This window comes from Echiichthys vipera (assembly GCF_963691815.1).
Source record: "Echiichthys vipera genome assembly, chromosome: 17".
Classification (NCBI taxonomy): domain Eukaryota; kingdom Metazoa; phylum Chordata; class Actinopteri; order Perciformes; family Trachinidae; genus Echiichthys; species Echiichthys vipera.
The window spans coordinates 19197281-19269369 of NC_139842.1; the positions used below are offsets into that span (position 1 = coordinate 19197281).

General features: G+C 41.4%; 2 protein-coding genes and 1 long non-coding RNA gene across 5 annotated transcripts; 2 read left to right on the top strand and 1 right to left on the bottom strand.

The window, feature by feature from the left end:
• The first annotated feature begins 415 nt into the window (after positions 1-415).
• On the top strand, positions 416-30508 carry svilc (supervillin c). Of its 3 annotated transcripts, none has more exons than XM_083931331.1 (34): positions 416-518; positions 3360-3867; positions 5714-5854; positions 5988-6164; positions 6655-6689; positions 9934-9995; positions 12003-12148; positions 12627-12855; positions 12995-13557; positions 13677-13782; positions 16044-16091; positions 16221-16283; positions 17802-17876; positions 17978-18065; positions 18163-18240; positions 18326-18358; positions 18439-18649; positions 19535-19701; positions 19781-19900; positions 19973-20109; positions 21472-21619; positions 22351-22496; positions 22618-22793; positions 24772-24916; positions 25232-25550; positions 25668-25813; positions 26986-27088; positions 27173-27380; positions 27478-27611; positions 27702-27857; positions 28114-28257; positions 28337-28449; positions 29005-29160; positions 29358-30508. In XM_083931331.1, the coding sequence occupies exons 2-34, from the start codon at positions 3593-3595 to the stop codon at positions 29445-29447; spliced, it is 4938 nt and encodes a 1645-aa protein (XP_083787457.1). In that variant the 5' UTR covers positions 416-518; positions 3360-3592; the 3' UTR covers positions 29448-30508. The 3 variants fall into 3 exon arrangements, with proteins under 3 accessions (XP_083787457.1, XP_083787458.1, XP_083787459.1); XM_083931332.1 differs by having other exon boundaries at positions 27176-27380; XM_083931333.1 differs by lacking the exon at positions 5714-5854.
• A 1987-nt stretch (positions 30509-32495) lies between these two features.
• tmem98 (transmembrane protein 98) lies at positions 32496-35905 on the bottom strand (the record flags this gene model as incomplete). The annotated part of the gene is made up of 6 exons (XM_083932065.1): positions 32496-32697; positions 33091-33150; positions 33230-33345; positions 33429-33462; positions 34637-34768; positions 35775-35905. The coding sequence occupies 6 exons, from the start codon at positions 35903-35905 to the stop codon at positions 32496-32498; spliced, it is 675 nt and encodes a 224-aa protein (XP_083788191.1).
• A 25549-nt stretch (positions 35906-61454) lies between these two features.
• LOC310960282 lies at positions 61455-63371 on the top strand. The gene is made up of 3 exons (XR_014593594.1): positions 61455-61644; positions 63017-63090; positions 63246-63371. It is a non-coding gene; the product is annotated as an uncharacterized lncRNA (long non-coding RNA).
• Positions 63372-72089: the final 8718 nt, after the last annotated feature.

Consider the following 72089-nt stretch of genomic DNA (forward strand, 5'->3'; position numbering starts at 1 on the left):
CAACCCGTGTTCCAATGCTGGAGCAATAAAGTTTTAGTTTTATTAGTGACGTTGTTGTAGTTAAATTAAACACAACTCTTTTTTCTGGAATATGCACCGCGTGAGCTTTGGCACAGCGCCACATCATCATGGACAGTAATATATTTAGGTCTTGGTTGATATTGTGCTTCAGTTGTGAAAATTAACCGACAAATTCAAAATAAACTAAATTATCAGGAGGGAAAAAAATAAACATGCCATGAAGTGAACGTGGGGCTTTGGGACTCCACAACGGCGCACGAGACGGCGTCTCCCGGTTGCCATATTGACGGCTGCTTCCTGGACGGTGGCGGGGGCGTCCCAGGGTTTGTCCATCTATTTATACCCCCCCCCCCCCATCTTTAATACCGAGAGCCCTCCGCAGCTGCGAGTGTGACTACATTTGGAGCGACAGTCCGGTGGTGAGGGGCCAGTGGGGAGGGACCGCCGGTCTGAGGAAGGGCAGCGGCACCGCTCGTGCCAACTTCAGTGCATGTGCAGTAAGTACTCCATTCTTCATTCATTGTCTCTAAAAACGAAGTTCGAGTCGGATATGTAACCAGGCGCCAGCTAGGATCGAGTTCTGAATAATTTACCACTAGTGACTTATTACGATCACTCGTAATAATTCCTGTCTGTCCTGTGTCACCTGCTGAATGAGGGCTCGCGGGCATCCAACCACTTTGTGAGCCTTGTGTGTTAACAGTTTTTTGTTAAAAATGCACTAAAAGCAGGGACCATTTGGCGCTGGTGCCAGAAAGTGTTTTACGCGCAATTTACGCACGAATCAAAACGCAAGAAACTTCAATTATAATATGTTAAATGCTTGTGTGTTAATCTTTTAATTCTATTTCTGTGTTCACCCTGAGTGACTCTAAATAAGTTTCACTTTAAAGTACTTTGGTAGCCTAAACGTTACTCTGTGTCTGGACGTTAAATTATGATAGTTACAAATGTTTTTGTTTTAATTCTGCATATATTTTAAATATAAGGAGTTTGACATTCTGGGTGGACAGCAATTTACTGTATATATGCAATGTAAGATCTGCCATCAGAGCAGCTGTTAATGTCCTACACCCCACTGGGAGCTAACAAGTGGATTATGGTGGTTGCATGAGCTGAAAGCTGTTCCTACTCTCTGTCCTGAAGCCACATGCCTTTAATGTAGAGATCAGGGGAAAAGGACGAGGCTTTGCGGACCCATCCAGGGTCATGAATTATACTCAGGGTTCTTACGGGTGCTGGAGATCCTTGAAGACACTGGAATTGTGTTGTTGTGTCTTCGAGGTTTGCTTGGATTTTGAATGAAGTTTCTAAAACTGCTTGGAATTTAGGTTTTATAGGATGCCAAATCTCACAAAAAGGCAACACATTTTGTTGTGTTATCCTCTAACTTGTCACCCTTCTCTGTCACAAAACATCATGGTGGTGGTTTATAGCACAAACACATCTAATTGAATGTGATGGAAAAGAGAAATAATCAGTGCACTGTATGTACTATATAAATATAAATATGTAACAAAACACAGATGTATGGTGATGGAATTGCTTGAAAGTGCCTGAATTTCACTTATGTAAATGTATAGGAGCCCTGTAAACTCACACAGTCTGAGGAAGTAAAAAGGAAAGGCCTCTGAGCATTTGTCCTTGAATTATGGTGCTCCGTGCTTTCGTGCAGGTAGTCCAGCCAGGACAGGTGTAATTGGTCGGAGGCTTATTCTTGATTAGTCTTTTAATCGGGTTACTCTGCTGCCGTTGGACACTGAGGTCCTCTTGTTATGTAAAACCAGTCTGGTAGCCTGTAAAAAAATATACATATGTATATTATAAGGTCTGTAATGGTGTGTTGAATTAACCTGTTAAACTATGCGGGAGATTTGAATTTAGATTGGCACTAATGGCCTCATGTTTAACCCTCTGGATATTCCCATTTGAATATTACAGCCCTGTTGAAGGCTCCCTGTCTGAGTAGCTAGAGAATGGCTCCTGTGTGCTCATCCACCGGCTTTATTTCAGCGCTAGTGTCAACGAGTGTTGTTGGATTAGAAGCCCATGATCCCCGTTGAGCCTCGGTGTCATTCTCCTCTCCAATTGACAATCCTCCAGCTCGTCACGTGACGTTTTGCTCTTCAAACAAGTGTGGCCACTTATTTGCAAAAACATAAAGGAATGTGGCGTCAGTGAGACTGGGGATAATTTAGTTTTTTTCTGTGCTGTTTTTGTTCAAAGCACATGTATGCATGTTATGAAGTGGCGACACAGACACACACAACACATCTTTTGAGGGATCACTGAATCTTACAGTTCAGCTCACGAAAGCTCACTGTGGCATGGTCGTTTGTGACATAATATCTGTATATTTTGGGTGTTACCGACAGATGACCTGATCGAGAGTTGTGCAGACTTTGACATCTGTGCTCTAGAATCCCTCTGTATTTCTTCTCGGGAGTCTTTAGAGGAGCAACGAACACGATAAAGTAAACTTGCATCTTTTACTTTGTGAACTCTGCTGCCACCAGAGGCATTCAGCCCTGCTGCAGATATATCTGGTGTGCTAAGTCTGTGGCTCACGTCTCTTTGTTCGGACTCCATTGTGCTTCCTGCATCAGGAATGCTGACATCAACAGTTTGGAAGAGCACACAGTCACAGATGCCACACACACATTTATGTTTGTATATATTTGTGAGCAAATAAAGTCACTCATCTGTTGTACCTATCCGATGGGTAGCGGCTGTCTTTAAATGCAAATCGTGTCATATCGGTACTATTTATATGTGGCTTACCGTCTGTGGCTTTGTTTATTGACTTCCAGGCAACCATGATGTAGCCAACTGAGACTTTTTTTTGGCTCATCTATGTGTGCATGTTGTCTGGCAACATGTCATAATTCAAATAAGTCATTACATGTGCATTATACAAATGCTCTGTATCGACACACAACAGTCAAACTGACTCTGCAGCTTGTTAGATAACATTTGAACAAGAAAACTGACTTGTTCAGCTTAAGTTACATCCAGGGTTGTGGAAAAGACCAGCAAGCCTTCAGACTCAGTGCCATGGAGGCCTGGACCCAGAGTGGAGCGGAGCTGCTGAGGTGTTGAGTTTCAGTGCAAGGGGAGATTACTGCATGGCACTGCAGGCTGGTGCAGGTCATCTTACATGGACTCTAGCAAGAGGAGAGAATGGGATGCACTTTTAGAAAAATGAGTATGTATAATGAAGGCAGCGGCTCATCGACGTAGTAACAAACCTTTCTAGGAAGATGTGTACAAACTACTGCAGGGCACATAAGTGATGTGTTAGCTTCTGACCTGTTTTTGTTTGCTCATTCCTTTTTCAGGAGCAATGTCTCACCCACCGAGGAACAGATTCTTCTGCAACCTGTGATTAGTGGACTCTCAGCAAAGAAAGTTTTTAGGTCCAATGGAATCAGAATTTTACTGGAAGAAAGTTTGGTTCCAGTGTTTCGCCTCAGCTGAAGAGTGGAGAAAGAGCAATCCATCTGTTTTCTGTACCTTAATGCTCTGCCGTTATTCGAGGAGCAGAGAGTCGACTGAATCCTTCTAAAGGGACATGGACGCCATGGAGAACCCTGTCCTGGAGCCCAGATCAGAGCGGATTGCTCGCTATAAAGCTGAGAGGAGGCGAGAACTGGCCGAGCGCTTTGGCCACATGGAGGAGCTGCCTTCCAAGTGGGTGAGGAGGGATGGGAAAGAGGTGCACGACCCAGCAACCCAAGCCCACAGAGGGACTTTGAACTCAGACGGCCTCAGTGAGAGAGTTAATGGCAGGACACGAGGGGTTACAAATGGATTAGAGGATCCTGCAGAGTCCAACCACTTGAGAAGGTGAGTAGTGTCTTGAATGAGTGTGTGAACTTGAACCAGTAGAGTAATGCAAAAATCATAGTCTTCACCAAGGGCTTTTTTTTCTCCTATAAAATTCACGTGAATTATGTTTACTGGTGGTGATCGATGTCTTCTTCCAGCTGGAGACACAACACATTTTGGGTGCATGGGATCATACAGACACAGCTGTAAAATCTGTAAAAAACCAAAGAAGTTTTGTGTTGTTTAGATGCAGCACAGTGTAGGGGTCTGAGCAGGTGCTGTGGGGGTCATCCCTATGTTCCCCGGGTCCTATGTTCCTCGGTCACATAAGCCTATTCCTTTGCTGATTTAATTCAGCATTTTGTTAGGGTTAGGGGTTACGGTTATGGTTAGGGTTAGGGGTAGTGTTAATGTCTACATAGGCCTCTTTGCCATAAAATTTGGCACTGATGGTGGAAAAAATAATGGACCCTTTTTTAAGAAAAACTGTTCCCCGGTCACATACAAAGCGGGGAACATAGGTACTCTCCCGTGCTGTGGGCTTACTTTGTCTAAACACCAATAAAGTAACTTCCTAACCCTGATGACACCTGTCACCTGCTTCAACCTTTTCCACCTTGACATCAGTACATACTGTAGGAGTTGTCCTAAAATAACACAACGGATAGTTAGTTAGTAGGTTGGTAACAGTGAAATCTTATTAAAGCTGAAATAAGCAACTTTCTAGAAATCCACCTATCATTGCTGCTGTAGGACTGCTGTAAGACATGCAGATTTCTCACATAAAGTGGTTCCAGAAACGTATTTTAGTGTAGAAAGTTTATTTTGGGGCAGTCAGGCAATGAATGGTGCTTAGTTTTAGCTTTTTTTCATTTTATAGTCTAACAGTACGCAAAAATATGTTTTTGAAACTACTTATGTGAGAAAAAGGCAATATAGATCAGCGGTGCCTAGTTTCACAGTTTGATCGTATCTGAACATTCATTGACACTGTGTCAGAGACTACTGGGCTCTGATTGGTTGTTTTAGATCGGTCATGTTGGAATCTTGCAGATGCCATTAGCAGCAGACAGGGAGCATGACTACACGATACATGACTTACATACATACTTAAATACATAGATTTATAGGAAGTTACCATCTTCAGCTTTAATATCAGTACTGAGGGAAAGGGTAACGTAACCAGAGTGAAAAAAGACAAAACTACATGGTCTATTGTATCTAAATTTTATTAAATTATTGAAAAATGACTGTATTGCATGAAAAAAGTTCACACAGATCTGGGTCAAATTAGAGGTTGAATAGTTCTTGACTTAAGACTTAAGTGCAAGAGGTGAGTGAGAGACCATTTACGGGAATGTATTTACAAAATGTTTAATACACATTTGAAATAATTTGAATCCCAGGAGGGATTCAAAGGAAGTATATTACCAGTTGTTAAACTTGGTCTGCTTCCTACCAGCGACCTTTCAGCAGCTCCGGATCCTTGACTTTGCCAGTTGCTCTGCGGCCTTTGTTACTAATTAAAAACTAAGAGTTCTAAATAAGTGGGTCCTGTCCCTGCAGGGAGTTTTGAAGTCAGTCGGATTCTTCTTTTGCTTTTAAATGGTGCTCTTCCAGCCCCACACTTTTATGTGGTCTGGGTGATTTTCCTTGGAGCTGGAACAGAGCCTGGCAACTTTTTTGTGTCAGAAAAAAAGGTACAATATTGCACCTTTCTTGATTTGAGCTGCACATTTCTTTTTTGGCTGCTCTTGAACGAAAGGTTCAAGATTGTGCTTTTTGTTTCTGAGAGCGTTCCTCACCCCACGTTCCCCCACACCTGCATCCTCACTTCCTTCCCCTCACTCCCACCCCCCTGCAGGCAGGGTTCCCCGGACTCTGCCAGCATGCTGAGTGGGGAGGGGCACCTCGATTCCCCACAGCTCCACACTCGAGTGTCGGTGGGCCAGTTGAGAAGTGCTCTTCTGCAGCAGACGGGGAACGGAGCCCAGCCCGAGAAAGTGTAGGGTCACCTGCATGTGTGTGATCCACACTGTCACTGTCACCCTGTGTACCTCCTGTGGCAAATATCTGTCTTCGCCTCAACGTCTTCTTCCCTTCCTTCCCTCCTCCTGCTTTGTTTGTGTGGATACTAGTTGCCCTGATGATGGGCGAGCCACGTCCTCTCTGGATCTGGCTGTGAAGCCGGGCTCTGAGGGGGTACGGCGACGAAGCCGGCGTTACCTCCCCGGTGGAACAGGTGGCGGTCGCAAGACCGGCGAACGCTTCAGGACACAGCCGATCACAGCCAATGAGATGGTGGAGAGCAGCGGGTAGGGGCTGTGTGCTGTGGTACATGATGAGGCATCTGGTTTGTTTTTTTCCCAAAGAAGATGCTGTTTGCAGTGTTTGCTGATAAATTTGTGTATAACCATCATTTACCAGTGAACTACTGTATATAACATCTGCTAACTTTGAATAATGCGTTTCAGGCTTTCAACTTGCTGATGATTTGGGTTTTATATTTGGACTTCACTAATAAAAGTCACACTTAGCCTGAGGTGTGACAGCTGCAGCACCTTTACATAAATGCCCGTGGGTGGAGTGGTTTGCATGCGTTTGTCCTCCTTCATGACCTACATAGTGTTGCTTTACTGAGCATGCAAATATTACACAGTATCTTGATTGTTTGAAGCCAGACATCTATGGTGAGCTAGCAGCAGGATCTGAAAGGGAACGCAAAGGGTGCAGGAGATTTAAGTCCACATCACCTCCCTGTTCGTGATTCTCCTCGTGACTTTTTGTATCTTTTCACTCTTCTAGGGTGTTGGACGCGGAAGAAGAGGAGAACCGTAAAGGTGTGTTCCTGCCTGGCTTTAATCACAGTTTTTGTTATTGTGTTTTCGTTGGTTTGACATGTGAACAGTGACGCAGAGCTCACGTGAGATATTAAAGGGAAAGCTCTGATATTTTGAAGTGGGGTTGTGTGAGGTACTAATAAAAGTCAGTGTGTACCTATAGTAGATGGCGGTCGGCATGCCTCCAGTTTGGAGAAGCAGACAGGAGGACAGACATAATGTACAGCTGTGGCGTTGTATCGCTCTCTTCAAAGCCACCAGACTCCAGACAAACAGTAATTTACCTTGCAGAACATGGTCTACCGCTGCCTCAATCAATTTCAATTTGTTATTATTTCCGACACATAGGTCCATATATTTGTTAGTTTTGTTAGTTCCTAACCCTTTTTTAAACACCAAAGTCTAACAATAACACCAACAAACTAACTGATCCAGGCAGCGGTAGAACAATCACTCCTGTCTTCTGTGGGGTAAAATTTATTTTTCAATGGAGTCTGGTGGCTTTGACGAGAGCTTAGTACGGCTTCAGCTCCCCCCAGTTAAACTTAAACAGGACTGTCTGATGGCTAGGTAAAGAGGTAAAGGTAAAAATATTCTGACAGCGTGACAACCACTATATACTGTAGCTAATACAACTCCACTTTAAAAATCCAAACTATTCCTGCACCGACCCTGCATTCCGCATATGGTCTGATAAGGGCCTCAAAACTCTTAAGGACCTGTATGACGAAGGGTTTTTTGCATCCTTTGCATCTATGTTGGACAAATACAGCCTGCCTAATAGCCACCTTCAAATGAGACATTTTATCCAAAAGCAATTCCCGAACCACCCCCCCTGAAGCTGAGATGGACCAATTCCTGTCTCTCAACGTACAACACAAACGACTGATACCTATCATTTATAATAAGATTGCTCTTCTGAGCCCAATCCCCACTGTCTCACCTAAAGATGCATGGGAAAAGGATTTCGGGGTACACATTACTGATGACCAGTGGAGGGACATACTGAAACTGGTCCACTTGTGCCATGCACGGCCTATTACAGTGCAAGGTGCTTTAGAGCCCATTTCACCAACGCTAAATTGGCTGAGCTATACCCTAGTCACAGTGTTGCTTGTAACCCCTGTTAGCAGTCCGCAGCAGACCACCCACACATATTCTGGACGTGCCCGAAGCTTGCTGAATTTTGGTCCGATATATTTCCAACCCTCAAACAGGCTCTTAACACACATTTAGAACCAAATCCCCCGACTGCTCTTTTTGGGCTTCCACCGTCTAAAAATCTGCCCGTTACTTCACAATGCATCGTGGCCTTTACCACCCTGCTCGCCAGCCGCAACATTCTCCTTAAACAGAAACATGTTTCTCCACCGACTCATAATAGTTGGATCCGTGAAATTTTACAATGTCTCCGGTTGGAGAGGTTACGGTTCTCACAGAAGGGATCTTTTGAGGCGTTCCACCAAACCTGGGACCCACTGCGGCTTGTATTAGCAATAGAATCAGTGTTATTCCTGACGATGCTGAAGACGCTTCCTAGTCCTGGAAGGAGAGAGAGAGACCCCCCCCCCTTTATTTTTCTTTCTTGAATTACGTTAATTATTTTTGCTATTAGTTTTAGTGTGTTTTTCTTTCTTTTCCCTTTTTTTTCAATTTTATTTTTTATAACTTTATCTTTCGTTGTCTACTTTTGTTACACGTTATTCGGTTACTTTTAAAAACATTTTTTATTGTGACCGTGTCTGACGTTGGTTGTTGGGAGGGATAGCGGGATTCATGTTGGGGGTTTTTCTGTTTTTGTCTGTGCTTTTATTTTTTTTCACCTTAAAGCAGATGTACTGTACAGGTTTTTTACCTGTTTCTGTGTTAAGGTCTGCAAAAATCAGTAAAAAAAATTGGAAAGAAAAAAAAAAATCCAAAGTATCCCTTTAGAAGGGCAACAGAAACACAAGGACACCAGAAAACATGGCATTCTCATCACACGCTTCTTACAAAATATAAAAACAAGCATTTGGTGTGCTCATCCAACTTGCACACTTGCCTCCGCAACTCATTTAACAGCTCATGAAATAAAGCTGTTCATATTTTTAGGCTCACAATGTTCAAACTCCTCTTTGATGACAGATTTATGTCTCACAAAACCATGTGAGCAGGGGAGTACCGCTGGGTCTAACCCCCTCTTAACCTCACCATAAAAAGATTACAAGCAAGTGTTTGCAAAGATTGACTCACTGAGAATATACACCACAACTAGAGAAACAAGAAGCCGATGTATATATAGCTTTTATTGCAAATTGGACTCATTTCAGGATTCTGCCATCCACTTTACAGTGTGCGGCTTAAGTAAAGTACTCATGTGATCACAACATCCAAATATAGATATGTAGAGAAAGAAAATGGATAAAAAAAGAGTTTTTCCACTTTTTAATCCAGTGAATAAAAGTCCAGTATTACAGTTAAAAACACTGTGGTAATGTTCATCCAGCAATGGTCCCCAACCTAGGGGTCCGCCCCATTGAAAAGGTCACATGATAAATCTGAGGGGTCGTCAGATGATTAATGTGGTAGCAAAGAAAAGATGTTTTGCTCAATTGTTTCTCTAATCTTTGCAAAATATGTGCAAAATATTGGATAATTTCACCTTTTTTGGGAAACCGTTTTTTAAATGAAACCATCTGAGATGTTAGGGGACCCCCAACACTGCTTTTGTATCATCTTTGACAATAAGCCTGTGAATATTCTCATTTGTCCAGGTCATCATTACCCTCAAAGCAATTTCAGTCAAAAGCAACTGGACTTGGTTATTTGTCTAGGAGGATGTTTCACCTCTCATCCAAGAGGCTTCATCAGTTCATGTACGCACCTGACCAGGCTGGGACTGGTCCGAATCTTTAACAATGCGTTGTATGTTAGATCGTCATGAGTCCTATTTTGTACAATCCTAATACGAACAAAGTCCCTATTGCTTTGAGGTAAATATAGTGGAGCAAAAAGTAGAACATTTCCTGCTGAAAATCGATATTTTGTATGCATCAATATTTAGGACTCATAACTTTTGGGTAAAAACATGAACATTAAGACGAGTGACAGGTTCAACCATGAGGAAAGTATTTGATCCAATGTCAGGCACTCAAATAATAATCCTTCTGGTTAATTTCAACACCTGTTTGATCACCAGCAGCTTCCTGCACTGCTGAGAACTGTGTTAGACACTGTCTGATTTACACCTTTCTATTTTCCGCAGCTGATGTGAAAACAGACGACAGAGCCAAAATGAGCGTGGCAGCCAAGATGTCTTTGTTTAAAGTAAGTCCCGATTTATCTCTCTGTTCTGTGCCTACTGATAAAAAACGATGCGTCCGCAGCTATTCCCCGCTTCTTCAAATTCACATACAGTCACGTACAGTCCTGAATAATTTAATTCTGAAAGTCTATTCATGACAACTAAGCTGCAATGAACTCGTCTAACCAGAACTGCTGCCAGCATGTAACACTGGAATCCTAATAAAGAATGTGATGACCTGTACATTCAAAGATACTATTATGGCCTGCTGTTAAGTTGTTGCTGTACACGTATTCAACATCTAAAGAAAAAAAACTCTGTCCATCATCAACAGTCTCCTCGGCTGCTCACCTTACAGTCTGAGACGCGTGTTGAGCCAGCGCTGAGCACGCAGAACACAACCTGATCATGTTAAGGGGTATGAATGGTCAAACAGGTGCTACAGTTTGTACTTATTAAAAGGAAAGACTAATTTTACATTGTAATAAATGATAGACGTGAATGATAGATGGAACACATTGTGGATTTCCCCCTTCAACATCTCCATTCCTGCACTTCACCTCCTGCACACTCTTGGTCATGAAGCATCAGGTGAAAGTGTGCCAAACAGTGTATTGCCATGAACAACCATAGCAGCAGCGTGTGTATAATTAGCCTGCCGCTCTGTGGAGGCAGGCGGGGAGGTAACTGAAGCCGGCAGAGCTCTGGTTACACCGTGACCTGTTGGGCTGGCATTCTATCCACATAGCCAACACGCTCCACCTTACAGCTATAGCTGCTTTATTCACCAGCTATCTGACCCACTTCCCCCTCCCTCCATCTGTCCATACAAATAGAACAGGGGACATCAGGAGGGGAGAGTTTTCACTGCCATTTTTATGGTGTCCCTTATTGCTTATTTAGCAGGTGGAGGCTGTCGATCGAAGCTGCTATTTGACCCGAATGTTAAGGCTCCACCTGTGGGAACGGACCAAATGTGATGGTCAGATGTCATGAATTAATATCAAAAGGGGACATAGTAGGCTCATTTTCAGGTTCATATTTTGGGTTTACTTAATTTTTCTCATCTGTCTGCATGAACGGATTATGAGATTATTGGCCCCTGTGCACAGACATGAAAGAGACCCCCCACTCTGTCTACATAGGAACAAGACAAGTTTCTCTTTGTGTTTTTTCTTACATCCATTTGTAGTTGTTTTTTTATGTATGTGTGATTGTTTTACATCTCTGTGATTGTTTTGCATCTTTTTGTAGTGGTTTTGCATCTATTATAATCCTTCTGTTTGTCTTTGCCATCCTTTTTTGTCTCTTTGTGGTCATTCTGTCAATGACAATCTCTCTGACAATCTCTTCGTGGTCCTTTTGCATCCCTATAGTTACTTTTTGTCTCTTTGGGGTCATTTTTGGTCCTATTGTATATACTTGTGGTCATTTAGCATCTCTTTGTTTTCAGCAACATTTTAGGAATACGAATCTCGTGAGTTATGTCATAACATAATCACAGAGCTGCAACAATTTATTGATTAATCGATTAGTTGTCTGTTGTATTGTAACTGTTATTAAATTAATTTCCAACTGTTGATCATCGGTTTGAGTGACTTTTTAAGAAAAAAAGGTGAAAATTCTCTGATTGCAGCTTCTTAAATGTGAAAATTTTCTGTTTTCTTTTCTTCTCTAAGATAGTAAAATAAAAACATTTGAGTTGTGGACAAAACAAGACATTTGAGGATGTCATTTTGGACTTTGGGAAACAAAAGTTGATCTTTTTTAACCATTTTCTGACATTTTATTGAACAAACAACTAACCGATTTATCGAGAAAATAATAAACAATGAAAATAATTGTTAGCTGCATCTCTATGGTTGAAAGGAAAAACTCTAAAAATCCATTGTGTTCAATAATAGTTCCCTGAATCATAATCGGGAAAATCGGGAATCCATGATATTTCTTGTCATGACATCCCAAAAGTCCTGACAGCTCCTTTAAAGGTTTCCTTATACAGACAGTGTGTATGTTTGTCTCCTCTGTAGGAACTGGAGAAGTCTGCTGCCCCTGAGGCCTCGGCCTTCCTGAAGCCTCGCTCGGGCAGCGTCTGTCATGAGCGAAGAGTGCGCCGTGGCAACGACCATCGCTTTCTAACTCAGCCAATCACCTGTGAAGAAATCGTGGCAACCAGGTGGGGAAGCGTAGTGATGAGATGGAGGAAGACTTTATCTTTAGTGCTAGGAATACATAGTGTGTATATAGAAGCATATTTAATGGGCATTTGGATGGTTTCTTGGCGCAGCTATTTAGGGACAACCTTCATGTGTTTTAAGGGTAAAGCTGTCAGTATCCTATATTTTCCTTATTGTCAACCAATCCCATAAAACAACAAATAGTGCATAAATTGGGGACTACTTTCAACGGGGGAATAATACACATTGGTGGTCTAATGACTATGTTTGTGGGATTGACTTAAATAAACAACAGTGCCACTGTTCATGGTAATAAAGGAACATGTCACTCAGTGCAGCATTGTTGTTTACTGAGGTGCTTTTAACGATGGAGCTCTATGGCACAGAGGAATGAGATAAATCAGGTTTGGGCTACCTAGGCAATATTTCTTTCTTCATTATTGGTTTTGGTCCTATCTTTCTCATGTTCCTCTGCAGCGCCCCCAAACCAGCACCACCAGTGCAGTCCCAGTCTACGAAGGCTGAGACCGTGGAGGATGATGATGAGAGCTGCAAGCTGAGCATGAGTGAGAAACTGGCCCTCTTCAACAAACTTTCCCTGCCTGGGAGGCAAGAGGGCAGCCCTGCTGACGGGCCCCCAGAGAGACGAAGGCAGAAGGGGGCTCGGTACCGCACACAGCCCATCACTGTGGAGGAGGTCAGCCTGGTGAGCAGACGATCCAAGAAACAAACAAAAAAGTGCTTTAAGAAAGTGATGCTATTTTTAAGCTTCAATCTACACCTTCTCTGTATGCAGCGTGTTTATCTCAACTTGTGTCTCATCCTTGTGCCCTGTCTCTGTTCAGCTTCAGAAAGGCCCCGTACAGCTTCCTGCCTTCTGTTTGTCCCCTCATCTGTCCGACAGACAGCAGGCCTCATCTGTCAACCTAAAACCCAGTGAGATCCGCCTTTCCCAGCCAAGACCTGACACCGGCCCTGTGCCTGGAGAGCCCAGTGGCTCGACCCAGCAGGGCCTGCAGCGTCACGACTCTGAGCCGGTCTTGAGAGGAATCCTGAAGAAGAGCAGCTCCGGAGGCTCAGAGTGGAGCAGGACGGATGGCAGTCCGACGGATCTACCGTCCAGCCATGAACAGAACGGTGGAGGTTGCGAAGCTGGGATACAAGGGAGGATGGAGAGCACGGAGCGGCAGGAAATGTGCGCAGCACGGCGGAGAGAGAGACGTGAGGCTTCAGGTGTGGATGGAGGCTCGCTGACTGCTGCTCCCTGGAGGCAGAGAGCAAGAACCAGGAGGGAAACCATTGCCTGTACACCAATAAGAGCATGGTCAGAGCAGGACGCTTCACAGGAGGAGAGGCCCTGTCACACAACGTTGCAGGAACACAGCTCTGATACTACCGGGAGAGTTCAGTGAGTATCTGAAATGAAGTTAGATGGGCTTATACGTGCCTCAGTATAAGTATAAGACAAGTATAGAGTTTTTGCAGTATTTAATATGTTCTGTGGAATATATTTTGTATGTCCAAAAGGCAGCAGAATGAGGGAGAGAGTGTGAGGAGGATGAATGAAGAAACAACAGCCATGGGACATGTTCAGGTCACACTGTTCGATGGCACCGTTAAACTGCAGGAGAAGGTAAGAAACACGGTCTGTGATGTCTTCTGTGAGACCAAATCACAGCTGCAGAATCGGCAGCTGCTCCGCCTCTAGTCTGTAAACTCTGTGCCCTTCCACAATCTCTAATCCTTTGAGAGGGCGGTTTGGAGCCAGTGGCTTTCAGACTGGCAGCAGAGAGGGATAGAGTTTAATTTCTTTTGTGAAGCTGCTAATATCCAGAGTTGAGAAGAGAGATGTTGATAAAAAAATATCAGTATGTTCATTTAGGTCACTTTCATACCGTGCGGTCACAGTGATTAAGCTTTCCCTGCAGCAGTGAATGATTCAGGCTTCACAGAGCCGTCCACAGGCGCCCGAATGACTTTATGAAAAACCGACAACAATGGCGCAGGGTGGGGCGCTTAACATTTTGTTTTCAGAATTCACACAAAATTAGGCATCGTGGCATAAAACAAAGAAGAGTGGAACACACAATGAAGGCATGCCATTTAAGCGACACTCCTACACATCACCTGATTTGAATGCAGCCCAAGGCAGGCCGCTCCACTGCTATCAAGAAAAACCATCGCCGGTCAAAGTTCACTTAAGTTGATCTCCATGCGAAAATTTACTTTGCCACCGGAAAAGTAAGGAGGAAGGCGAATGTTTATCTCGCACGTGTTTGACTGTGCCTTTTGGCCACATCCACACTACTATGCACATATTTTATTACGTTTACTCCTTAGACTTGGACTTGGACTTAGACTTAGACTTGGACTTGTTATTGATCCTTTTGGATGACTCCCGTAAGGAAATTAAGTTTCTAGCAGCTTACAGAAACACAAGGGAGGTATACAAAATACAGTATAGGATAACCAATAAACTTTAAGCTAAATAAATACAGAAAAATATAAAAAAAAACAGTAAACAATAAACTCGAAACTCAAATACATATGAGGTAGGTGTAAGAACACAGGTCACAACAAGAGGTTTTGAAAGGCTTCTGACCTCATTTTCGTTTGAAAGAGTTAGTTTGGTGTTGCAGTGTAGCCTGGGCAAGCAAAAAACGGAGACCTGTGGAAACGATGATGCAGACACCCACGTCAGTCAGTCTTATCAGTTAGGTTTTGTGATTGCATCCTTCTTGTGCGGGTGCTCCTTTCCCTTTGTCATTGCTTCCTCTGGTAATGGATAATGCTCCTGTAACACTCGCCCATACTGTATTTGCTTTACAACATCTCCCATTCTGAGTTTCCCACTGCCGTTACCACCTTATACTCACGTGTTTCTTTCAGTAACAGTTCCACTTCGCCCTCGGTCCCAGCTCATGAATCTCTTCTTACTTTTCACCATAGCTGTATCTCCTCCAAAGTTTTTTCAACGATTACATCATTGATTTTCAACTGCATGTTAGACATGAAGGGTGACATGGTGGTTTGGTGGTTAGCACTGTCGCCTCACAGCGAGAGGGTTCCTGGTTTAAATCCGGGCTGGGACCCTTCTGTGTGGAGTTTGCATGTTCTCCCCGTGTCTGCGTGGGTTTCTCCGGGTTATCCGGTTTCCTCCCACAGTCCAAAGACATGCACGTGTTAGGTTACTTGATGACTCTAAAAAAAATTAAAATAAATTGCCCGTAGGTGTGAATTGTTGTCTGTCTCTGTTCGACCCCGATAAGGACGAGCGGTTGAAGATGAATGAATGAATGTTATACATTAGATATGTGTTTTCAGGCGTGTGAATATGGACAGATATTATCTCATATACAGAGCTAAAACACTTGTGTGTGTGTGTGTGACTGCTTTTGTTTTGAAACTCTGTTTTAAAATGAAAATGTAGTAGTGTGAATGTAGCCTGTATACAGGTTAAATCACATTAAACTGGAATTGCATGTAGAGGTTGAGAAGAGGCCGGTGGTTAGATCGCTGTATTTGTCACTCTGATGAAACCAGATATAGCATCACTTAGCAACAGCACTCTGGATTTGGTAGGTGCTAAATGTCTTGAGATCAGACGAAAGTGACTGGAGAATCTCTCAAGACCAGTCGGTGTTTATGTCCTGAGGGGGCTTTGACTGTCTCATGGCGTGATGTGGAATGTAAACAGATTATTCTGGTGGTTAAACGTTGACCCTTTTATGACCTCAGCTGCACCGGGTGTGTGTGTGTGTGTACATGTACTGTATGTATGTGTGTTTAATTCATTCCTTTTCTGATTAGCTATTCTTTCTAGCAGCATTTTAATGAGTTTCCTGTTATTTTCTTACCATTTCCCTCCTGTTTCCCCCACACCGCCCTCTGCAGGAAGAGACCGAAAACCTTCACGTGGAAAGTGTCAACCCTCAGTGCTGGGTAAGTCTGCCACAAATGCTTCCTAATGGGTAGATCCCTCTGAATCTCCATTATAAAGATTTTATGCATTACTAATTTTACAACAGCTTTAGCCTGCTCCTCTCTCTTCTACTTCCTCTTGTCTCCCAGGAACCCATCTTTGCCTCTGTCTATTCTAGCAGTTCATCCCAATATATCATGTGTTTCAACCAGGTAACTGTTTGAGCTGCTGCATGGCAGATTAACGATTGACGCTTTTTGATTTGCAGTGTTTTGTATGTAGTGAAAAGTTTCGCACAGTTTCACGTGGCTGTGACTTTTACAGATGATGTGTGAAGTTTCACCGACAGCGAGTCTACTCTGTCACCTGCACTGTGTGTTTTATTCTGAAGTGATACATCGCAGCTCTCACTTCACAGTTTGTTTTGTTTCATTTAATTCTGTACTTCCATTTTCTGTAGTTCTCTCGCACTTCTGGAGTCATACCTCCACACTCAACCTGTCGCAATTTGATTTTTAACAACCTGCAGAAATACTGGAGAAACTTGTTAGAAACAAAGTTTTGAGTTCCGTTAACATAATCAAGAGCATGAAATTCATGTTTCTCATCAGGTTCGTATGCTCAAATTGAATGTTTAGACACAATAAGTCTCTCTTGTTATATGAACAGCAGACCTAAGCACAAAACAGCCATTAGGGATTATGGACAGAGGGCAAAACTTTCCAAAATGGGCCCCTCGTCCACAGCTCACCTACCACCTGATTTCTCTTGGCCGTTATAGACTTGAAGTGACAGTGATGGAGTCTCTAAGAAATCCAGTCTTATAAATCTATCTATTACTATTAGAAAGCACAAAAGGTGGAGTCAGTTATTTCAAAACACAGAAAGATTGGGACCAAAACGTATGAAGGAATTGCTACAAGACACACGTGTGTTCTGCACATCTAACCCCCTCTGCGGTCAAACTGCAACATTTTCACGATAACAGTGGAGGGCGGGGTATCATATGACATACATGTGTTTTAATAATACAAATATATATTTATATCATGAAAATACATATAACGTGTCAATGATAGAAGTCACTCAGTATGTAAATTGTTGGTCTTAGAACCATAGACCCTTGAATGAACCCCCCTGGGCTTTGGGCTGGGGTCATCTGTACCCTTTGACCCCCCCTGACGGTGTGGCTTCTTAAGAGCAACATATTTTAGATTTGACTGATGTGTTTCCTTGTTGAGCATCACGTTTCCATTTTTACTTCATTTTCTGTATTCATGAGGACAACTCACATGGATGTGTGTTTCTGTAAATGTGCCAGAAGGCTTAATGTCATCCGCTAAGATGCTGCAATAACAACAATAGTGACAAAATGAGTATTGTCAAGATAGTAAGGAGAAAAATTGATGCATGATATGATGAAATACTCAACTTCATTAGTGTATATCCACCCAAGGACACCAAGTCTTACTAACCAACAGGGTTCATCTTAAAACAATCTTAGTAGAAACAATTTGAAAGTTTTCCTTGGTCTTCTAACATATACTATTGCACTTTATGTGTTGTTTTGCTGCTTGAAAACATTTTATATCTTGTTCGTTATTGCTCCCAAACAATCAGATTCTTTATCATGCTTCTTCCGCTGGTCATGCACACCCCGACTCTCCTCCACTAAAATAATTCACCCGTTACCTTATTATCCGTGCGTTGTGTTTTGATCTCATCCTCAGACGAATCTGTCCTTTGAGGCGCAAGAAGTCTCCTCTCCTACCAAGAACCAGGTCCAGCCTCAGTGGAGACAGAAGGTGACACGAGCCAATACTCCTTTAAATATGTTTTCTTATTCTCTTTTGAGCTACAGAAGAGCTCATCTGTGTTTTGCATTAAAACACCTGTGTCTCTATAGGCTAAAGGAGTCGATGATGAGATGGAAGAGGAAATGAATGCAGAGCAGGAAAGGAAAGAGCAAGAGGCCGGATGTATCGCCGAGAGAGGTGAGATCACAGTTCTGCTTTACTCTCATTATCTTTGTCCTCACCTCAGGAGGTGTGTGTCTCTGACTCGTGCCCTCTGCGTTCCCCCTCCTTTTAGGATCAACACAATCAGACACAAGTGACACCTCTCGTGACAAAGGACTCTCCTCTGAAGCTCCAACCTGCCCATCTGAAGGTTACATTAGATGACAATATCAACTGTGGGTTGAGACTCTTCTTATTTGTTTTTCTCTGAAGTATTCGCTCTATTTTCTTCACAGAAGTCTCCATGCAGCCAGTGATGGAGTTCGAAGGTAGATCACATTAAAGAGATATAAGTTGTTAAAGTCCTAAAGTGTTTAAAGTTCACATATCCTGTTCCTTCCCCCTGCAGCTCCACAGAGCTCAGTGCTCTCAGTGGTTCCACGCGAGGTGGAGGTGGAGGAGGAGGAGACGCCCGTGGATGAGTCGAACACGTTTGATGAAGTTTTCTGCAGAGATCCATCACCTCCCTCCTCCGCCTGCACCGCCGATCCCTGTGGAGACGACGCCGCCGGGGAGAGCGAGCAGGACCTGGGTGTCCTCTGCCAGACCAACACACCCATGTGAGCCTGGTTTTACCCCAGACTGTAAGATTATTGGCCTTTCCTGTCGCTGTAACAGTCAGGGATGTGGTAGAGGGATTGAATTGTTTCAGGTTCTCTGAAAAATCTAAAACCTTTTTTTTTTTTTTTTTGTTACATTTAATCATGTCTGTGTTTTCTTATTCATTGTTGCTCTTTTAAATTTACCCAAATTATTGTATTTTATAGAAAGGCCAATATAATAATTTTTCACTTATTAAAATATGACACACACACACACACACACACACACACACACACACACACACACATATATATATATATTGTTTTTATTTATTTTTTATTTTTTAATTGATGACTCTAAGATTGCCCTGAGTGTGAATGGTTGTCTGTCTCTGTTTGTCTCTATGTGCCCTGCGATAGACTGGCGTCCTGTCCAGGGTGTACCCCGCCTCACGCCCGTAGTCAGCTGGGATTGGCTCCAGCCCCCCCCCCCAATTTTTAAATTGCAAAAATTACCTAAAAACCCACCAGGTGCAGCGTATTACAGAAAAACAATTGCAACAATGTAATATACAGGATGTAGTTTATGGGCTAAATCCATCTTTTCATTCCAGCTCTTCCATGTTGTGTGGATATTGGCCCAGACCTTTCTTTTCATTAACTTGTCATCATGTATTTTCCAAATGCCTTGTCTTTGTTAGAGAGTGCAGTAGTCTCTGCCCCTGGGCATGTAATATACAGCCATCTGCTGGTGACTTCCAACAGGGTTAGGACATTTCTGTAGCTCTCAAAATGGTTTCAAAATGGTTGATGGCACTTAGTTCAATTTGCTAGAATATGGGCGAAATGACTGGGCTGTCTGTGTGAATCATATTTTGTCCTGTGTGTGTGTGTGTGGTGCAGACTGACCTCAGCAGTAGCAGAGCACAGGCGGTCGGTGCGTCCGTCCCGTCGGACTCAGGGCTCCAGAAACCCCCTGAGGGCTCTCGCTGCCCGGGAGGACATCAGGCAGGACTACATGGGAGAGAGAGCCAACACAGCTGCTGAGGAGAGCAACCAAGCAGAGACGAGTGAGTGGGAAACAATTGTTTTAATCCCCTTTGTTTTGACTTCTCTTCTGCTTCATCTTTTGTTTTTCCCTCCACATAGAATCCAAGAACTCCTCCGTGGCAGACTTACATCTTCCCAGATCAGAAGACGTCATCTCTTCCTCAGATACGGCAAAGTTTTCTCCTCCCTTCAGCAGCCTCATGCTCATTCACATCAAAGGTCAGAAAAGATTTCCTCATCACGATGTCCTTGTGTTCGGGTTTGTGTATTAACTGTTTCCTGTGGTGACAGGCAGGCGGCATGTCCAGGTGCGTCTGGTGGAGCCTTCAGTGCGGTCGCTGAACAGTGGAGACTGCTTCCTGCTGGTCACTCCAGAGCATTGCATCCTGTGGAGCGGAGAGTTCGCCAATGACCAAGAGAAAGCCAAGGTATCGGCCAAGGACAGCCACCTACTGTAATGTTGTCATTTTCCGCACTAGGGATTGGAATCGAGAACCGGTTCCAGTCGAGAACCGGTAACAGTTTGGAACCTGTATAGTTATGTCTCTGGGCTTTGACGATAGTGTCAAACTCAAGTTCAAGAGATCTTTATTGACCCCGGAGGGCAATTTGCGGTGCAGCCAGCATACACAAAAAACAACAACAACATGGGTGACATGGGACAACGACACAGGCAAACAATTAACATCAATTCAACAACAAACAAACAAAGTGCAACAGTGCCTCACTTGATTAAAAACTGGATAAAAATAAGGCGTTAAAGTGACCAAAGTGCTATTAATTGATAAGAAGGTCAATAGCCAATAGAAGCCAGGATTTTTTAAATCTGTCAGTCCTGCATCTGGCCACATTAACTCGGAGTCTATGGTGCTGGAAACTTTCAACGAGTCGTGCCGGAGAGGAAGAAACCGTCCAAAGCTTGATGTTCTGATAACATTAGAGTCAAAGAAACCTTATCAGGAATCAAGGGAATCGATAAAGGACCGGACCGATAAGCTGAATCGATAATTGCATTGGTATCAATGAATCTTATCAATTCCCATTCCTATTCAAGACAGCATGCTGTTAGCATACATTGACAGGATGTCAGGGTATAAAAGGTATACAAGACATGTGCCATGAAACGTGAATTTGGTTAAAAAGTGTAAAAACGTTTCACCTGAAAACCTTCTCATCAAATGCCCTGATGCCATTCACCTTATGTGCTGAAGAATATAACAATTTTATACATTTTGCATATTCACATTTTTTTCCCATGCCATGAATGCATTTTGCACAGCATGCACATACAGTAACACAACAACAACACAACACTGTTTCTGGAGGTCAAAGTGTGTGTTCTTTGTTCAGTGTTCATGCCATGTGACTTATTCCATTCGTGTGTAAAAAGAAGATGAATTTTTTTAGGTTGGCTAATTCACTCTAAACTTTCCTATCAGATTCTGTGCCTTGGTTATGAATTTCAGCTGTATCAATTCGCCACGGCAAATGTTTTTATCACCCTCTTTACTTTTCTGCTATCACGCATTAAAAAAATACTATGATGGCACCATTTTTGGTAACAGCTGCTATCAAAATAAAGTATAGATGGAATCATTTGCAGTGGCAATATTACTGAAATACCTATTTTGGTCACATCATCTGCTGCAGCAGCTTTTGCAAAACTCCTGTTTCTTTCTTATCCTCAGAAATCTAATCACACCTTTTTAACAGCACAGTTTCTATTATTCTGTTTCTGCCTAATGCATGTTCTGTTGTGTTATTAGAAACTGTTCATTTTTGTTTTCCAGGCCACTGATCTGGCATCATCCATCTACAGCCAGAGGGATCTCGGTTGTCAGGCCTCCCAGATGCTCCACCTGGAGGAGGGACTGAACTGTGACAGCAGCCTGGCTGCAGACTTCTGGAATCTTCTAGGAGGACGGACACACTACAGAGGTTAGAGGTCAAAATGTCATAAACTAAGTTTTCTGTTTTAGGACTACTGAGTTTATCATTCATTCATTCATCTTCAACTGCTTGTCCCTGTTGGGGTCGCTGGAGCCGATCCCAGCTGACATCGGGCGGAGGCGGGGTACACCCTGGACAGGACGCCAGTTTATCACAGGGCACATAGAGACGAACAGAGACAGACAAACATTCACACCTACGGGCAATTTAAGAGTCATCAATTAACCAAACACGTGCACGTCTTTTGGATTGTGGGAGGAAACCGGAGTACCCGGAAAAACCCACGCAGACACGGCCTCAAAGCAATGAGTCCCTATTAATTTTCACATTAATGTTAAAACCTTATTCTTGACCTTTAATGCTCTAAATAACTAGGCCCCTAATGATATTAAAGATTTATTAACATTGTATGAGACCTGTGCCCTCTTAGATCAGCTGCACGGTCCCAGTGCTCCCAAACTCCTAAACTCTTAAAAACAGCTGTTATCTCTGTGTGCATTTCATTTTATTTCACTGTATTATTGTTTTATTGCATTTCATGTGGTTGTGAAGCACTGTGTAACATTGTGCTTTATAGACAGTTTCTCATAATCATTATGAAACAACTTGCTTTTCTTTTATACAATTGTAATTTAACTGATGGTTTTTTTATCTGCTCTGGAAAAGTAAGCTCTGTTGGATCAGTGCAGCATGCGTCTTCTGTTTACGTCTGCCCACAGGAGCCAGTGCAGAAGAGGAGGACGAGCTTTATGAGAGCGGTGTGGTGGAGTCCAACTGTGTGTACAGGCTGGTGGAGAACAGACTGGTGCCTCATGAACAGGCCTGGGCTGCCATCCCCAGCATCTCCCTGCTGGGCTCCACTGAGGTCTGAGCCCTCTTCTGGATTTGCTTGATCATTCTTTTTGTTGATTACGTGTTGTTAAGGTCAGACAGTCAGTTTTAATAGTCGATCAGATTTAACTGCAGCTGTCTACATGTGTGCCCAGGCCCTGGTGTTTGATTTCGGCAGTGAGGTGTACCTGTGGCACGGACAGGATGTTTCCCTCAGCAGGAGGAACGTTGCTCTCCAGCTGACTCACCAAGTGTGGGTCGGAGCTTACGACTACAGCAACTGTCGAGTCAATCCGCTGGATCCCACGCATTGTAACCCGAACACACAGCGGTAAGGCGCACACTGCAGGTGCTAAAGCTTTTAGTCCGTACTTCACAGCGAAAAATAACAGCCTATCAATATAATGACACATTATAGAAACAGTGGAGTGCAGCTGTAAGTATTTATTACACATATTGAACATCGCGGTGCACACAGTGGCACAGTGAGCACACTGCATTAGGTCTACTGTGCATCCCAGCACTCCAGAACTCTGCAGCTGGTCCTTAAAACCAAAACACATGGCTTGTAATTCCACACTGCCACACATGGAGAAACCCCAGCATACGGCATTATGTCCACATGACATGCTGTTTTAAGTCCACAATGACATGCTGCAGCTGGATCTAAACAGTTGTTTAGAAATTCAAACAAGTAGACAGAAGCCTGTTGAACTTGCCATTTCAAAACCATTGGGCTTTTATCTGCTGCTTTAATAGCCTCCACTCTTCTGTGAAGATCTCTGAACTTGGCTGCAGGACTTGCTCCCCTTCAGCCACAATAGTGAGGTCCAACAACAGCTGAGGTCTGGCTCGCAGTATGTTGAAAGACAGATTTCCATGGATTGGAATCAAGGGACCAGATCATAAAGCAGAGCCCCGGAGCGACAGGCATGTCCACATAGTTTTGCCGATGTGATGTATACAGCCATAGGTTCATACTCCATTTGCTCCAAAGTCCCAGAATGCACCTGAATGTTGAAAAAACACCCATGTACAATAAAGGGACCGGTTGATATGATGACATGATTAACCTAATAATTGCATACGGTACTTCATACACGTTAGTGAAGTTCAAAGTGCGCCAGTCGATAGTAAGACAAAAAGACTGTAAAAACCGTAAAAGAGAAATGCGTGCAAGATAATAAGAACTATTTTAAAAGGTGATAAAATAGATTTTAAAGCTATATTAAGTGAAGTAGTAGTAAAACAGAGTGAAATAAAAATATAGATTACAGAACTAGATAAAAAGACAGAGCAATGGTAAAAAAAATACAATAATAAAATTTAGAGATAAAAGTCAGATTAAGTAAAAAAAATGATAAAAAAAGACAAAACAAGCACAGGTAAAATTGGTAAGATGGATAAATAAATAAAGAACAAACAACATTTTACAAAATGAATGCAATACAATAAGTAAATAAAATAATTTAAATTATGTCTTTTTTTTATTCTCGATTACAAGACTGCAGATTAGACAAAACGTACATTGGGACAAAAACCGTTTTGTTTCCACTGTCAAAATTTAAAGGCACTGTACTTTATATTCAGACGTTAATATAGCAGCAAAATATTATTTTCTAAAATAATACGTTTATTTGATATAGCACCTTTTACAGACAAAGTCAAAACGCAAAGTGCTTCACATGATAGAATTGTTACAATAAGATTTAAAACAGTAAAATAATCAAGTAGCAATAAATACCACTGGGAATAAAAACTACAAAGACTTAAAACACAAAATTACAAACATGAGACAATATTTTCTATGTAAAGATATGGTAGAGTAATGGTGTCCTGGCCATGAAAAAAATGGCGTTATTTAATGTTATAGGATGAGAGCTGTGTGGAGGCAAGCCCAGCCACCCCCCCCTGCATTTTTAATCGAGCACCTTTAAGAACTTTGTACATTTTGGGAGAGAAAAAGTGGGCAAACAATGAAAAACATGTCATTTGAGAGAATAAAATAAAATATAATAAACTTAAAACTTAAAAAAGATCAATGCTAGAATTAAATCTATAACCATTCTGAATTGAATGCCTGGCAGAAGAGGCAGGTTTTAATATCTACACTTCCATCTGCCCTCACATATTCAAGCAGACAGTTCCAGCTGGACAGGATATTTAGGTTGGAATCAATCTGAAACAAAACAGTTTTTCTACCTGTTTCTCTCTTTCTACCTGTGTGTCTTTCAAGGTTGAAGCCTCTATATATAGCCGCTGCATTATACTTTTAATATACTTCCTAAAGTCTCTAACTCTGTCCTCAGGAGGGGAGAGGGGCGTCCCAGCTGGGCGTTGTTCGGTTGTGTCTCGGAGCACAACGAGACGGCTCTGTTCAGGGAGAAGTTCCTGGACTGGACGGACCGGAGCAGGGCCATGGAGGAAGCTGCCGCAGTGAGCGAGGAGACACAGGTTCATCTCACAGTGTAACATTTAAAAGTCTTGCTGCAGAACACACAACAATCGTTTATTGACACCAGGAAGATTACAGTGATTTCACCAATGTGCAAATATCTGCATTTTTTATAGATTTTTTTTGGCAGTTTTAAAGCCTTTATTATATAGGACAGACAGGACATGGGGTGAGAGAGAGGGGGAGACATGCAGCAAAGGGCCACAGGTCGGAGTCGAATCTGCGGCCACTGCTTCGAGGACCTTCAGCCTCGAGGCCCTTCAGCCTCTTTACATGGGGCTACTGCTCTAACCAGCTACTGCATCTCTCCACAGCCCCTCCCAGTTCAGTCCTGTCAGTCCGTGTCCCCGCCATCAGACGTCCTGAGCGCCTGCGACGCCGTGGCTCTAGTGTCGGGTCAGTCACTGCAAGGGGACGGCCTGGTCCATAACGTGTTATCGGGGGTTGACGTCCAGAGGGGGCACGGGGTCATCATGCTGGAGGAAGGCAGTCAGATGGAGCTGAACACGGTTGCTGTGGACACGTGGCACGTTCAGGAGTTTGACGACAGTGAAATTCCTGTGGAGAGCACCGGACAGCTTCATGAAGGAGACTCCTACGTCATCCGCTGGACATACAGCATCGACACTGTTGGTCAGTGACAGCTCCTAGCTTATTCTGTAGTTTATTCAGTGTAACCCGATCCAGACAAGAACATCAGATACACAAAACGCCAGAAATAAAAATGTTAATGTATTTACTCTGCTGTAGATGAGATAAACAGCTCAGATGGGTGTAGCAGAGGACAAAAAGAAAACACCTCCTTCTTCCTGTGGCGGGGTCGTCACTCCACTGTAAGCGGGCGGGACACTGCAGCTTTTCTGTCCATTGGGATGAACAACCATGAAGAGTCACAGGTAAAGCCTTCAGAATAGATCATGAATAGATCATCCACTTGTGTGTGTATATATATATATATAAATATGTCTACACCCTAAAGTAATAACACTGTAAGAATAACAAGTAGCATAGTGAAGCACACTTTTGGTTCTGTTTTATGAGGGTTTAAACTTTTACTCTGCCACATTTTTTGATGGAAACATAATTTACTTCATTGACCTAATGATATATGTTAGAATAATTCATTAGAAAGTTAAATTTAGTTTCCATGTCCTTTTTTTTTATTATTATAAAGCAAACTATGAAAATGCTTAATCCACAGAGAAATGCACACAGCCTGTATTCAGAAACTGTGTCTTTAAACGAGCCGTCAGGACTTCTGTACTGTTGTGATGTCACAACTATGCAATACAGATAGGAAGTGCCGCTACAGCAGTTACAGTGATTCCCCGGGTGCAGTGACGGTGCAGAGATGCACAGAGCGCAGATTCAGAAGACCCGGGAAACTCAAGTGGGTTTCTTAAAGAGACAGGCACCAAAGCAGAGCATTTCAGACAGAGGGTGAATACAGGTATATTCAGACAGACAGTATGAGATAAAAGAAGAATATTAAGAATATTAACATGAAACATGTTCTAGTAGTAACCTGAAAATGAGAAGAATATGGGACCTTTAAACAGACTTTTCATAAAATGTTTTTTTTTGTTCTGACAGCAATTCGATGTTGATTAATGTAATTCTTTGGATTCTTCATTCAGTATATCACGAGAGAAAGCGAGCAGAATTACTTCCATGTGTCACATTATTCCTGCCTTTTTAAAGGGTCGAATAGCAGGAGCGCATTCAACAGCTGACACGCCTCAAACACTAAAATATCTCAAGTATGGAGCTTTTACACACACACACACACACACACACACACACACACACACACACACACACACACACACACACACACACACACACACACACACACAAACACACACACACACACACACACACACACACACACACACACACACACACACACATTTATATCCTTTTGTTATAATAAATCAAAGACATTTTAAAGGTTTTTCCAGTCTGGAGTTATAGAAACGAGAAGTATATGCCGGCATTTTCCATTCCTCTCCAACAGCACTGTTGTTCTTGTTTACAGTCTTTGTATTTCTTGTGTTGTTTATTGAAGGTGGTGCTACCTCAGGGAAATGAACCTCCCTGCTTCCTGCAGCTCTTCCAGGGAGGCCTGGTCATTCACAAGGGCAAGCGAGAGGAGGCCTCCGCTAATGCAGGTACCGTACAGCATGAAACGGCATGTTTATGTATTTTCTTTTTTTTGTTATTGTTGTTTTCTTATTCTTACCTGTCTGTTATAGCAGAGTGGCGTCTGTTCTGTGTGCGAGGAGAGCTCCCAGAGGAAGGCTCTCTGTTAGAGGTGGATTGCTGCTGTGCCGGTCTGAGGTCCAGGGGCGCTGTTGTCCTGCTCAATAGCCAGCAGGGGGTTCTGTATCTCTGGACTGGCTGTAGAGCTCATAGCAGCTCCAGAGAGGTCAGCAAGAGGGCAGTGGAGCGTCTCACTCAAATGTGAGTCACATACACTGAGTGGGCTTTTGAAACTGATGTTTTTTAACATTTAAGGTTGAAATCAAATCAAAGCTTGTGAATTGTATGTGTTTATTAGGTGTCCACCAGAGTTGGGCCTCAGCAAAAGCAGTCCTGTGACAGTGCAGGTGGTGGAGGAAGGTTCAGAGCCTGCAGACTTCTGGATAGCGCTGGGACAGATGGACAGGAAGGCCTACGACTGCATGTTGCAAGGTAGAAAACTCTGGTTCTCTCTGTCCAGGACATTTCTCTCAGCTCTGTAAACTTTAAAATCACAGTGAAAAAAAAAAAATCTTCTGTCAGATCCAGGAAAGTATAATTTTACACCTCGCCTCTTCCACCTGAGCGCCTCCTCTGGGAGTTTCCAGGCTGAAGAGCTGCAGAGTCCAACGCGGCTGCCGGGGCTCGTAATGGCAATGCCCTTCATCCAGGAGAGTCTGTACTCTGTACTACAGCCGGGTGAGAGCACACTCAACACACACAATACACACAAAAAAAATATTTTCTTTGAAAACAATACTTCTCAGTCTATAACTTAATTTATTACACAGTCACTTTGCTCTGTTTTTATCTAGTATATCTAACTTTTTCTTTGCTGTGTCGTTTTTTTCTTGCTGCCAACTTCCCAAAAGAAACATCAAAGTCAAACTTAACTTAATATGAATCTATCTTATATCCCCTCTATTGTCGAATATATCTCCTGTCTGTCCGCCAGCCTTGTTCTTACTTGACAACCGCCTGGAGGTCTACCTGTGGCAGAGAGGTCAGCCCGAGCAGACAGAGAGCTCGGCTTCGGCCTGGAGCTTCTGGCATGACGAGAGGAGGTGTGCCATGCAGACGGCGCTGCAGTACTGCAAAGGTAGGAGGAAGCTGTTGGACAGGGATGGCTGTTTTTGTTGACGTGTTTTAAAAAAATGTGATTCTTCTCTGCATCACAGAGATGAACCCAAGACGCCCGCCGCAGGCTTACCTCATCTTTGAGGGGTTAGAACCTCTCACCTTTACTAACGTGTTCCCCCGTTGGGAGAGGAGCCTGGTACCGCACACACAGGTACAATGACTTAGTTAGTTACATCCACTGTTGTGGGGTTGTGAGGCACTTATCCATAGCCTGTTTAATACCTACAGTCGCTGGTGGTGTGCACGACCCCAGTTTGGAGAATGGAGGGAGGAGAACAGACACAGAACCAAAAAGGCCGACCTAATTCCTAACCATTTAAAATACCAAAGTCGCATAATAACACAAACTGACTACCTGATCGGGGCAGTAGTAGACCAGCAACTGCTGCGCTATCTGAGGTAAAATTGCTGAGTCTGGTGGCTTTGAAGAGAGCACAGATAACAGCTTCAGTTCCCCTGTGTAAACTTAAACAGGGCTGTCTGATGGCAAGGTAAATAGGGGAAAATATTCTAAATATATCAATTGTGTGTCATTCCGTGTCCTTACTCCTGCCAGCTTCTCAAAACTGGGGGCGTGCCGACCTCCATCTACTGTATGGATAAGTGCATCCTACAACCCCACTTCAAAAAATCCTAACTAACCCCTAATACACTCGGTTGGTGGCAGTCATGTCTCTTACCCGGGTGTGTTTGATGTGTGTATCAGGGCGATGCGGGTAGGGTGAAGCTGACCTTGGTGCAGGACGCCCTGGCCCAGCTCATGCAGACCCAGTACCCTTTGGAGGAGCTGCTGCGGAGCCCTTTACCAGAAGGAGTGGACCCCCAGCGCCTTGAAGTCTACCTGTCTGATCAAGACTTCCAGGTAAACTTACGGAGCAGTGATGTCTGTCAACCAGCAGGCCGCAGTGTTCGCCGTGGTTTGTTCAAATGAAAACAGATGCTCTCATGTTTCTAATCTGATGAGGAAGTTTGTCTCAACTTTAACATTTATATTTTATTACATTCATTCATTTTTACATGATTTACTCCAGCAAATAAATCACGACAATTACATTTCAGACTATTTTGGAAATGAAGAGAGATGAATACGCTTCCCTCCCAGACTGGAAGCAAATTGATCTGAAGAAAAGCAAAGGGCTTCTTTGCTAGACAGCGAAAACAAATGGAGGCTGACTGACGCTCCTGCAGCAAGGACTTCTGAGGGAAGAGGGTGTGTGTGTGTGTGTGTGTGTGTGTGTGTGTGTGTGCGTGTGTATCAGCACCATGTTACTGCACAAAGGACTGCTTTACAACGTAATAAAGAGAGGAAAGATATTCACTTTTATTTATGTCAATTAAGTATGAGTGTGTGGACTTTTTATCAGACCAGGATCAGGATTTCTCTCTGTTGCTTTTGTTCAGAGCAAAAAAAAAAACAGACCCAAAACACATTTTCCTATGAAGCTTCATTTTACCTGCACAAATAAATGAAAGATATAAAAAAGAGAAGACATGTGGGAGTGAGAAAGGGCATCAGTAACAAACTGTGGGATGAGAAAAGAAAAGAGTGCATAAAAAAGATCAATGCTAATAAACGATGTAAACACAAAAACAAAATAAAAGGCTAACCGCTTTCTAAAGGTTTCCTCCTCAATCGATACCTTTTCATAAAAATATTTGCATGCTCAGAGCTACAGTTTTCACTTGACAGATTAAAAAAACAAAAAAACAACTGTTTTTCTTTCTGATTGTCACCAAAAAAAATCTTAAAACAAGTGTCTGACTCCGTGATCTATGATGTGTATTTTACAGCCGTGTGTCATATGATGTACTGATGTGTACAAAGGTTTGTGCCATGTGTATTGTAGCTTAAGCCCATGAGTACATTTGTGGCTGTGAGCAATGCCTTATTAGGACTCCTTAGGGATTCACTATTAGCTATGCATGGGAGAGCAGGTAGACATGCTCCATTAACCTCCCTCTGGCCCAAAACAACACGCTAATTCTGCTTCACCTCAATCAACACATGGTTCCAACCATCCTCATAATACAATAGAAAAAGGCACAGCTGATGGTGATGTACTTAAAATGTCTTGATGTTTGTGTAATATCCCTATTCCTGGACGAATGTAGATAGAGTGGCAGCTGGATTTGATGGATTTTAGCTTTTTTTTCTCCTTTTTAAAAAAAAATATTTTTGTTGTCAAAATTAAAGAACAAGTGTTTCTTGACTCACTGTCTAGCAATGACTTTCAGAAATAATACAGGGGGGGAAACAAAACAAAGCTCTTGGAGCCTGTGCTTGAGTTAAATGCTAACATCGGCATGCTAGCATGCAACTATAAAGCAAGGAATCCCTGTGTGCGTGTGTATGTCCTTCGCACATCTCGAGAACCGCTCATCCGACGTACTTCACACCTGCCGTGTGCATTCCTTGGAACACAAGGACATGCAGTGTCAAATTTGGTGCAATTTGGCCAGATGGTGGCGCTATAACAAACTTCACATTTGGCCTGTAACTTTTGAACCTAAAGAAACAAAATTCTTCTTTTTTTCTCTGGATTATTTGGGTCAAGACGAATTTATCCACATAAGTCACATCTATTTTTGTTTGTTTTTGTTTTCTGCCATTTTGACTCATATCCACACCTGTTTTTCCACTACTCTTTCTCCAAATTTTGACTAATAATCACCATTGATCTTTTATTAAAAAACATGTCATATCGTCTGAATACTGAAAACCACATTTAATGGATCTGTGGATATGATGTCTGAGATTTGAGGCAAATTTGGTGCCATTTGGCCAATAGGTGTCCCTGTTGCCGACTCATTTAACTATAAAAGAGGAAGGAATCTGTCTGTCTGTGTATGTTATGTCTGTATGACTGTCCTTGGGGTGTCTCGAAAACCGTTTATCTAATCGACTTCACTCTTAGCGGGTGTATTGCAGAGGACCCCAGAGCGTGCAGTGTCGAATATGATTGGAAGAGTGGTGCAAGCAGCACTTCGGGGAGGCCCAGCCAACGGCCCGCACTTAACAAGCACTACACTCGTAGTACTCACAATGACAGTGCTTGCATGCTGATGATGCTTAGCAGGCACAGTGTTTACCATCTTAATTAAGAGTATCAGTATGTTTACATGCTAATTAGAACTCAACATGAAAATTGATCACCAAAGTTAATCATGATTCATACTGTAGGCTTCATGATTATCAGCCACATTTCATGGCAATCCAAGTTGTTGAGACAGTAAAAAGCACAAATTCGGATCTGCTGGTGGTCCTAAAGGTTAGGGGATCCCCAAAGTCATTAGGATTCACCCTCTGGGAACCATGAATGTCTGTCCAAATTGTTGTGCTAATCCATCGAGTAGATGTTGAGATATTTCAGCATGGACCAACGTGATGGTTCCCCATGGATAACAGCCTCAATTAATCATAGCAGACAATGCAGCAATGGGATTAAAGTGAATTATTCAACTGGAAAAAAACTCTTACTGTGATGCTGATGTGGCTAAAACAACTGCTGTGGTGTGGTTTCAAGTCACAGACCGGTGGTTTCTAACAGCATAAGAGCATCTGGGGGATGTTTTAGAACATCCACGAGTCACGCTGACCACACGAATTGTAAATAAGTCAGGTTGGTCATCATTGGTCCACTGAGTTGGAGCCCCTTTGGGTTCCCTAGCTAACTGGATGTTATTTTCTTCAGAATGGATTAGCTGACTAAGCCTCCATGTGACTGTGCAGTGCTGGCAAGATTGGATTTAGGCCCACCGCTGTGTGATGGCGCACTCGAGAAAGAAATTTCCAAAGACCTTTCCCTTGCAGGCAGCTCAAACAGACACACTCTAAAAAAGATCTGGTGTAGCCTTACATAATAAAAAAACAAAAACAAAACCCATCCGTTTCTCAATGTGTCATCTACTTTGCAAATATTACTATGCGGCTTTAGTCAATCCAAAGAAATCTCAAAGACTTTTTGGTGCAAATATGATAAAAAAACAACAATTTCCAAGGTCTTTTTTTTATGTGAGATGTGAAGATGAGGGACAGAGTCAAGTCCCTGCATCCATCAGCACAGCCTTCAGAAGTGTCCTTATTAATATGGACTGGATGACAGTTTTTTTTAACTGTCTGGCAGAATATGTGTCTGTTACGTATAATTTAAGTACAGAAGCCCATGGATAAAATGGACATATTCTCATGCGTTGTGATTAGATAGCCTGTTCCCTCTGTGCCTCAGCTCCGAGTATGAATCGATCCGGTTCGGAGGCAAGCGCCGCCTCGCGCAAAACCACCATGTGATCTTCGGCCGCGTTGAGCGACTGGTCGATCCAGTCCATACTGCCGGACATGTGACAGGCGTTGCGTGTGACCAGCACCAGGTGGCTGACTGAAAGGAGGAGAGCGGTGGCCCTGAGCAGGAAGAAAGGGACAAATGGGTTTGATTTAATAACCTTTTTTTGTCTACTGCTGAAAGAAAAGATCTTATTCCCAGACAGCTTCTTTTTAAAGTAAAAATAGGCTTAGAATGGGTCTTTTTGGCTAAGCAGGCATGGCAAAAACACAACACAAAGGATTGCATAAACTTTATATTCGATTTAATGATGAAAATGGTAGAATTATTTTCCTGGTAGCATCAATTTGCTGTGACACATTTATATTACTTTCCCTATCTCTGCATAAAGCTTATTACATTATAGATAAATCAAGCTGCTCCTCTCCAGCTCTTGCAGATCAATCACAGACATAGGTCTTTTATCATACAAAAAAGGTCCTTTTAAACAACGAGACATCAAATGTGATTACCTGGCGTCCAGGAGGATTGGATCCAGAGGAGGATACATGGATCTGACTACGTCGTCCACCCTGCAAGGAGACGGGACAGTGATGACGCAAGGAGTGAGGTAATGTGTTAATAGTGAGTTGTGGTGAAACCGTTCGTTACCTCGGGCTGATGCGTTTGGCCACGGTGATGATGTCACTCAGGCTGGCTGGTGCTTTGACCTTTGCTCCTGAACCCATTGTCATGGCAACCAGCTTTTCAGTCAGAGTGTGGCAGATCTGTACGTGGAAAGTGTTTAATCAGCAAATGAAAATGTAGATTAAAATCAGCTAAAAGGGAGCAAGTTAGAACTTGAAGTTACCTTGAGGATTGAGATGCAATGAGAGACCAATCCACTGTGGGAGAAACATTCACAGAATTAAAGAGTGCTCAGATATCTTACTTTAGTAAAACGTCACAATACCACAGTGTAAAAGTTCTGCATTCAACAGTACAAAAGTATCAGAATCAAAATATACTTAAAGAAAATTAAAATACTTGTCATGCAGAATGGCTAATTTCTTTATTCTTTATTAAAAGCTATATTTAAAAAAAAGAATAATACAAATCCACGGGGTACAGAATGAAAGTATTCAAGTATTTAGTCTGAATGAATATTGAAATTTTTTTGAAGGGTTTATTAATGACTTTCTGTCACATTCTGTTTACATTGTAGCAGCCAATAGCGGCCGGCATTGCAGGTTGCCAGGGTTGTCTGTTGTTTGGTGCAGCTACTGTAAGCTGGCACTGGGTGAAATGGAGTTTGCCAATCCTGAAGCTGCTTCAGAGCCACAGCGAAAGGGGCTTTATTTGTCCCAACCCCTTAGTGACTGGAGACGGGCAAACACAAGAGTCAGTATAGGCCAAGCATTCGCTCCATGAACTGAGATAAAGGAGTTCAACGGCATTAAAAAGTTTCTCCTTGATCTGTAAGCTAACTTCTTATGTTTCCTTAGCTGTAATGGTAACGGCTAACAGTAACTGTCAGTCAAACTCCTCTGTTTGTTTCTATGGCGTGATTTGCCAGAGGGGATGGGTTCAAACAGGCTCAAACAGACTCCAGTCTTCTGTAGGCTACTGGGCCGGGTCTGACCAACCTGGCAACCCGAGTGCTAGAATTATTTTCTGTTGTTGCGATGATTTTGAGAAACTAGGTGTTCTGCTCATTCTCCATATTCAACCTTTAAATATTTTATACACTGTCGGATATCTTGTAAATTTCTTCCTTTGGATTCATAAAGTCCTATAATAATCAATCATATTTTATTTGTCAATTATATAAAGTATCTTCATTGTAATATTCTGCAAAAAGGCAAGTAGAAGTGCTTTCATTAGTGGGTCATATGATCAGTCACCATTGTTTTAACTCACTCTTTCAGAGATAGAAATTCAAAAGACAATTAAATAGATGAAAATGTTACAGAGTACATCTTTAAGTATCATACTTGAGTAAATGTTCTTAAGAGACGTAACTTAAACGTCTTAAACTCTATACTTATGTCATGCCACAATATAAGGAAAAAGACGTACGAGGCGTCCTCTATCCAGTCCTCGTTCTCCAAGATGGCCTCAATGTGAGGGTTGGTGATGACCACATCATCCAGCTCCAGCTCAGATGGCTCGCTCTGAGTCTCCATGGCTCCAATCAGATCCACCGTGGGTCTGTAAAAATAGAGAAACAGGGGAAGCAGAGGAAGCAAGGCTGGGGTTACCAACCACAGAGTCACAGTTCCATCACATTTAAATTGGCTGTGGTGAATTGATTAATGGTGAGGTTTTGGGGGGTGGGTTTGGGTTTCAGTGGTGTCACCCTGTAGTATAGAGGGGTCCTGTGTCTCTGAGCACACAATGGAGATGTCATCTGTAATCTACTGTACTTAATGTGAATTTGGAGGACACAGAGCACATATACAAAGCACAATGGGTGAGAGGTGGAGGTGTCACTCAGGGTCCAGCGGCAAATATTCATCCTGGGTCCCCAATGAGATGAAGGTAGTTGAAAAACTGCCCACTTCAAAAGGAGTAACTTACACTAGATCTCTGCAGGTTGTGGAAATCAATACTGAGGATGATTTAGATAAGAGGATTTTATTAGAAACACTTTTAGAAAACAACCAGATCTTTTGTTTGAACATACAGTAATTGATCAAAGTAGCGAGTGCCCCTGTGGCTCAAAATCCCATATTCCGATCATTTTCAGGTTCATACTTGTATTACATGCTTTAATGTTCAAAAAACATGTTTCTTTTTTCATACGGTCTGTCTGAATATACCTGGCTGTATGTATTTGTTTTAGCGCCTGTCCCTTTAAGACCGGCTCCCAAAAAGCCCAGTCTGCTGTGATTGGTCAGTTTTCCTGGTTTAAAGGCAAAGTTTCTGAATACAAGCTGTGAGCATTTATTTGTGGATGATTACGATAATTTCACAGTATTTATATAGAACCTCAACATTTCTTTTTACAATATGGGACCTTTAAGATGCCAACCATGAACCGCCAAATCCCTATTTGGGGACCTTTGTTGCGTCTCTCCCTTGTTTCCTGTCATTTCTAAACAGCTAATTAATGACATGGCCAAATGCTACTTTTTAAAAAGCTATACTAAATCAAATAGTACCATGCAGAGAACGTGACAGGCAAACAAACTTGGCTTTGTATTGATTCACTGACTTGGAGTCGAAGTGGTGCAGCAGGTCGTGCGGGTGGCAGTAGCGGTGTCTGCACACCACCACCAGGGCGACGAAGGAGGCCAGGAAAATGGTGGCCAACACCCCGATCGCCACGATCACCACCGTCTCCATGGTGGCCACGACTTCCACAGCGGCTGCAGGCGGCAACTCGTTCAAGAGGAGAAGAGGGTTCAACCAGGGTGGGCTGACTGTCCAAGTTGATTATGGATGGCTGCTCATCTGTGTGGAGGAGATGATAATGATGATGGTGGTTTCAGTCTGATGGGGGCATCATCAAACCAGAGAAGAGTGACATCACCGTACTTGAGAGGGTATGTCTGCGAGAAGTTTCCTTAATTTACACTTTTGGTGAAACACAATTCACCTTTTGAGCCGATGCAGAGGAGAATACAGCTGTGTTTTTTTCTGTGTCTAAATGTGGCACTCCTACAACGCACACATAAAACTGATCTTTATCTCGCCGCATAAAAAGTGCACTTGCTCTTTGTTTGCACTTCATACAACGTAATAAGAGCATTAAAGAGTGTTTGCTAAAGAGAGGCTTTTTTTTAATTTGCGAAATCAGGGGCAACCAACAACAAACATTATATTAACTCTGTTCAACTTTAACAAGCTGCCACGAAGCCAACAACTTTTAAAAAAACGTTTCCTCTCTCACTGATTAGCAGCTCCAACAGAACGCACACACTTTAAACCCCTAGTCTAAACCTCAACAAAGAACAAAAAAACGCCAGAACAAAAACGCTCATGTACTTTGAACTCTTACCGTCTGATGTTTTAGTCGCGGCTGAGGTACTTTTGGATTACGCGCAGTTGAATTTAGGTGACATGTTCCCTCATTTAGCCTCTGTTGTGTGTGAGTGTAAAGTATACCTGCCCTCCGCTCGGTCTAGTCACTCATTAACCCAACCTGCTGCCCCACCTGATCACTTAAGAATGGATGTGTGTGTAAACGCTCTGGAGGAAAGCTGTCATTGGCTAACCAGACAGCTCTCTACAGTGGAGGATCATTGATTTGTTATTAGGCGTGACATTAACAAAGCAGATACAGTTTTGTATGCTGTTACATGACCACAGGCGTAGTTGAACTTTCACTAATTACAACATTGTAAACCTGCATTTTTTGCGCTCGGATGATTATGTGAGATTCTGCCGTGGAATGCTTTAATTCTCTAATCAGATTAATTTGTGTTACACTCGCCCGTATCGTACAGAGCTTTCTCCTGTCTCTCTCTTGCCCCCAGAGCTTTTTCATGACTCCCTTTTCTTTTCAAGCTTAAAATCCCTCTGCTAAAATAAAACAAATACAAATGTAAATGGAGTGATCGGAGGTATTTTTGGATACAGGAAAGACCCTAAAGCCTGCTTACTGCAGATTGAGAACAAACCGGTTGTCTTTAACACACAAGTACTCAGGGCTGGAAAGGAACTTAACTTTGAGGCACTTTACTTGAGTATTTCCATTTTCTGTTAACATATACTTTTTCTCCACTACAGTTTGTACTCCACCACATTTACCTGAAAGCTGTCAGAGACATATTTTACACAAATAAAACGCCTTATGATCGGCTTATGTGACCCATTGCTCTAGAGGAGACCAAACAACAGTCTCAGAAGTTAAAACAGATTATTTAGGTAAATTGTGCAAAATTATATTGTGATTTTACTAAGGACTATAATGTGAAGCCTCTATTGTCATGGTACAAGTAAAAGATAAAAAGTGCTGCTACTGACAACAGTGCAAGTTAAAAAAAGACCCAACACACACACCCAAGTACTTTTACTTGTACCTATAGTAAACTATGGTAGAACTCTACTAAAATAAAGGATCTGAATACTTACTCCACCACTGCAGGTAACACTGGCTACTGCACTCAACAATTTCTGAAGCAGAATACACAACAAGGAAACATTCAAAAACAAAAACGTGACACTAAAACAAACTCTTGTGTGTTAGTTTAATGGTGTGTGTGTGTGTGTGTGTGTGTGTGTGTGTGTGTTTGTTTGTGTGTTTGTGTGTGTGTGTGTGTGTGTGTGTGCTTTGCAGTTACAGCACACATGTTTAATTATGCGGGGTCTGAATACATGTGCAATGTGGCATAGGCCACACGTGTTCAACTATAATCAATATTTCATCATGTCCATTATTTCTTCCTGCACTGATAGATCAATATGGAGAGGCTTATCCCTGTTTTACTCATTGAAACTCTTCTGTCTGACATACAACGGTGTGAACGTTTCCTTTGAATGATTGTTTATGTTTCATTGTTGTATAGTTGTTGCTGTGTGTTTGCATTGTTTCTATTGTTTGAATAACTAGAATCAGGGCGTCCTTGAATGCCTCTCCGTGTTTTAAATAAAAGGTTTCAGTATGAACACACAGGCGCGCGCTCACACTAACGCACCCGCACAAATAACCTTATACAAAATAATAGTTTCAAGTTTTTTGCTGTAGCCCATTTGGCAGAAAACTACAGAAAGCGTCGATACTTTAACACCACCGCCATAAAAGATAACAGTTTCACTAAAAGTCTACTTCACATTTCCAAAGTTACGTCCAAACTAACAACACCTTTGAGCTGAACGTGGCAAACAAACATTTGAGTACTTACCTAAACATTTTGTCCTTTTAGTTGGATTCCTTTTAGGAGACAAAATACTTTTCTCTCCGCCACCACGCGCGCGGAGACGGCACCGACATCTCCAAAAAACCAGGGGCGTGAACGCGCACGGCGCTGAAGCTGTCGGTGAGTGACTAATGATCAAACTTTCTTTTCTTTGCGGTGTAAAAGCTTTTCGGCGCGCGCGCCCCTGCAGCTATGTTCGTGGGTGAAAGGCGCGTCTCGTGGGCTGGTACTGGAGCTCGGCGTGAAGCGCGTGCTCGCCGCCGTGTTTGTCCAGGCTACTTTGGAAACACAGGTGGATACAGGTGACGCTAGGTGGCGCGCGCTCGCCGCCATATTGCTCGGGTCTCGTCGCATGTGAGAAAAGGTAAATTCACATCTGTTCATGTGGAATGTTTCTGTGGCGAACTGAAGTTACACATGGGGGCAGTTGCAATGTTTGATGCTACATTAGCAAATGATGATGATGTCCTATGCATGAATACTAGCAGCCGTGGAAGAAGTAGTAGCTTTTACTAACTTTTACTTCAACAAATTAGCAAGTTATACGTTAAGTATTGTGTGAAAAATGAAGTTAAAGTAAAAGTACTTCTCGGGCAGAATGGTCTCTTTCAAAGAGATATGTTACCATACATAGGCTGTCATATTATTAGCAATTCCTCAGATCTTTGAGGTCTACTTAAGGGCAAAAACGTTATTCCCATGCATTGGTCAATTGTGAGATTTTGGGCTATATCAACATCTTCCAGACTAGGGGCAGGAAGACAACCAAAATACACATTAAGGAAAGTGTCATTTGTTTTACTCCACTTTGTCTCTGAATAATTCTCCTAAATTCACCAAAAGTGAGTTTAAAATAATGTCCCATTTGCATATTTAAACCTACATTAACATTTCAGAAATAAAATGAATACAAAAACGAATTGTCTTAAGGTAAATAATCCACTGGGGAAGTTTCATGGGGATACCTATAAGTTAAAAATGTTACCCCATTCACCTGTAGTGTCTCCTCTTAAAAGTAGCAATTCCAAAGTGTAAAAATACTCTGTCACATATAAGTCATGCATTCAAAATTTCACCTAAAGGCTTAGCATTTATATATACTCAGAGTGCCAAAAATTGCCAATTTTTATGTCTAAACTGCCAGGTAGCTTAATCTATAATAATGTATCATCATTTAATAGTGATGTATATTTTGTATTATTAATCTCAATCCATCCAAGTGACTAGTAACTAAAGCTCTCAGATGAATTAGTAAAAAGTACAATATTTGTCTCTGAAATGTAAAAGAAGAAGTATAAAGTAGCATACAATGGAAATACTCAAGTAAAGTACAAGCACCTTAAAAATGTACTTCAGTAATGTACTTTATTAAATGTACTTAGTTAATGTAGACCACTGAATATGGGGATTATATTACTAATACTTTTACACTAAAGCAGCCATTTGATGTTGCAGCTTGTGAAGGTGAAGCACATTTGATCTACTTTATCATGTGGGACAGTTCAATCTACTCTACGACACAATATTTTAATAATTGATCAAATATATTTTAACGACAACAGGGCAAATTACATCTGCTGCTGATGATGTGATCAAAAGCTCCAGAAGAACTGCAGAATGGACCTTGAGGTAAGATTGCTTTGCCAACTATTTTCCTAAGAGACCCAAAATATAATATGTCCTATCAGCCTGGTGTTAATATGACGTCCCTTTAACTTCGCAGAGCTTTGAGCCATCAGTCCAAAGATGGCTGCTTCCTATCACAAACATGCAAGAGAATTTACAGAATACAACTTTAAAGAGGTATGACCTTTTGACGCTCATTCAACATTAAACCTTTGTTGTCGTAGTTAATCCACCAGAGTTTGATGCCTTTTTCCTCATACATTAATGCCCTACATCCACGTTTACCTACATGTTCCACTTAGCTGGAGCAGATCCACGCCACCACCAGTAGAGAAAATGATCCTGTCTTCAACTGAATCCAGCATAAAAAAAGCAAGGTACCGCAGCACAGAGTCTGCAAAAGTTGGTTAATGTTGTAGCGGTCCTGTCAATCATAGCGATGCATCATTAGGTGTTTCTGTGCGCAATCCTGGCATCAGGAACATTTCTTTGAAGTTTTATTCAGCACAAGACTGGATCCCAAAGCTAAAAGAAAGAGTAGAAGCACACAGAAGTTTTGATTCCCATAGTGAAATCTTTTCATCTCAACACCATGACCACCATTATAAATCATCGCTGTATTTGCCACTCACACAAACATTCACCCTTTCATCCACCTTGCCTGAAGGGTAGTTAGTTTTCTGTCTTCTCATGTACTGTAACTGCAGTTCTCCAACACCTATCTTAAAGGACACTTTAAGTCTCCCCACTACCGGTCTTTTAGCTCATAGTGCTCAACCAAGGCCAGCGAGCTTCGCAGTGGCACCAGCTAACATGCAGGTGAGTGTTTTCCACTAGCTGTCTTGAGCAGCGTCTGAGCTAATCAGCTGGTAACAGTCGATTCCTCCTGATAGCGAAGCTGCCAAGCTATAATTGAACTATTAACTATCCTTGATGCTGCTGAGGTAGGCCGTCAGGAGTCCAGGAGCTGTAGAGGAATGGCTTTACTTTCTTTAGCAAACTTGAGTTTACAAAAGAACAGACATGGTAGATTGGTTTGTTTTCCTTTTAATTACCGAGGTTGAAGAAAAAAGTAACATGAATCAGCCAATACCAAGGTCACAGAAGCTTTTAGGTTCACAAAATGTTTTCCACGGAGAAGTCCTTAGACACACAGGAAGTGATGTGCTGACACCTCCTGCAGCAGCAATTGTTTGGACCAACAACTGTAAGAATTTGATAATTATCATTAAAAAGAACAGCTAAGACTGCTGGGAATGCAGAGGAGAAACATCAAAGCAGTACATGTTGAGCATCAGAGCTCTCACGAAATCACAGTAGACGCAGTGTATATAAACAACTGAGAGACATGATGATACATAAAACAGATAAAATAAAATAAAAAATGCTTGGGGTTGTTGCATCTCCTCAGGAGTTTCTGAAATATTGACACCACATTTAATAAATCAATAAAAGCACCAGATCTTGAGAGGACGAGAAGACGAGTCAGTTCATCAAAAGATCATTAATCAGCTACTCTTTTGATGAGCTGTTAATCGCTCGAGTAATTAATCATGCAACACTTTGTAGTTGGCTACACGGTGGTGTAGTGGTTAGCACTGTCGCCTCACAGCAAGAAGGTTACAGGTTTGCATCCCGGCCTGGGCCTTTCTGTGTGGAGTTTGCATGTTCTCCCCGTGTCTGTGTGGGTTTTCTCCGGGTTCTCCGGTTTCCTCCCACAATCCAAAGACATGCACGTGTTAGGTTAATTGATGACTCTAAAATTGCCCGTAGGTGTGAATGGTTGTCTGTCTCTGTACGTCTCTATGTGCCCTGTGATAGACTGGCGTCCTGTCCAGGGTGTACCCCGCCTCACGCTCGATGTCAGCTGGGATCGGCTCCAGCACCCCCGCGACCCCAACCCCGGGATAAGCGGCTGAAGATGAATGAACACTCTAGTTTCAGCTTCTCAGTTGTGACGATGTGCTGCTTTTCTTTCTTTAATGTGACAGTAAACAGTAATTATTGAGAAAACATGGTATTTGAAAACGTCCCTTGGCTTTGTGATGAAAAATTGTGATTGTGACATTTTAGAGACCGAACAATTAAACCTGGGGTAGGCAGTTTATTTTTGGCATTGCTGGGCAAAAAAATCCATAATAATCTTTCATCATAATTCACATGTTCTGAGAGAAAACTAGACTTCTGCATCTCCTTTTGGCTCCGTTTTCAGACTTTAAAAAAATCTAGCAGGTGACGGGAAACTCTGGCCATCATCATAGGTCATTTCAGAGAGATAGAGAAGGGGTTCATGATGCAAGAAGAGTTCTCACTCTACTTCAAAGTATTCTTTTTTGTTGCTTTTTACATACTATAGCTTTAATCCATTACTGATTGATCAGAATTGTTTGCAGCTGTAGCATAAAATTTGTGCTTGAAAAATGTGCTGATTCATTGCAATTCAAATGTGCAGTCGTTGGATGCGAATTACGTCAAGCCGAAGCTTGTCCTCTACAATGTTAATCGGCCTGCAAGCTGTAGCCACCCATTTAGCTATCGCTGTTTAAAGTTTGTTGCGAGGGGTAGGAGAGCTCTCTGTATCACCCATATGCTTGGCCAGCAAGTGTTAAGTCTGGACGTACTCCGGTGGTAACTCAGTTCACATGGAAACTAAATGCAGATAACTATAATCTTGTTGAGAGAAACATCTAGCAGGACTTTGAAGCTAAACTTGCCATTCAAAAGAGCCTCTTTATTCATTTCTGCGACCCTACCGTCCCCAAGCAAAGTCCTCACAGACTGAGCTACTAAGGGAGAAGCAAGTCATCCTCTGGCTACGAAACAGGTGGAGGCTGAAGTTGAATATGATGCGTTTCCCCATGAAGCAGATGTGTGCTGCAAGTTTACAGAGGCCAGTTATTACAATGGATTGTATCGTAACAGAAATCTCCACCTGTTGTCTCCTTCCAGCTGCTGAGAGCTGCACTCGACAGGAGGTAGTAAATGATGCGTGGTTTTGCTACAACTTTATTTCTTTCCCATTATACCAGGTTTGCTTCTCACAGCACAGATGGATCGAGACCATGTCTGTGTAGCTTTGCTCTTAAACGGAAAGGAAACATAAAAAGGGCTCATGATTTTTCTTCAGAATATAAATCCCTCGTGCTTTGGACTGCCTGTGACTGGTCAATGTTGAGGGAGGAAGCTGGTTCATTTACAGTCCCCATGACCTTTCATGACATCTGTGGCCCTGTGCAGCTCTGCATGCAGCAGAGGAGTTTACACAATAAGTGTGTGTATGTGTCCGTCTTCAACAGATGGCTGAGTGTGACCTTTGATTAGCTGTGGATCTAGAGCAGCACTCACACATGATTTATCTCTGTCTTGCTGTCTCTAAATCAGAAACGGTGGGAAAAGTTCTTCATTGTCGCGATTGACAACGGTCTTTGTGTTCGATGCCTGTTGTTGACAGAGTGGCAGCGGTTAATCTATTTTCCTCAGCTTTGCCTGGCAGGTGAGGCTGTTTAAGTGGAAAATCAATATACTTTTGCAATTTCTTGCTGTATTGTTTCATAGTTTTATGACTGAGATTCTGATTACATTTTAGACCTTCATAAACACCTACAGTATATAGAGTATCTATATATATTCCAGCCTTCAAATGTAATCTTCCTATTTTTCCTTTGTCTTGGTAGACCTTCTCTCCCTAATTTTTCCCTGCATGAGTTAAGGCTTTACTTCATGCGAGCTGAGACTGAAAAATAGTATGCTTGCTTGAAAATAAAGAAATTGTTGCAATCTCCTGCAACAATATATTGGAAAATATTACCGGCCAGTCTGCAGGGAGAATTGTTCTTGAAGCCCATATACCCCCTATTGTATTCTCTATGCCCATATTGTGGGTTTTGCGGGGGTGGTAATGCTTCCCAGAAAAAAAAGATGTTTTGTTGTCTCTGTTTTATCAGCACTGTGAAGCTGGAGGCAAACCATGACAACACCATCTGTATCAGAAATGCAGAAGAAGAAGAATAGAAACAACTCATGAATTTTGGTAAAAAGGCTTTACTTCAGAGATACGGTCCAAGGCAAAGGTAAGATCAAAGTATAAACTGCATTAAACAAAAACAGGTATAAAAAAGAGTGAGTTTGATTTGTTTTAGTCCTAAACTCAGACACCACCACCACCACCACCACCTGAAGGGGTCTGATGATGATTGATCCGCATTGTGCATATGAAGCATCGCCTCTTTGCTTTGTGTTTTACATGCACAGTTTTCCACCTGTGGTTTGTCACATGATGGTTTTTACTGCAGCTGCATTAAACTCAAATGAGCACACATGGCTAGAAACAGCATGGCTGCCACAGATGGCTGCGCTAATATTTAGCAGTTTCATAATAAACCATTGAGAAATGTTTCAAATGCAGTTTGAGCAAAGTGATGTGTGGGCATCAGAGAGAGAGAGCTGGAGAAAGTGTCTGGGGAGGAAGTTTGTCTCTCTTTTCATCCTGCAGCGTGGATCCAGAAATGGATGGATAGATGAAAGGCACAGCGCCTTTTCAGAAAAGTGGACGTTTTTATGCCTCTGCACCAGTGGTTTTTACGGGTTCTACGTCTGTCTGTCCCATTTTTGTGAACGTGATATCTCAGGAGACATTTGGTCGGATGTTGAATTGATGACACGTGGATCTCTAGATCTTCCATTTTCTACATCTGCCGGCTCATGCCTCCTTGAGACCCTAAAAACTCAATATTTTCATTACAAGAAAATAAGTTAAATCATGTCTTGGTGTGCCTCTAGACTATTTGGCACTAAAAGGATATGGAAACAAGCAAAAAAACTTCTATTGTGCAAACATATAATGAAGAAGAAGAGCTGTTACAGTTTGATGATTTGTTGTATTTTCTTGTATTCTTGACAACGAAACAGTGCATTGTAAAGCTTCACCTGGTTGCAGACAGGAGCTGAAGACATCATAGAAAAGCTCTCTTACTAAATGCACAGTATGTGATGGCTGTGGTTGAAAGGGCCTCTGACAGTATGTGGAGAATGCGAATAGATTCAATAGTCTGTTCATTGTGAGTTTCCTGCATGTGGCGACAATACAGCAAGCTGAATAGTTCTGTATGATAAAATCTTGAGGAAGCTAATGACTGAATCACTGGCATGAATGACTGAGTCTAAATAGATCAGCCAAAGAATAGACTTCACTCTGTAAACTATATAAAGAATATATCATGCTCTAAGTGCCACGTCTGATAAAGGCTGGTTTTAATATTTGTATTTTATCTTTGCTTTAAAAAACCTGTGCTGCTCATAATGTTTTCTGACTTTTCAACTTTTTAAAAAGCCATTTTTTCCGTGAAGAGCAACTTAAAGTCTCTTGACTTTTAGAAAAGGGCTCAGAGAAAGAAAAAGAAAAAGGCAAAAATAGAGAGTTTTTTCTGAATGTCCTTAGCTTTACCTCAAGGGATCTCCAATCCCTGCGGCTCCAGAGGCTTAGTTACATGGCTTCCTTTTTTTTAAGCAGCCGAGCAGGAATTGCAGGAAGCTCTCTCAGCTGAGGACGACACAATGGTGCTGGGTGGGGTGGGCTCAGATAAATGGTGGGGGGACTCAGTGGAGTATAGACGCTTAAATGTCCTTGAAAATCAAAGAATCCAGCAGCCTTTTAGCCAAACAGCTCTGCGTCTTTATTCTGCTCGTCCCGGTCCCTTCAGTGCTGCTGAAATCCCTTCCTTGGCAGGCAAACAGAGAAAAACAGCAAACATTTTTCTTTTGTTGCTTTTGCTGCAGATTAAAGGACAGTGTAGGCTAGTACAGCTTCTATAGTGGAGTATACTGTATGCGTGCTAGTATGTGTTTGTCATGGCTTTTACGATTACAGTGTAATGGCAATGAGATTAAATTTAAGTGATCCCAGATCAAAGAAATTCTAAGTCGACTAACACACATCCGATTTTTTCCACTTAATTGAGAGACCTGTATGACTTTCTCCACGAAGAATCACGCAGATGCACAACTTTGAATCAGAGATGCACTCAAAGGTTTCCTGAAATAAGTCACTCAGCATGAAAAAAGGACTTATCGATTAAAGAAATCTTAATCAACTAGGGGGTAACATTTGATCAAATCTTAAGAAATCGAGCATATAATGACAGTGTATGTGTGATATTTCTATATGCCGTTAAAGGAATAGTTCTGATTTTTTGGAGTGGGGTTATATAAGGTACTTCTCCATAGTCAATGTGTTACCTGCAGTAGATGGAGAAATGTACTGCTGTGGACGAGGGCAGCAGCTAAACACATTTTAGAAAAAAAGGCCCACCTAAAATAGTCTATATCAATTTAAATGTACGCTATATTTTGAATATTTTTACTCCTTACCTTGAATTCAATTCAATTTTATTTATGGTGCCAAATCATAACAGAAGTTCTCTCAGGACACTTTACAGACTAGGTATAGACCACACTCTATGACTTATTCATGATTTACATAGACCCAACAATTCCCCCCTAGAGTACAGCGGCAACGAAAACCTTCCCTATAACAGGCAGGAACGTCAGACAGACCCAGCTCTGTGGAGGATGGACATCTGGCTGCACTGGTTTGGGAGGAAGAAAAGGAGAGAGAAAGAGAGAAAAGACGGACAGATGGACAGAGAGAGACAAAGACAGACACAAAGACAGAGACAGACACACTTCCAGTAACTATAATAATATCTATAGTAATGTGATTATGACTTATAAAAAAAGGCCCACCTAAAATAGTCTATATCAGTTTAAATGCACACTATATTTGGAATATTTTCACTCCTTTACCTTGCCATCAAACTGCCCTGTTTAAGTTTATCAAAGCCACTAGACTCCATTGACAAGAACATTATTTTTTCTTCACAGAACACAGGAGTTGCGGGTTTACCGCTGCCTCAGCTGGTTGGTGTGTGTTCGCTCTGCACAGTTTGAAGTTCTTTCATTTTTTAATTCAAACTAGTTGAACAAAGTTTTATGATCGACCTTTATTTCCCCACGCACACTTTTACGCTCTCTACACTGGCCTGACAGACCTAATCAGGAGAATACATCTAACATATGAGATCATTTTCTAGTCTGACTCGGCTTTCCTTGAATTAGCACAATCATAAAAACTTTGTGGGACTCACTAAAGCTTCTCCTCCAACATTACCATGGGGGCGTCTGTGAGCCAGAGGCAAGACTTTCAGAATTTGGTTTGAGATTAGAGCCAGACCGAGAGACAACATCTTTGGAATATCCAAAAAAATCCAACATTATTATAGAGTAAAGCTACCCTGGAAATGAACCTTTGTTCGGCATCATATGGAGCCTCTGGCTGTTTTGAGCCGTCCATGTGCTCCACCTCTGTGCTTTGTTCCTTCTGAGTTCACATGAATATTCTGACTCACAGTCTTTTAACAAATGCAACATCATCCTACTGTTTTCATCAATAGCTTATTTTTTGATCATCCCTTGGTAAATTTTGCATGTTTCAACTTCTGCAGAGGTACCTGGACACACAGATGGCAACTTAATATTCACCACTTCCATCCGTTTACTCTTCTCCATTTACAAGAGGCATTTCTCTTTGCCCTCTTAACTGTATTTTTTCTATATAACCTCTATTTTCAATTCCCTCCCAACATTTCTAATTTAATTTATTTCAATCAAATTTGACTTAAGGGATTACTCTCCTCTCGATTTCTTATCGCTGCACGGTAGAGCTGAGAAATTGCTTCCTCCTTAGCGGCTAATCTTTTAAGCAATTTCTTGCTTCCCAAAAGCCAGAGGAAGGGCGAGTCGATGTGAGAAAGCCAACACTTTTATCTTTGTTGCAGGTAAATTGATAGATCTGGCTAATGCCGTGAAGTTATTCATATGGCAGGGTGCAGTGGATGGCCCTCTCACCGAAGTGAATGAATTAGACTGGATTTACACAACACAGGGAGCTGGCACCCTGCTTTCAAAAACAAATCTTAAGACTGGAGTTTCAGTGATACAGATGGTACTTGAGTGGAAAGAAACTGAATAGACTAAGACGTTGTGAAAGGTCATCAATCCAAAACCGCTTTCATGCTGTGATTGGACAGCTGTGTGGACGTGGCTCTCTTTTTTTCATTGTTACACAACAATTTCTGTCACTTTATACCCATTTCCCTTTCACATATGTGGCACACAACAGGAGATTGTAGAGCGTGCATAACACAGATTACACCGCAGTCACAGAGCCGGTTTGTAATTTTGTCACAATCAACCGAGTCACTTGCCGTTCCTTAAATTTCTCTGGCGATTTTGACGCCGCTCTTACCGTCAGAAGTACCTGAATCCCGTGTCTCTCCTGTTAGACATGTTCGTTGGAGTCTTATTGTGAATCACCTTTCGTCTTCACCCTCTGATGTTTGTTATCTTCCTGTTTTGCCAAGCCACATGATAGAAATATCATCAACACTCCCTACTCGCTTGCCGTGAATTCTCTGGGTAATGAGCGTCACTATTCAAACATGGGCTCAATCTGACACTACACAGACTTTGTATTAGAGAGCTGGCACGATGAACTTCATTTGCATTCTGACATTCAGCTCCTCCGGGTAGTTTCTAGATCATTTCAATTTTGCAGTGCATGTGTGAAAGGGGCTTAATTCTGTATAAGCGGAACACAACCCTTAGCCTAGCATGACATTCAGTTTAACAACATTACCTCATGTTATGTTTGATGTTAATGCAAGTAAGATAGTAGGAGAGCCTGATGACATTTTGGGATGTCACAAGTCATTGACTTTTATACTTTTTTATGAGTCAGAGGGTTTTTATTTATGTTTTGTACACAGTCCCTTATTTGCGATTCACATTTGAAAGTAAAAACGTTTTTTTCAGATTTACCTCCAAACTAAATGTAATTTCTGCTTTCAGAGTAGTTCTGTCTCTGTGGTAATATTTGTATAAATAAAACAACAATCTGCCATCTGCCAAGTGAGAGAAGAAGATGCTGAAACTGTGTCTCCTGGTGGCTCAGTTAGTAGGTTCCCAAATTTGCCTGGAGCTTTTATTGCATGGCATCTGCCTCCCTATCCCTCCCACTTTTGTATTTCTGACGTCATAGTTTCAGTATTTTGTAATATACAAAATTATTATTATATGTTACAATGACTCTTAAAAGAATGAAATAAGAAGTGCTTTTTTGTTTTGTTGAATGGACGCCATTTAAAAAAAAAAGGAAATTACGTGTAAAAGTATGATATGATAACCGTCCATTTCTTCACAGTATAGCGTGCAACTATTATATCCCTGCAACCCTACGTGGCACTGGTGGACAGTTCCAGTCAGCTGTGTTTCTGATGAGGCTTAATGTCCACAATGACCTCCGTGTTTTGTAAAATGATTCAAATCAATGATGGTCCATGACCACTGTGGAGATGCTCTGATTGACTGACTATCAAACATCCTAATCAACCATGTAGGGTCAGTCAGTCCTGCGTAGAGGACAAGCTGCCACCATAAACACTCCCTGAGCTCTTTAATCAGAATCTATTACTGGAAAGACCGGCCCTGATTATATTGCTCTGCTCACGGTCGGCTGCTCCGGCTTTCACTTCAACCGGGCTTCTCGTTAGTTTCCGTTAAAGGCTGCTGAAAGAGACACGGTGTGTGTACCAAATCCCGCTCCACATCACTGATAAAATCCACTCTGTGGTCTATTGATCTGGCCTGCGGTTTGATTGATGCTGTCTTTAAAAATTCATTAGTTTGAGGCATGTGGGAGCTGCAGGTGCCCCTGTAGGGCACATTTGTCTATGTTTACAGAACCAGGAACATTCAGTCAGCAGCGAGAACAGAGGCCTGACAAGGCCACCCAGGGCCCATGAGTCACACTGTCACTGTGTCCAACACACACAGAAACACACAATGTCCCATTGGGTGCGAAAGGAAGTTCATATTTAGCCTCTTCTTGTGCATTTACATATCTATCTGTGGTTATTATTGACTGCCTGGGGTGTCAGGTGCCTCACCCTTTTTTCCGTGTGGTTAATGCAGACTCTAACAAGGCCTCTTGTTCTGCACCATCCTTCATCTTAACCAGTGTAAAATATATACACTTCGTTTAGAGGCTGTGGTTGTTCAATTAACTCCATGAGTCCTGGGTCATAAATTGGTCGCAGGGTAGATTTTAGGGGATGCAATCAATAATGTATTGATTGCATCCATATTTTATATTCAACACGTTTTATATGTTCAAATAATCCCAGGATCTTTCAAAAGGGTGATTATAAAGATATTTTTAAATTTTTTTGTCTTTATCTTTTCATCTGAACTTTGTTGTTGCAAAACCTTTTCTTAATTAGCTGTGGTACGTGACAAACACTCTCATAGACTACAAAGCAGAATCCCTTTTCTTCAACCTTGTTTATGAGGCACCAAGAAGAAGCAGCATTTGGGAAAAGTGCTGTAATTCTTCTGCTTTTGTCTTCACAAATTAGCATTAATTAACTCTAAGATATTCTGTTACATCATATGTAATGAAATGTTTGACTTCTTATTTCTCATTAAGTTTATCAATCTAGTTTGTAACTTTTAAATATTATACATACTTGTAGGAGATTAAGCCTGCTTTTATTATGGCTAGAATAAATAGTAGTCGAATAGTAGTCGCTGAATTAATTATGAATTAACTCGACTCGTTAAAAATTTAGGATTGATTTTACCTCGGAGTAAGGGCACCACACCAAATTAAGACAGGATGTTTATTAAACTTTGGTGAAGGTTTAATACCTGTTAGTTATTTAAAGTAATTGATTATTTCAATTTTTATCAGTCTCGTCTTGAACGCGTTAGTTCGTACCACAGCCTTATCAGGGACCAACACTTTCTGTACAGAACAAAAACTCTCACAACGACATAAGGTTATAAACATTAATTTGACTACCTAACAAGGAGAATACAGGATAGTGCAACACTGAATAGACAAGTGAAAAGGGTTAAATGTGGATATAAAAGTTCAAGACCAGAGTGTTTCAGGCCTACGGTGCTGGTTTATAATATTACTGCCGGACTTTAAAACTGGCTCTAATTAGCCGGCCAACAGAACTCGGATCAGAATTTAACTGTCACCAACGTTTAACCAAGAGTTGCATTAAAAGGCCAACCTTACTTGGCCTTTCATATTACAGTCGCCCTGGCGTCTTACAGTACCGATGCAGGTTAGTAGATCCGCGTCCAGGTGTTTGGCGGACTTCGGCTCGGTTTGTAGACTGGGTCAGCAGCGCGGTTGGTTCTGCGGGTCTCGTCTGGTCCCCTTCCGGCTCTTCAGGTGGCCTGCCTCTGGAGGTTGTTTTTGGGTTGACAAAAATGTTCTGACCGGTTCTGAACTAGAGTTTGATGCAATTTGCTGACCGGACAAAAGGGAAAAGACGGCACGAGGGGTTTTACTATACTTAGGAAAAATAAAAACGTGTCGTAAAAACTTATAAAGTTGCGCGGTAAAAATAGATTAATAAAATAAAATACTTGAATACTTGATACTCTAAGAAAACAACGTCTCTTGCTAACTTTGGGTTAACAAAGTTAGACAAAAGAACAAAGGAAACGAAGAGGGGAGAAGAGATAAGTGCAGGAGATGAAGTAACAGAGGGGGGGTCAGAGGTGCGAAGGTTTTTTACTATACTGAACCCTTTGGCTCTGAGCGAATCAACTGCTTTTCATGCCGGAATTCTAATTCTAAGATTAAACTATCTATATAAACTATCTTTGGTTGATTTTCCATTATTAAGCTTTCTGATATCCAATTTAACTAAAAATCTTTAGGCAGACGGTTTTAACAGATACAGATACTGAGTAACGGGCCTATTATTAAAGAGACTTTGCACTTCTGAAACCACATTAGGACACGCCAATTAAGGCTTGTTGTTCATTATAGCTGTGTTCTTCAATTAGTGCTGATTGCAAGCAGGTCCGGTTAATGATGAACAATGGGTCATCAGGATAGAGTGCTCATATTTATGGAGCACCACAAGCATCCTGACAATAGTAATATAGCATTTGATTATTTAGTAAGTAACGACATGCTTCCATAAACAAGTCCAGACCCAGTTATCTTCCAGCTTGAAGTGTTCAGTAGGACAGGCTTATGGTAGCTCTGTATTTAGGCTGTTTTCATATTTTTTAAATATTAGTATTTTCAAAGTATTTCTCATGTCACAGAAACTACTGAGAATGCATCTTGTGTTTTGGATTATCGGTGATGTGTCAATGTTTTCGTACCGATTCTCTCTTTTGCTCTGCACGGACCTCTATACCCCGTGGTTGCCTGGCAAAAGGCAGATGTGGTATCGGCGGCATGGAGGTGCATTGTCAGTTTTTTCTACAGGCGTTCCTTTTCTTACGTTGCAACGTCTGCTGTTGCTTTTCAGAAACCGGCGAGTCCGAGGAGTGGCTTTAAAATGGTAGAAAAACACATGGTTTCCTATAAATTCTTCACAATAAAAGTTTTCAACGCATTCGTTGTTTTGTTATTTAAAAGACTCAATTACAAAAAATAAATTTAATGAATTAAAATGGATTTACAAAAGCAACAGGACAGTAATTAAAAAGTACGTCATTTAAAAATACATTATTGCAAACATAGATAAATTCGGAAATTTAAAAATCTGCTTGAAAGAAATTAAATAAAAAATAAATTTGAATTATATTTAGCAGCAGATTTTTATTTCATTTGCAATTTTTATTGCCCATTAAAATATCAATTTCTTAATTACTTTATCATTTAGTCTATTTATATGCAGATGGATACATTTTTTTTTTTCATTGTATGGTTAGTTAATAATGAAATGCTTTATTACTGTTTTCGATGACTTGTGGTCCTTCATACATTGCGATGACAAGTGAGGTGTGAATGAGCTTAATTAGCTGTGAGGAAGAAATAAATGAGAATCAAAAGGAGTGAAACAAGCAGAGAGGAGTCAAATGGGAAGGAAACGGCTTTTGTTAGCCTAATCATCCCACTGCTGTAATTATACTTGTAGCGAGTATCACACTGAAACCCTACACCCACTCAGCTACCGCCACAGACAAATGCCCACACCACTCTCACTTCCACATGAAAGCAGAGACTGAACAGAAGGCGATCCCCGCAGTCTGTGCTCGCAGCTCCCCCGCAGTGGATTCTGGGTCAGGTGGTGTTCACCAGCAGAGCAGAGGGAAAGCCTCGGCTGCCAGGACATGAAACACCACAGAGCTGCCGGCTTTTTGAAGCAGGGAAATGAAAAATTTGCCTCTGCCTGAGCTCCCATCACCCCTGCTCCTCGCCCACTCCCACGATGGAGTGGGGAAAAGTTCAGACACACCGTTCCACCCGGGCTTCGTCAGCACAGGCCGCGGCCCACGCTATTGTTCTTCCAGTGTGGATGTATGAGTGATTTTTAACGTTATGTCATGCAGGATGTGCAGTTATTTATTTGTATGCTGATTTGCTGACATACTATATTGCAGCACGTGCACTTGTTTAAGTGATGAATGTGCATGCATGTGCGTACGTTAACGCGTGAGAAGCCGCCCGTGGCTAACATCATCACATAATGTTTCATGACTCAGTTGAATAAAAAAGCACTTCTGGCCTCAGCTTGTTACACAAGAGACTCGTGTGAGAACATACTGTATAGTAGGACAGTAATGACTTGTGCAAAATATGAATGTGCCTATCATCCTTCTGAAAGGTAACGCAGGCATCCTCAGGGGGGAAAAGTCTGTATGCTGTACATGTTAGATGTGTGTGGAAGGGCCCATGGACTGTGGAATTTGGAATAATGAGATCTGAGAAACGATTCCAGTCTTGACTTAACTTTATCCTACTGTGAATGCTGATCCATTTTCCTGTCATGCTTATTAGATAAGCATAGATTGTAATTCTCTGTCTTTTATTTGACTTGTGTATTCATTTGGTCAAAATTGTAATAACCACAAAGATGAATAATAATTTATCTTTATGTTTCTGCAGTCATAGCACCCCATACCATAATTTTCTGCTAGAGATGTGGTGCATTTTTGCTTCTGACTCTGGTGGCACTGGTAAAATTGCTCACAGTACTGTACATCCGTGCACCAGTGCGTTCAGAAACATAAGCACACATGCACATCTGCCTGCTGTTATTAATAAAACTATTGAAGATAACATTCCTGAATCTGTGCATTCTTACATTGATAAAACCAAGTTATCAAGTCTTTACACAGACATGTTAGTACAGTGTTTGTAAGAATACAGATCTCTGTGGGAAACACCCACCTAGAGGCTTGATGCTTCGATGCTGTTTCTACAAATATATCATAAAAAGTAGCTGCAGTGTCATACAGTAGTTCACACTTCCTTACACAGAACATTAGAATCAACTTCAGTTCAACTTAAAAGGTACACTGTGGAGGTTTTTACAAACAGAATCGCTATGGAGCGATGTTTGTACGAGTGGGTCCTTGCTTTGTTTGTAGTGTGCACAAACGCGAGCATGCAGGCAACATGATGCATGTTCCTGTTACTGGTTTCACAGTCTTCCACTGATGGACAACTGTTGATGGTAACAAACAGATATTTGCAGAAATACTGCAACCACATGAGAGAAGAAGACTGCAAGGTAGCAAACATAGATCTAGAAAATAGTTTAAACAGCCTTGTATTTGTCTGCATTATGAGGATGAAAAACACTTTTATTAGATTTTAAGGATGCATAAGTGGCATATTGGAGAGAACTGTACCACTATACATATACTTTGTTAAGTGTAAAACACCTGCATTCAAAATTTAGTAAAGTAAGTAAAAGTATCATCAGCAAAAAATATGTTGTGTCCTTCTGCTAAATGGCCATTTTCTAAATGGTATATTTATTAGTATAAGTATTCCAGGTTTTATGCAGTGGAAGCAGTATTTTGATAATATAGCTGGATGAGTTGGACTTCAGGGACAGCATTGTGTATTTCAGTCTAATGCATCATATTTTATATGTTGACCCTATGATTTGTATTGAAAATGTTTTTTCTTCTAGACTGTTAATCTGCTGTTGAGTTAGATTACACATAAAGCATTCATCTGAGGGCTAGTACCACCCTTCTGAAATCCAACCTAACCTCTAACGAATCATGCCAAAGTGTTGTTCATCTTTAATCTCTCACATATGGGTTTGTGTCCCACTGCAGTTGTTGTTTGGTGACAAATGTATAAAAAATCCCAGATACTTGGGCAAATGTAGAAGAGTATGAATGTTTAATTTGTCTGGAGCTTTTTCTCATTGATTCCCAGAGAAACTAATGAAGGCTGTAGCACAAGGGTGATTAGCCCACAGCATCACAGGAGCCTTTGCTCTTTTGCTCTAAAGAGCAGAATAAAATCATTTGCTGTAGCTTATATATTCAGGGTGTATTCACATTTTCCTTCTGTCTGCGTTTCAAACACCTACTAAATGGATGTTTTAACAGCACGCAACCTTTCCTAAATGAAACAGTAGCTCTAAATTCCCGTGAGATTAAACCGCCGCTGTTGAGAACAAAGACAACAAAATGAGTGATGTCTCCCCCCTCGGCCCTCAGGTGATGTACACTTCCTTTTAAGCATTCATTACATTGAGTGATAGCAGCCGTTAAACAGTATTAAAAGACAGTATAAACCTTTTGGTAATAAAATGTCCCTCATGTTTATTACATGAACTGTTATTTGTGGTAATTATACGGAGCTAGAGAAGCTGTTAAGGTGGCCTGAAATCTGATTAACCACCCCAGAAAGTGACTTGAAGCAGCATGGGAGCTCTTAACCGAAATAACTTTCTTAATCCAAAGTTGCAAGGTAAAACTGGCATGGCCATTTTTAAAGGGGTCCCTTGACCTCTGACCCCACTTCATGATAATCCCTTGTATTTTAATATTTCTGCACAGTTAGGTCCCGAAACAGTTGATTTGCATAAATTCTCAGTGGAAAGTTGATACAATGAATCCAATTGTGTTCATGTTCAACAGCAAAAAACTGTCCTCAAACCTCCCTGACCCCACGGTCCCCCCTCCTTCCTCCCTTCTGCCAACCCACGTAAAAAATATAGATGACATACGTTCTGTATTCTTTCTCCAAAACACTGGAGCGTGCTGTTTTTAATCAACTCTCTTCCAATCTCCACTTGAACAACCTTCTTGATCCTCACCGGTCGAATTTAAAGGCAGGTCACTCAACCGTAACTGTCACTGAGATACTTCACACTGCTCTCCCTCTCTCTCTCTCTCTCTCTCTCTCTCTCTCTCTCTCTCTCTCTCTCTCTCTCTCTCTTTCTCTCTCTCTCTCTCTCTCTCTCTCTCTCTCTCTCTCTCTCTCTCTCTCTCTCTCTCTCTCTCTCTCTCTCTCCCCCCCCCCCCTCTCTCTCCCCCTTCAGCTTTTCCAACTATTGGTTCTGTGACATCCTGCATTTATATGTAGGACTGTAGTTTGGCTTATTTTGAAGCTAATGTTTTCATACGATTCTTGCTGTTCTGGGTTTTTTACCTTCATGATTGAATGCACTTAGATATTCAAATAGAAGCATTAGGAGGGGCCGCACTAACAAGGCGAAGCGCATGGAAAAAAATAACCTGGGTTCAGCACCTATTTGTCTAGGCATGCGCTCTCTCTTTATTGGGAACAATTGAACAAAAAAGGCCATGTAGACACAGCGATATTACTGTATGCTGTCCATGGTCTCCAGTCACTTTTATTTTACTACTAGGTAAAAGATGTGCTGTAAGATACATTATTTATAACTTTACAGCTTTCTTTTGACCTCTGTGGTATCTTAACAAAACAATGGTTACATAACATAAACAAAATGAAAGAGGGTGTGTTTGTATTTTCATTTCACAGGTTTCTCTTAATAATTTATATTGTAACCTCCACCTTAATCTAAAATCTAAAGTCCATGGTTTTATACACTCCTGGGAAGCATTTGGTTTAGCACACGTGTGCATGTTTCTGTGCACTGTCACAGTGTGTAGTAGATGCTTTTGTTTGTGTGCACGGATGTGGTTAGAGGTTGGTTGTGGCTCAGACAGCAGTGGTGTGTCTGTGGGAGGACAGAGGTGGGTGGGCTGCTGGAGAGATGTGCCCCTGATATGATCACATCTGTTCTGGAGACGTGAGCCTGATGCCTCAACTGAGGCGTGACTAAGAGGTGAGGGAAGAAGAGCTGTTCAAAAGAGCAGGAAGAGAGGTGGAAAATTGAAACTTAGACTCCTGTCCTCTTTTCCCTTTTCTCTCTCTCTCTCTGTGTCTGTCTCTCTCTTTGTGGTGTTTTTTCTCCTTACAGACAGGAAGCTACTGTAACTACATTTAAGGTGTATGCCTGAGTAAATTCATTTCTTTAAACAGTGGTAAATGAGGTGAACAGATGGGGCATCAGAGAGCGTTACATAACTGCTGTTCTAATATTGACTGTCAACCGAATCTTATGAGTTTACAAAAGCGAAACATATTAGGGGGTGTGTGTGTTTCTGTGTGGTTTCCTTTTTCCCCCACCATTTTCAAAATGTTAGTCAGTCATTTAAATGGAGGCATGTTGTGAACTGTATTTGACTCAAAATGCATGCATTATACACCTCACCAAGGCATTCACAACAGTGACACTTCCTCTTTTAATCTAACACCTGTTTAATGATGCTGGCTCCACAGGGAAACGGTTTAATATCATCTCTGAAGATGCCACCCGGGGTTCAGGTAAAGTTTCATGTTATGTCTTGGTGTGTTGTTCCCTTTGTTGTAGCTCTGGATGTGGCAGTGGTTAGAATTAAAAGCCATGGCTTAATTACTGTACTGCAGGGCCTCCCCGGGTCAGAACTCCTAAATTACTAGAATAACCCGCCTGTGGTGTCACATTAATTGTGAAGCAAACACTTGTCAGAATAAAAAAAATCATCTGTTTGAAAGATAAAGAGAGTGGGAGGGAGTGTTAGTATGGAAGAGGGGGCACGCTGCCCGAGACTTTTGCAGGCCTGTGAGAGTTAAGTGTGCCTGAACTCTCTAATGGTGCTGCCGTGTATCGAATTTCTAATCAGGCTGCCGACAAAGAGGCAGGTGAGCCTCTGACCTTACTGCTTTAGTTTATTTTCCAAATTTTCATGTAGATCGACGTCACTGCAAATTGTGCCACAGTTTTCCATGTGGACAGTTTTCAACAGATGTTAGATGGTTGGTTCAGAATAACAACAAGCCCGATATGATTTTTTCAGGCAGGTGACACAGAGGGCAGCTCAACATCAGATGAAAAAAGAAAGACAAGCAATTAGTGCGGCAACTTTACTTGATTAATGTTAAGATTATTTTCTCAAGTAATTGATTAATCATTTTCTCCATTAAGTTACTGATGTAGAGTACAATACAGTTACCGTAGGCCTTTGGTCGACCTAGTTTTTGCGATGTGTCCTGCACCGTAGGCACTAATGGGCCTTCGTCGGTGGCCTTTTGACTCATTTAGCATGTTGAATAGACAGCGAAGCCCCTGGGTGAGTGAAATCGCTCTGATTGGTTGTTCAGCTAAGTGTATCAGTGCACAAGGAACGAAAAAGGTAAGTGAGAGAAGTACATAGGACTACAGTGAATATAATTTAGTCTTCAGCAGTGGGTTGTGTTGTTTAAGTGCTAACTAGGTAAAAAAAAAGTTATCATCACAATTACTTCATTTATTTTGTTTTATTCTCAACATTTACAAAAGAGCATGACCTGCTGGAAAATCTGGTCATATTTCACTGGGCCACGCAAGGCTGGCACTGGAGCCTAGCATAACGACGCTACGCCACTGGCCGTTAGCTTTAGTCTTTGCAGTGTGTTTGAGACGGTGATATCTTCAAATCCTCTGACTGGAAATTTTTTGATAATCGATTAAATTGCTTCAGCTGTCACAGCATACACATTAGAATATATGCAATGCAAGTGTGAAAACAACAAAATCTACAAACTGGAAGCCAAAGAGCTGAGAACAGACAAGGCACACAGGCCAATACTGGGCGCGGTGACAAGTGTTGCTGATTTCTAATAAAGTTTTTAAGATTTTATACAAAAGAATTTGTTTCTTCCAGGTCCAGGAAGCTTTTTCTGTAAATGATTTGCAGCCAAAAAGCCGGATATATAGAGGCATCAAAGTGTAAGATGGAGTGTGTTGCACCCGTCATGGTGACTGTGTAGTGCTGTTGTTTGTGCTGCGCGCTCAGCCGTGATAATTAAAAGACTCCCTCACCATCAGCACCCAGAGTGCTCAGCGTTTTATACATAACTGAAGGAACAACTTCTCTGCATTGCCTAACATCCAGAGTCACACATGGAGGAGGGGAAGGCTGTAAAATCCTGCTGCAAATTCACTTTGATTAAAAATGTAATTATTATTATTATTAAAATACACTCTGGTTTGCTGCAGGGGCTCTCCTCTGGTCACTGAGTGTATGTTAATTTATCCTCCTAAGTGCTAGTTATTATCTTCAGAATCATGAATTGGAGAAAATTCTCATCTTTTATTAAACTGTTCATATTACAGATTGTTATTTAGTATTAAGAATCATTTCTAGCTTACATCGCACTATCAGAAGTAATTTCACTTTCAGGAAACTCTATTTTCTGCTAGTTTGATAACAGGATTGTTATGAACTTATCATGGAAAATAATGTTAATCACTAAAAAGATATATCTTGGTTTAAAAGGTTGTTCCCACTCAGATGCAGCACACATTATCCATCTGTTGCAGTTGCATAAATACAGTGAAAAGCTGCATGTTTTTGCTATTTTGTCGTATAAATGTTGGGACACAGACAGCTACTGTAACTCCGAAAATAACTCATATTTGGAATAGAGTTCATTAAAAGAACTGAAATAATATTGTCAACAAGACATTGATTCGATTTTAACTTTTTATTCTTTGGGAGAACAAGAAGAGATCATGTTGGTATCTTTTTTCCCCCTCCACTCCTCCTTCACCTTGTCCCCCCTCCTCTACATCACTTAAATTCAGTTCAGTTCAGATCTTATTGGTCCCTTGACGTGAAATTTGATTTTCAATATAGAGCAAAAACAACATATATGAGGATATGGGACATTAATCACAACTTTTATAGTAAACAACCAAATAAAAAGTAATGAAAGTATAGTTGTGATTTTTTGAAGTGTGGTTGTATAGGTCCTTATCCATAGTCAGTGTATAATCTACAGTAGGTGGTTGGCACATCCCCAGTTTGGAGAAGCAGACAGCACTGAAACTCGGCAATATACTGAAAAAAAATCAATATCAGTTTGTGTATCAAGTTTACGCTGTATTGAATATATTTACACATCTTTACCTTGCTGTCAGAAGACGTTATATCCATCACTGCTCTCTTCAAAGCCACCAGAGTCCATTGACAAAACCAGTAATTTTGTCAGGAGTTGCCGCTCTACTGCTGTCTCCATCGGTTAGTGTGTTGTGTTATCGTGGGACTTTGAAGATTGATTGATCTTGTGCTCTGAGAGGTAAAATCACTGTTTTTGTTAAAGCAGTCTGGTGGCTTTGAAGAGAGCATAGAACGGCCGAAATTCCCCTCAAAAAGGCTAGCCTGATGGTGAGGTACGGTGGTGAGAATATTCTGAATAAAGTGTACGCTAAATCTAGATTGAAAGAAAGAAAATGATAATTATTTTGAACAGGTTGCAGTAACAATATTTTAAGAATAAACACTGTATATTGTAACATGTATTCAGCTCGAGTCTGTGACTCTTGTCTATTGCCTCATTGGGGCTGTTTCCAAATAATAATTCATTTATTCATCCTTCCTGGAAAGACAGCTAATACAACAATGAAATCTGGCCTTGTGCTGTAACAGAGATGGGGCTGAATATGATATACCCGTATAGCAATCATGCTTATTACTGTGCACTCCCTCCATACAATACACTGAATTAGTTTGGAAACCATATGGCAAGCATACAGTGAATCTATTTCCTGAGATGGAAATGTGGTTGCTTCTCGCTTAGGTGTGAACCGATAATGTCTTTGGGGAAAGCAAAACCTTGGAGAATTCATATTAACCTCAGCAGGGCTAAGCAAATATGAGGATTGTTTCTGAGTGTGTTTCAGACAGTGAGGGTAGAGTTAGTGACAGAAAGGCAGGCGAGGCTGTAGCATTTCCACTGAGGGACGGCACTAATCTGGACGTTTACCTCCATGTAGCTTAAGCCCATCTGATGTCATGTGTATTTACACACACTCTCATGTCATATATCCAGGGGCGGGGCTTGCCAACAGGCAAACCAGGCAATTGCCTGGGGCCCCGGCTTCCAGGGGGCCCCCACTTGGGCATCCTCCCCAGTGACCGGTGCCCCAAGTGCTAATGTACGGCACAGCAACGACAACAACGGGCATTTACTATGAAAAAGCGCCGTAGCAACCCCCCTTGGGGGCCCCCACGTCACTTCTGCCGTCGGCGCTGTCTGTGTCAATCAGCGCGAACCGCAGGTTTGATTGTTTGTTTAGCACCGAGCTCCGCCCACTTACACCGAGCTCCGCGCTTGCGAAAAGATGAAGAGGAGTTATCCCAGCGGGGCAGAAAAGAAAAAACAGAGGAAGGAAAGGGAGGAAAAACGAAAGTAAGACAGTGGTAAGTGCATTGTTATGTTTTTCTGACTGACTGTGTTGTGTTGTCACGGACTCCATAGCGGCTAATAAGCTAAAAACTAAGCTATGACGAATGCGTAACAGGACACAGCTACATGAAGCTAGCTAGCAGGAGGAGATGTGCACCACTCTCCAGTCTCAACCAGCAGAAAACAACAGAAAGTTTAGTGAGGCAGACAGTCTAACAACAACAACAACAACAGCAACAACAACAACAACAGCCTAATACAGTGGAAACCGATTATAGTGATCACGAATATAGTGATCAACCGCTTATATGGATCAAAAGGCTTGGGACAGAATCATTTCTATACAAATGCTGTTTAAATAATTCGTTTATAGTGATCGAGAAATCCGCTTATAGTGTTCATTTTTTTTTTCTCATTTTATGAATGAAAACGTGCTGGACGTCTGCTTCTGCCGAGTGAGCTAACAGCTAGCTAACGAGTGAGCTAACAGCTAGCTAACGAGTGAGCTAACAGCTAGCTAACGAGTGAGCTAACAGCTAGTTAATGTAAGGAGTTGACACCGGCAGCAAGCGCGCGAATCATGGCTGGAAAAGGGAAGTCATTGCCACCTGATGAGAAACGTCTCCTCAAGGCTTATGACAGATTTTTTTTATCGTTTTGAAAAACCAGTGAACTTGGTGTTAGACAACACTGATCCATGGAAACATGTGAAGTGACTTCTTAACGCGGCGCAGCGGAGCCGCAACACAAAACAGACGTAGCTTAACTCTTCTTGATGCCGTTGTTATCTTCTATGTTGTTGTTCTATGAAACAGTGTTTCAAAGTTTATTTTAAGACTTGTTTTAAAAAAATGCACCGGCTTCACGGCAGAGCCGACGCACAGAAGAAGTTACTGTATTTGTATTTATGTATTTATGAGTTATGTCTGCGCACTGCGCAGTAATATAACTTGCATGGTTCCTCTCAAAAGGAGCATTTGAAACGAATGTGTTTGAAACCATAATAAAATTCAGTAAATGCTGAAACGGTTCGTTTCGTGCAATTCTTATCATTGAAAAACGATACAAATGGCGTTTAGATAATATTCTGCATAAAAAATGTGAAATACTGTAATAAGAATTCGGTTATAGCGACCAACCGCTTATAGTGATCAAATTGGCTCTGGACCAACGTGATCACTATAAGCGGTTTCCACTGTAGTATGTAATACTAAAGTACACCTTCTATGATAAGCTTTGCATAATGATGAGATGAACTTAATAGTGCCAGAAAGGGAGAAATATGTGTTTGGCAGTACATATGATATATGCACCCACCACAAGAGTACATCAAGTGCATAATACATGTTGAACTTAACAATATGTTTCCCTCTCATCTCTCCTCAGGATCATTACTGTCTTTTTTAAACCAACACATCCAGGGAAGGATGATGTTCCCCCTCCCATCCCTGATGACAACTGTAAGTTCATTATTCCACAATTGATAATGTTATGCCTTAATATTCTTCATGGCAGTAGTATTAAGCTGTAGTAGTAGAAAATGCTGTGCACATACATAATCATATTCCTGCCCTTAGAGATTCTCATATGCCCTGTTGTTGTTTTTTGAGTTTAGTTCCATCAACATCCACCTCCAGCAGCACAGTGGTTTCCCAACCTCCTGCGCAGGAACATCCAACCGATGATCAGAGATCAAGTCCAACTGCTGACACAGATGACTGTGAGTTAAATAATTTTTTTTTACTTCCATAGAGAACATATAACAATGACAATAATAATAACTGCAACAAGAATTGCTGTAATTAGCCCATGCTATTAAAGATTATTTATAACAAATATACCCTGTTGTTGTTTTTTTTGTTTTTTGTCATCAGCTCCATCAAGACCCAAATGTGAACAGTCAATTTTAATTTTTGTATTTATTTTATTGTTAACAACATTCAGATTTCTATTTTTTGTAATAAAAAAAGTTCATATTTTATATTGTGTTGGTGTCAGTTAATTTACAACAATTATTGATAGGCGTAGGGTTTTAAGAATTTCTGTTCCTCCCTGAAATTCACTTTGAGAACCCCTAATCTCTTCTAAAGTATTATTTTCAGTATACATATCAAATGTCCCAGAAATTGTGTGCAAAAAACAATTTTTTTCACTGTGGAGGGATGGGGTGGGGCCCCCACAAATTTCTTGCTTGGAGCCCCAAAGGACCCTTGCCCCGCCACTGCATATATCAGACCTCTGACAGCAATGCGCACATGTCGATTCTATTTTACATCTGCTGCTCTGCGTGTGGAGACGGAGAGAGGAGAGTAAAAGGTTTGCACAGAAACAGTAGACTGCTTTGTACAGTACAAAGATATGGAAGCACCTTCCCGCCAATGTGATGAAAATGTTATACCCTGTGCGTCATTATAATGACAAACACTCTCAGAATAATGACTTGGTATCTTGAAATAATTAGAAACTTGATCAAAATATTACTAACTCATCATATTTTGAGATAATTTGAGAAAGTTGAGATACAAAGTCATTATTTTGAGATGCTAAATCATAATTTTGATACAAAGTCATTGATTTGAAACAGAGTTATTGTTTGGAGACACTAAGTCATTATTTTTAGATGCTAAGTCTATATTTTAAGAAAAATCGGTATTTTCAAGAAATGTTCGCATTATGGAAATGGCTTCCATACAAACACAGGCCTTGTCATAATATTAATAATGCATTCAAAAGTAGTCTGTTCTGCTATACTTCCATTCATCCTCCTCTCATTAACTCCAGTCACCTTCAAATATGGACATTTTATTTTTTAGATAACCAGGAAGAGAGTGACATCTAATGCCGACAGCCATCTTTGCTCCTGTAAAGGTTTACGTTTTCTGTTTCTCACCAAAACACATTGGGCCTCATTTATCAATCTTGTATGAAAACAGGCGCAGATTTATTTATTTTTTATTCGTTTTAAGAATCCGTTTTGATCTGTTCTTAATATGTGACTGCTTATGCTTAATGACAGCTGAGGTTTGTTAATTATTTTCAGTCAGATTTTGCTGTGCTGCATCGCAAATACACAGGCTGAAATTTGCGTACACGACCTCAGACCAGACGTGAGATTTTATCGTATGTCCCGCTCACGTCCAAATTGATAAATGCCGAAGTTTGCCAGGAAATGGTCGTACGCACGTTTTTCTGCCGTACGTTCGTTTGATAAATGAGGGCCATTGTGTGTATCCATCAGGCTGAAAAAACATGTTGAATCTGTTCCTCAAAAAACACACATTAGCAGAGCTAATTTAACATGAAGCCTGCGTTGTTTAGTTCTTTGTTTGCTTGTAAGTTGCCGACTGTCTTCTTCCTTTACTTTGTTTTTGCAACCGTCTTGAAGTGAAATAGTGTGAAATCAATGGCAGGACTGTTCATTATGTCAACTTGTGCAAGCCAGAAAGATACTGTCATTCTGCTGGCTGGTTGGGTTAAATGCAGCAAAACCAGTTCACCCATGTGTGTGTATTATGTATTCTCTCCAGGTCTGCATATTGACGTGTAGAAAATGATTTTTTTTCATGATGACTTTTTCCGATTTATTCCTCTGCCATGATTCAGCTCTAAAAAACAAAATCAATACACATCAGCACCTTTCCTCTTTTCATATTATTGCAATATATCTTCACAAAATACAGCCACACATACTTAATAGACAAATATATAACATAGCACTTTATTCTCACAGTTATTTGAGCTATTCATGGTGACTCATGCTCGCCACAGTAATGAGTAAGATACCACATGAACAGGAAGAGAAAAGCATGCAGGCCCCTCAGCTGTCCTCGGGCTCATCCTCTTCTCCACATGCTGCTCAGCACGGGTATTTCTGCCCTCTAACTTTATGCCTTTGTTGGTGCGATAAGTGGTTGTGACACACACCTGAAGACACAGACTAGCAGTCAGATTAGATGTCAGAGGATCTGTTTTAAGAACATACTGTGCTATGCTTTTACTTTAATCTTTATCTTCTCTGCCCTACTCTCATTCTTTTGATCTCCTCGGATCATCAGCGGTGTCTCTTGGTCAGAGTGTGCATCGACAACAGCTGCAGATTGACGATCTGATTGCACTGCACGGTTGAGAGGAGTCCTCAACGAGCAATGGGCAGTGGGTTTCCTGTTTGAGTTTTAGATGACAGCCTTCGTGACAGGGCCACTGTGTCTTGTGTGTTGTCATTGTCTATAGGTGGACAGTGTTAGAGAGTTAATAAAAGGTAGATCAGACCTGCTTCCACCCTGAGAGGGATGAGCAATCTGATTTTGCTTCAGGTTTTTACTGGAAGATCCATCTTTCCACTGGAGCATCGAGACGAGAGGCCAGAGGCTCAGGTGCACAGCGTTCAGTGAAGCAGAGAGCTGCTCTTGCTTATGTCACTTTGACAGGAGTTTCCTGTTGCTGCCTGTGTTTGAGTGGGAGTGTGGCCTATGTGTGTAGTTTTTGATCTGTTTTTCCAAAGCTGTTTTATTAACTGCAAAGATATGATGCTTTAAAAATGGTAAATGCCATTTCCACTGAAGTATATTTTTGGCTGACTTGTTATGTCAAAGCTCAAACTTGTTCAGATTCTCACTGCATAGTTCTCTTGTGAGTGAATCGTCCCATGGAAGAGGTTGTTTCTCAGGGGATTCCCACTCTGACAGTGGTTGCTCTTGCAAGCTGAGCCCAGAGACTCGTGGGAGATGGAGACAGTTATTGAAGTCTCCCAAGGGTTCATCACGTGAAATGGTGAGTACAGGACAGACCCTATAGGAAGGGATCAAGGAGGGTTCTCGGTCTATCTGCAAAAGGGTTGATTCCCCCAAATTATGGAAAAAAACGTACTTCTAGTGACATCTAGCCATGCAGGCAGTTTGAAATTTGAAGATATCTGATTGCTGCTTTTCCTCTAATATGATGAAGGTAAAAGAAACTTAGTTTTTTGTTTCCACAGCATTGAAGTTTTATGTGTTCTGCTGCTCATCTCATTTTCAGGTTGGAGGTACAGGTTGTGAACATTAATTAGGCTTTCACTAAAAGCTTAGCGTTTCTGATTGCCCAGAAAACAAAAGACGATTAGATGTTTCCATCTTCAGCCTGACACACAGCCTCCACTCTCATTCTATTTTTCTTAACCAATCACAAGAGAAAAACGCATCCTCCTGAATCTTACATAACTTTAGGGTCGACACTGATGTCTAGCCATACCTAGACACTTCCTTACTTCGTCCATACTGCCCTTGGTGCTGATTGGCTAATTTTCTATCCCAGAATCCATCGGAGCTGTCTGATGACAATTTAGCCTCTTGGGAAAACTGCCAATACTTCAGTCTTACCAGTGTAGCTGGCATATATCCGGGTAAAGACTTTCTTTCAAGGGTGCCAGTCATGGTTTATGGTCCGATTAGCAACTTAAGATATCTGCATATGAATGCAGATTGGTTCTGTTATTGCATGACGACCAATGCGTTCCACCTCCGCTCCACACAGACTGTTTACCTGCATGCAGCCAAAGCCTGCTCATACATGATTGGTAAATTCTACTTGGATTACAAACGTAAACCAGACTGCTTCTGCAGCTTCTGCATTCCAATGAAGAGTGGAGTTTAGCTAATCATCAGTGGATCAATTGAATCAAATCTGTCAACTTGGTGGAGTGGGCAGAAGGTCTTGATCCATTCAATTACAAAAGTTGAGCCGAAAGTTAAACCAAATAAGATTTAAGCAGGGATTCAAAAGGATTTGGATTCTGTACTGGATTTGAATTTGACAACATGCTGTTAAACCCTATCCCTAATCCAGAATAAGCAGGTCTTTGTTTCTGGGAAGGCATGATGTTGCCTGGAAAATGTTTTGTAGCCAAAGAGAAAAGAAAAGTGTTGTGGGGTTTTGAGTATGAATAAAAAATGTCTGTCCTCAGCTGTGCACCTGCTGGCTGTGCTGGTGATTAAAGGTTATCATTGCATTGTTGGCACAATCTTTCCTTTTGTGCCTCACAGTTACCCGTACACACTGACAATTGTCTCTGCAGTCTAAACAGTCGGCTCATTGTAGCTAAAAGCTTCGCTGCAAGTCAAATTCTATGGTTCTGTTTAAGTCCTTTGATGATCGCACATTCGGACGTCCGCTGCCAAGCCTGTCCCTCGATCTAAATTGGTATGCCGTTATGCTGTTTAGGGAGAGAAATTCACCACGCTGCAGGACTAATTGGACTTGGACATGTATGTACTAGTGGACAGCTTTGTTGACTGATGAACTATAAATACAACTGTGAGTTGAATCTGTCCAAGCAGCTAGTACTGTCATGACTCCTCAGGCCCAGGAGGCCTGAGGGATTTAACCCTGTCCAACTGCAGCACAAATTACCTTCTGTGGGCCGCTGCGACTGTAGTCAAGACAAGATTTATAAATGTTTCACAGAAAATAGCCGTCACGATCAGAGGACAGTTGCTAAGCTGGCAGCACAATGAGCATCAGCTTGCTGTTCAATTTTTCACAGCAATTATGAATTATTCTCAAGGATTCTGAGCCAGGTTTATACAACACCGAGTCTTACACACTCACGTCTGTACAAACACATAAACAGAAACAGTATAAGGCTTCACTTTGAAACATTTGTTTACATTACTCACATTACTAAACACAACAGTTTTCTAGGAAACGGATACATAACTAGGCTTTTTCTTATCAAGACTCAAATACTTTTCTTCACTCTAAACCTCGTCTTATTCATCACAAGCTAGAGTCTGATATAACCAAACTAAAAGACTTTATATCCAGAACATGTAATCAGTTGTATGATGAATGATGCTTTGAGAGTCCACATTTATTCTTGACCTTGGTAACAAGAATTCGACAGAAATTCTGAACTTACGGTCCATTGCCCAACATTTTACAGAGCTTTGAGTTGCATTTCACAGACTTGTTAGTTCGCTCAGTAAACAGTCTTCATAAAGAGAGATATAAGATGTGGTTGAAAAGCTCCAGAAAAAGCTACTGATTGGACCTTTTAGACCTTTGTTGTCCAACTATTAACCAATAATATGATCTATGATAACATTACACTTTAATACACTTTTTTATTTTTAATACTTCAGCACATTTGACTGTGAATTAAGAAGTTAATTTAGCTTCTGACAAAGTATTTTCACATTGTTGTGTTTCTTCTATAGAATCTCAGTACTTCTCCTTCACTGAGTCCAATAAACAGTTTGAATTTTAAGCAGTTTTTCTGGTACACTGTTAAAATTTCCAAATGAAAATTAATCTCTGCCACAGTTGTGCAATAAACTTGCCCTCCCTCTATCTAATCTGAGTTTTTAATTGTAATTTAAATGGTAATCCTTTATCTTGTCATTGAGCGATGACAATGAAATCTATTCATGATGTAATATTTAGATGGTTTTCATATTTTCTTTATAATTATAAGCATGAGAATGGAGGCCATCCTCAGTGTTTCATCTGGCTGCTGCCTCAAGACAAAGCACCCTCAAAGGATATCACAGTGTGACGGTTCTGACTGTCTCCTCAGAGATGAACCGTGGCTTCGCTCCTTGGTGAGGCGGACAAAATTGGAGGAAGGAAGTTTCTGTGGCAGATGCTAGGCTGTCTCATATTGTCTCACACATGGGACTTAACACATTTAGTGACCCGCGGGACTCCACAAACAAACAACACCTTCTCTACAAGCACACAACCCCTCAGCTGATTGATAAGGGATATTATAAGTTGTCTCCCGGTAGTGCCCTCCCGGTTTCACCCTGAGGCTGGCTGGACACCGCTGAGTTCTTCCTGTTGGCTCTGTGGACAAGCCTGCAGGAGCCTGTAAGCAATGCCTGTTTCGGTCTTTTACATGCCGCTCCATGCCGCTGAAGCTGTCCTGACCAGCTGGTGAAGCTAGGTAGCTGCAGGTCATCTTGGAACCTAATCAAGTATTGATGTCTGGCTTTCCATGCTGACTGAGTAACCAAAGAAGAGCTCTTCGCGACTGGCGTCCTGTCCGGAGTGTGTACGCGACCCTGATAGGGACAAGTGGTTGAAGATGGATGGATGGATATTTGAAGAAAAACCTAATCTAATTTCCTAAACATTCACCTCTCAGTTGGCGTCTTATCATTCATTTGCTTCACATTTAATGCATTTACAGCGAACACAGCCTCAGTTCCGTGTGATCGAGATTTAACAGTAGATAAGAAACAGCATGACTGTATGCCTTTGTGTCCAGCCTCATCAGTGGCAGGTTCTTTGGCAAAGCAGTGTGAGAAACTAATCATAGTTGCTGACCTTTTCCAGTCCCATAATAATGTGCATGGATAATCTCTATGCAGGCTGTCAGCATGTGTTGGTCAGTCAAGGCAGCTAAAACTTTCTCTGATTGGGTCGGGTCAGATCGCAGAGGATGTCCAATGCTGCTGCTTTCTCTTCTCAGATCCACTACCACCCCAAACGTATTACAATACAGTAAAGAAGAGTACAATTTTGATCAGTCTCTTACTGAAAGTGCGCCACTCTTTGTCCAGGAGGTCGTAAAGAGGATGCAAGGTGTTTTTCATGATGCACAATCATTTTTGCAAACGGCTCCAGGGTAGTTTCCAGTACAGAGTCGGCTGTTCTGATGAGTTGTTTTGGTCTCGGGCTCTGATGCCACTGCCCCAGTACATTGTTATTGCAAGCACAGTTTTCTTTGTGCAGAGTGGTAAAATATATGCCACATCTGATTGCACACATTAAAGGGCCTAAATTTATCTCCTTTCCTGTAAACACCCTTGAGGGTGCATGAATATCTGTGCCATATTTCATGTGTAATGCATCCTGTAGCCATCAAGACATTTATGGATGACAATATTGGTCAGTCTGTCAGTCCTGAACAAAGTGGTCGACTGACAGACTGACCAATATTGTCATCCATAAAGCCATGCTGTTAGCCTCTCAGTTCATCTTCCATTTCCAAGGGGCGGCGGTGCAAAGCAAAATGCTTCTGGACGCAAAAGTAAAGTCTTTTAAAGGCTTTTATTTGTGATTTTTGTTAATAAACACTGTTAGATCATATACCATTCTGTTTATTTACTTCTGGTTTTAGGTTTTGTGATACCTTATGTACATAATTGTCTTTTGAATTGGGATTCACGTTCATCTCAATTCAGCATATTTTGAAATGTGCCGTGTTATCTTGGTTTGTTCTTTTAATTACTCCAGTATCAAAAAGATTTCTATAGTTTATTTGACAATGTTTTGAATATTTTTCACACTTTATGCAGACTTTTGACATCATGCATATTTTCATCCTGTTTTGTGTCTGATCATGTCTTACCGCTGTTGTTTTTGCACATGCTGTAATATAATTGCATTTAATTTCCATACTTTTCACCCTTTTCACCCCATTCACTCAATTTTTATCTACACTGTAATATATACAGTATATATATATATATATTCTGCTGCAAAAGCCCAATTTCCTCAAGGGGTCATTAAAATCAAATGATCATTAAAGTAACATGTAAGATTGCCATAAAAAGAAACCAGATTCGCTGAAAAAAGTGATGGTCCTCTGAACTACAATCTCTAACCTACCAACAGAATTCACTCAATTATTTGTGTCTAATGTTTGGCTAGTTATACAAAGTGTTCTCTAAAAGTTTTTGCAACTAATAAACACAATTAAATGATTCAGTCTTTATAACTTACATAGTATCCTGCAACCGTTGTGGCACATTATTCTTTTACTTTGGATGTATAGGATTAGATCAATTTTCAGCTTAGATTTATTCAATTTGAAATCGTGCATGGTGTTGGCCGCCAGTTATTTTGTCCAGTGCGTATCATATGTACCCTGTCTCTCCCAGTGCATGTTGGGATATCCTCCAGCCCTTTTTGCAGACCTCGATGACAGAGAGCTTGATTTTCTGGTGGCTCATGTCATCATATCAAATACTTAGAGGGTTTTCATTTGAGCCACTGATTGGATGTTTTGCAGGAAATGTATTTTTTCTAATTTCAAAAGACAAAAAGCAAAACACTGACTGTAGTCTTCTTTTGAAAGTGAATGCAGAGAGCATCCTTTAACTGAGCTAACTCAGAAAGGTGAAGGAAATCTGATCCAACCACAGAGAGCAGGGACAAAGTCAGATAGATGTATCAACTAGAGAGAGATAGAGAGAGATAGAGAGAGAGATGGATGATAAATGATATGATCATGTTCTTAGCACATAGACAATGTTGACAAATGAAGACGAGGCTTAAAAGCTTAACCACTGCTTCATTGTTCTCAGTTCCATTCAGATTATTGCATAAATTAAAGGCTCTTGCTTTCAGTAGTTGAACATTGTGAGAAAGTGTGTGTGCTCACGCGTGCATGGTGCTAAAGCAGACTCTTGAATTCTCCAGGTGATAGTCGACACTAAAAGAAACGTTAATATATGCACAATCACCAGTTGGCCTC

Excerpts from the sequence above, each read along its gene's own strand:
- svilc (XM_083931331.1), top strand. The coding sequence starts at position 3,593 with ATGGACGCCATGGAGAACCCTGTCCTGGAGCCCAGATCAGAGCGGATT. Across the intron at positions 13,558-13,676 it reads GATACTACCGGGAGAGTTCA|GCAGCAGAATGAGGGAGAGA; the intron begins GTGAGTATCTGA and ends TATGTCCAAAAG. Across the intron at positions 18,359-18,438 it reads GCCAGTGATGGAGTTCGAAG|CTCCACAGAGCTCAGTGCTC; the intron begins GTAGATCACATT and ends TTCCCCCTGCAG.